The 72,089-nt window shown below is 43.2% G+C and overlaps 3 protein-coding genes across 5 annotated transcripts in view; 2 read left to right on the forward strand and 1 right to left on the reverse strand.

Moving 5' to 3' along the window:
• The first annotated feature begins 9,481 nt into the window (after positions 1 to 9,481).
• LOC105059688 (uncharacterized) lies at positions 9,482 to 18,544 on the forward strand. 2 transcript variants are annotated; one of them, XR_834317.4, is made up of 5 exons: positions 9,482 to 11,130; positions 11,230 to 11,384; positions 13,044 to 13,267; positions 16,194 to 17,121; positions 17,285 to 18,544. XR_834317.4 is itself a non-coding variant. In XM_010943095.4 (4 exons), exons 1-4 carry the CDS (start codon positions 9,864 to 9,866, stop codon positions 16,939 to 16,941), a joined length of 2,394 nt encoding a protein of 797 aa, XP_010941397.1. In that variant the 5' UTR covers positions 9,482 to 9,863; the 3' UTR covers positions 16,942 to 18,544. The 2 variants fall into 2 exon arrangements, 1 of the variants encoding a protein (XP_010941397.1); XM_010943095.4 differs by having other exon boundaries at positions 16,194 to 18,544.
• A 2,470-nt stretch (positions 18,545 to 21,014) lies between these two features.
• On the reverse strand, positions 21,015 to 27,042 carry LOC105059689 (ATP-dependent zinc metalloprotease FTSH 1, chloroplastic). Its single transcript, XM_010943096.3, has 5 exons — positions 25,591 to 27,042; positions 22,195 to 22,441; positions 21,932 to 22,115; positions 21,652 to 21,823; positions 21,015 to 21,409 (listed from the first exon to the last, which is right to left on the reverse strand). The coding sequence occupies exons 1-5, from the start codon at positions 26,935 to 26,937 to the stop codon at positions 21,188 to 21,190; spliced, it is 2,172 nt and encodes a 723-aa protein (XP_010941398.1). The 5' UTR covers positions 26,938 to 27,042; the 3' UTR covers positions 21,015 to 21,187.
• A 43,981-nt stretch (positions 27,043 to 71,023) lies between these two features.
• LOC109504740 (basic endochitinase A) overlaps positions 71,024 to 72,089 on the forward strand; it is a 1,585-nt gene continuing 519 nt past the window's right edge. For both annotated transcript variants that reach the window (XM_010943097.4, XM_073249911.1), the window contains exons 1-3: positions 71,024 to 71,509; positions 71,614 to 71,767; positions 71,986 to 72,089. The exon at positions 71,986 to 72,089 is cut by the window's right edge. In XM_010943097.4, coding sequence (XP_010941399.1) covers positions 71,068 to 71,509; positions 71,614 to 71,767; positions 71,986 to 72,089 — 700 coding nt within the window. In that variant the 5' untranslated portion in view covers positions 71,024 to 71,067. The remainder of the gene's footprint in view (positions 71,510 to 71,613; positions 71,768 to 71,985) is intronic.

Genomic DNA, 72,089 nt, shown 5'->3' on the forward strand with positions numbered 1-72,089 from the left:
TGAATAGTTTAAATAAAATTTAATTAAACATATTGTTTGATCATTTGATGCATAGACTATAATCTTCAAATTATATGATTTTTAATATGCAAGTATTTTAAAAATAGTAAACCACATTCAATGATTTAAATTATCGATATAAGATCCTCATTATTTAATTTTTTCTTGATTGAATTTGAGTTTAAATTTGATCAACTTTATTCAAATCTATTTTTTTTTTTTATATATATATATATATAAAGAGAGAAGTGATACGTTATTTAAATGGATTGGAAAATAAGTCCGGTCGCTTTCGGAGTAAGGGTCCCATCTAAAGTAAGGTCCCATGTAACAATTTAATAGAAGTCGTTAAGAAAAAAATAAATGTTAATAGGTCTAGACAAGTTGTACGGAAAAAATTTTTAATTTTTTTTAGAAAGAATGGAAGTGTACGCATGGCCCATTATTATTATTATTTTTTAATAATCTCTGTTGACATGTGAACTAGGATCCTTATAACTTCACAATTGATGTAGGATCGATTGGTTTCTGGAGTGACTATATGTGCCTCCGAATCCCTTTGAATAAAATGGAGTCTCTGTCTATATATATTATGACTCAAAAAGAGGGCAAGCAAAAATAAATTGAGTTCAATCTCAGTTGAACAATCTAACAAACCAAGTGTTCAATATAGAATGAGATGAAATAGCCACCGGTTGATTGCACATCATTGCATCCAACAAAGTCAAACAATACATGGGCGAAATCATGATCATCCAATTCTTAAATTTCCAGAACATGATACAATACATTTGGCAGCCATTTTGATATTTTTAAAATAAAAATACCAATTTTTCAAAATATTTATTCACCATTCCTATTCCAATTTTGTATTTGATTGAAAATTTACAGGATCTACCAAAATTATACATTGTTATTCTCAAAACTAGAATAAAGTAAAATTATTTCTCATCATTTTCTTAAAATAAGCTATTTTATGGTGAAACATAGAATAGTTTAAATCAGATGGGAAGGAATAAGGTGCAATTAATGCATCTTTGACTGAAATTATAAAATCCACAGACTCCACTGCCATTTCATGGTATGTTCGGGGAATAAGATGGAATAAGCCTTTATTTCATTTTATTTCCAGCAACCAAACACTACCTTAGGTTATTATGAAACGTTAGTCATGGTGACTATTCGAAAAAAAAGGAAAAACATGTTACACGCTTTCTGTTGCATGATCAAATTATTCAGCAAGCTAGCGTTAACTTGGTCTCTGGCAACTACTTTCTTCTCTTACAAGAACTATTTCTACAATGCCTGTTTGTTTTCAACAACACCATGCGACCACCAGTTATGACTCGATCACGTACGTAGCCATGCAATTTGCTTCACTGCAGCAAGCAGAGAATGAAATTATATTTTTCTTACAAGGCAGTTGGATGGTGGGTCAGATCTAAAAATTATAAAGCATGCATATAAATCGAGTATGTTGGAGACTAGCTTGTAAATATTTGAGGAATATGTTGGCATTTGCAAATTAAGGTCCAGACCAGGTCAGGATTAATGGTGGACCCTTTTAGTCCACATCAAGATTTCATCTCATGAACATGAGATTATACGAAATGTCATCGGTAATGGCTCAAAACATGGTTCTTGATTGGATTGAATGATGCAAAATGGCTCTATATTCAGCATGCCACATGATGATGTTGCTCTTGATGTGACCCCAAGTACGAGATGTCTTTAAAAATCTTATTTCCGAGACGGCATGCATAAGCTCATAGGCTAGGAGGTTAGCGATTACATCTTGTGTTCCATTTTGTCTAACAAGAAATGGCCATTATAGTCTAAATTGGCGTTGTAATAGTCTTTCCTTCAAAGTTGACAATTGTGAAGTGCATGTTTAATGAATGGTCGACTTTTTGCAACCATAAGTTTCTTCTGATATTGGAGATATTTGGTCGAAAGTCAAAAGCATGCAAGGATAGCTTGCAAGAGATTGGATGACATTTTCTGCTTCCTTGTTATCATCCCTCTTGATAATGATCCTTCTTGTTTTCTTTGTCTTTGTTACCTTAATTCACATCTGACATAAATTTCTTTGAAATCTAATCAAGGATGGGTGGCTGTTTTCTCTCCCTGTTCATTAAAAAAATAAAGTATATGTTTTATGGATCTTTCTTGTCACCCAAAAGTAAATGGCAGTTGGGGCATTGATAGAAATTAGATATGTTGTGGAGCAGAATTTGAGTTTTCACTTATGAGCCCACTTGTAATATAGGGGGTATTTTGAAATAAGCAATGCAATAAAACCAAAAAAAAAAAAAAATCATAAAACACATTATGAATCTTAAAGTCCGCCTATATTACAAATGGGTCCAACCCGAAGTCAAATTTCCCTTGTAATGAATCTAAATTGCATGTTTTGTGCACTTGCTTCGTATTGTTGCTTCCATAACTCTGCTCCTTGGTGATCATGTTTTACTAAATTAACTACTTCATGACAAAAAAAAAAAAAAAAAAAAAAAAAAAGAAGGTGTGTTAACAAAAATTAGACCACCTACATATTCATGTAGTGCTCTACTCTTTAACTCTGTAAGTCCACATCAAGCACCAACATAAGGCACAAAAAAGAGGGGTGTTTTCATGCATGTTAAGAAAGGAGCAAAAAAGGGGTTATGTATATATTGCACATAGAGTCCACATGTAGGTTTAGTCCAAATTAGACCATTTTTTATCATTGTGATGGACCAAATAGATCAATAATCAATATACTCGTACCAAAAAAGCACAATTACCAGTTCTTGGACAACATATCCTTATTATTTATTAGAGCATAAAAACACTGGCCAAGTCCCCAGAGAGAACTAAACTTATTTGTTGGTTTTCTTGTGGAAATGAGAGCAGTAGCTGAACCACCTAAACCCTAGTTTCCCCTTTAAACTTCCAGAACTAACTCATAACTTCCATGCTAGGAAAGTAGCAACTCCCAGCCACTCCACTAAGGGAGGGGGGGGTAGGGACAAATGCCAGGATTATTTTGGGGAGGCCACTCACCAACTTTTCCTTGAATTGGTATCTTCTTTTAAGACATTCTATGTGCACCAGAGGAATTATTCTCTCACTCCCACCAATGAGAGAGAGACTTAAAACGTTTTTAAAAGAAAAAGTTGGTTAAATAGCTTAACTCGGCCTTTAGGTAAGGCTTTTGTAGAGCAGAGGTCCCCAGAAGTCCCACCAAATCCGGCAGAATTTAAATGCCCATGCAGACAGTAAAAGAATACTGTAGCCCCATGGACTCTTAGAAGAAACCTTGTTATATAAAGTATTGGTATAGAAAAATGATAAGGTTTAAATGACTCCAAATTCTAGTTACAAGAATTCCTACCAGTATCAGTTAATGACTGTGATAATAATAGTTATCATGGTTGATTGCTGTTATAATAAAACAATAACAAAAAATAAAATGCTTGCCAAAATAATTAGTTATCAAATAATTTTAATAAATTCAGATTTCAAAAATATTATTGTATTTAGGTATACAAGGTAAAATGCTAAATAATGAACGTCTTACGTAGCAACAATCATTGTGGAAAAATAATCAGCTATAAATGGCCGCTATATATTTAATTTTTATTATTAATATATTTAATGTAATTGTTCTTTGTAAAGTGAAAATGGCCGTTATTGTGACCGTTATAATATCGCAACGGCCAATAGTTTAAACCATGGTTGTATGCTGAACTCGTAGCTTTTATCTGTCTAAAGAGGCAAAAAGACAATTGGCTTTCTCCATTAGAATAAAGGGGTAGCGTTGCATCCAAAAAAAAAAAAGGAGAGTAGTGGAATAGTTTTATGTGGGTATCTGGAGCCTTAAATCACAGAGTTGTAGGTGAGGGGAGACGGCTACTTTGAGAGCCACTTGGAAGACCGAAGACTGGAATTGAGCTGGGGAGAGGATGGAACAAGAGTTGGACCCCTCAGGGACCATTTGATTCCTGATTGACTACATTTATTTATTTTGGAAGTAGTGGTGCAGCAACATTGCTAGGGCTGCGTCCCTTTTGTGTGCCCATTGTTTTATGATTCAATCAAGGCAATGTGAAGGTTGATGTGTATTCCATGTAACTGGATGAATTTCATTGGAATAAATTCAGATCTTGACCAGGCAGAATCTAAAAGTTGAAATATTTCAAAATTTAATTTAAAATAATAAAAAAGATATTACAATAATCTTGTTTGATATATATATATGGATTGTTGAAGTCATATTAATATATAAAATCATGATATCAACTCATGATTTTATATTTTTAGCAAAAAAAAAATACTCATGATTTTATATTGATTGCATCGCATATCGTGTTTGTATGGTATCATAAAATAGATTCGCAAATAAAAAAACTTAAGCTGTTGGAAGGAGAACGGATCCAAGCTAATAAATCCAATTGATACTTCTTTTATTAGTTGATACCGGTCTTGCCAAACATGAGCCTTCTACACGAATGTATGATGCCTCATGTTGATCTATGTTAGCCATGATAAGAAGGTTGGAATTTTATATATAATATCAACTAGTGGCCGATATCAATTAAAATTATTAGGTCATCAAAAATTTTGGCTTAGAGATAAACCTTGTACCTGTAGCCATGTGTCCATTTGATATAGTGGATATAATATACCACGCAAGCAAGGGTAGTGGTATTGCAATTGTGGTCCACATTCAATTTGATTATATGAGATAATTGGGTTCACATCTAGGTTAACTTTGTCTAATTTATAGGGCTGGCTTAGGCCACTTCTTTAAAGTGAAAGTTGGCTTAAGGCATTTTTGCCAAGAAAAAATTCTAGTTTATAGGCTGAATAAACTTTGAATAAATAAATCTTGTTTTATTATAAGTAGAAAGTTTATCGCAACCTTATCTTACCAACTTGGAGTTTTTGTATCCTCCATCAAGGATCCTGCTAGAGAGATCGATCCATGGCAAACAATGGCTAACAATTTACGTAGCCTCTTTCCACCAACATGATGCTAGCAAGATCTAACAAGCTAATGCTTTGAGACACTAACGATTTAGGAAATAATATCTGATGCATGATTACAAGCTCTATCCTTCCATTCATGAAACCATGATGATGTATATTGGTATAAAATATGGTACACGTACGGATCCTCACAGTGTCGTTCATAATGGAAGTCACACTCTCTTACTTTAACATGCACATTAGCTAACCCACTGACACCAACTTTGATGATGGATCCATTGATGACGCGCCCACAGTGATACAATGAAAAATGCTAGAACTAAGAGATTGTAGGAGGCTTGTCTTCTAGTCTTCTTTCAAATCTTCTCCTCTTCTGATGTGGACATTCCCATTCGTGCCACACATAGACACTGCCATCATCAAGTTGGCCCTTTTCTCTCTCTACAATTATATGGCCTTGCTACATTCGCTTCAAGGACTCAATGACAAGACAACAAGAGTATATCATGGTGCCATCACCCATTCCACCTCCATTATACCAACTTTCTAAACAAGAGAACAAAATAAATCCAATGAAAAACTATGTTTTGGTTTATATGATTTAATTTATCATCATTTTGTTTCTACTTGATTTTAAAAACATGTTTTAGTTTACTAAAGCTAACCTTCTATATTCCTAAGCAATTAATATTTTTTGGTAGTCTGTTTGATAGCTATTTGACATTAATAATTGAAATGTAGTTAGAAGTTGGTTCAATCATCGTGATCATCCACGTAGGTAATTTTTTTAACTTATTTATGAAAAAATATTTTAAAAAATATTAGATATTCATTCTTTGTGTGTATCTACCATCGCTAATCAATCTGCCTGTTAGAATTTTTCTAAAAGAAAAAAAAAATGTGGCATGCTTGCCTTATATATATATTTTTTATATAACCAAATGTTCACATAATTTTGATGCGTGCACACAATCCATAATATCAGCGTGCACAAGATCTTCAATGCCAATGGGCATAAGTTATTCTGTCAGCAGATCCAATCTCCAGAATGTTTCATAATATAAGTTGCAACTCAATCCATTGCACTATTCATCGTTCGAAAAATATGTCAGACCTGCACTTCATGAAAGATAAAGGATAGTGCAGATATTATGAAGAAGCAGGTGGGCTTTCAGTTGCTTGGAGCCATCCAATCATAACGGACCATTGCATCATCCCTGGAGATCCTGCCAAGTGGCACTTCCTCATCGGCAGGGAGCCATTTCTTTAGAATAACTTAGCCAATAAAAAGGAAGCGTATACAAACCCAACTCTACCTCCCTTCTCCTCTCCCCAGTAACAGCCTCAAAATTCTCCCTTTACGGTTGAGAAGCGCGCCCTCGTGCTTTTGGTTCTTCCTACCGTTGTTAGGAAGCGTGACGCAACCTCCTGGTGGGCTCGGGTTACTGAAACCCTGGATTCTGACTCTTTCAATGACTGCCTAATCTCCTCAACTCGTCAGCCATCTGGAACCAAGTTGAGAGGTAGTCAAGAAAACCATTTCAAAGGGGTCATTTTTCGAGTCTAAGTCTAAAGTCCGCAAGGATGTTGGTCTAAGGTAGTCTAAGGTATTGTCACAGTGGGTTGCTTTCTCACGTGTTGGATGGTGTGCGGTCAAACGGTTGATGGCGACCGAGAATTTATACGTGGTCTTCTTTAGAGTATTCGCTTTAGAAAAAACCTCGTACGAAGTTTAGAAAACAGGAGATTAGATTAGACTAATGCAGAGAAAAGGACCGAGTAGACCCTGCTCGCTCCATTTAGTAGAGTTTTTCTTGCTTTATCTTTTGATCTCCATTTGGTAGAGTTGGTATCAAACTTCGGCACAAAAGGTTAAAGTTATGTCGAACCTGGCTGGTAGCAACCGGAGTGCTTAGGTTGACTGGCATACAAATCTAAAATAAGTGACACAAATCATGTGGATTGGATATTAGAGAATAAATTATTAGATGTGTTTATAGTTTGTCATATTTTTCTTAGTACTGATCTTAGTACAAACTTAAAAATCAAAGATTTTTATTAATAGAGTTATCATTTTCATCAATTTTTAATTTTTTTATCACATATTTTTTATCGATTCATACTGTACAACCATATCATACACACTAAATAAATTAGTCATCAAATAAATCAATACACATCTCTAAATAAATTAATGCATAGTTTTCAGAATATGAAGTCCATCAATATACAGTATATGATCATGTATATGATATATATTTAATAAATTAATTATCTTAAAATATAATACATATCTTAAAGCAAATTGATACATATAAAATATTATGTTCACTAATACAACACTATATGAACCGGTTATATACATTTATCAAATTTATGATATATACTAATTTTTTTTTTTGATGCAATCTCATTAGTGATCCAATACATATCTCTATGTAAAAAATATATTTTGCTACTATATATTAATTTATCTAAAAATATGTATTAGATTATTGCTTGATATGTATCAAAGAAGCTTGCAATATGTATCAGAAAGTTGATTAATATGTATCACTATACTATATAGTATATATTGATAAATAAAATATTTTAGAAACTGTATATCAATTTGCTTGGAGGTATATATTGAATTGTTAGATGACTAGTTTGCTAGGTGTATATTATCTGGCTATGTATTATACATTAATGAATTCTATGTTATGAAAACTGCATATTGATTTACTTAGAGATATATATTGAATTATTGTAAGGTATATATCGGAAGCTTATATATGTATTAGGAGGTTAATGAATTTATATCACCATACCATATAGTAGGTAGTAGTGAATATAATGTTTTGGAAACTATGTATCAATTTGCTTAAATATATATATTAGGTTGCTAGATAACTAATTTACCAAGTATGTATTATTTGACTACATATTGTATACCAATGTACTCCATATTTTGAAAATTATATATCTATTTATTAGAAAATATATATTGACTTACTTAATGATTAATCTATTTGGTGTGTATCACTTGATTATATATTGATAAAAAATATATTATAAAAATAAGAAAAAGAGAGAATACTATATTTTTTTATTGTTAATTATGAGACTAATAACTCCATTAATTGGAGTCTTTAACTATTAATTTTTTTCTTTGGTACTAGGAGAAACGTAGCAAATAATGAAGCCTACCTATAATTTTCTCTCTTGTGTCCGCCCTATATGATTTTTGTCCGTCAAATGATGGATGGTGATCGAAAACTTATACATGATCTTCTTTTGAGTATTTACTTTAAAAAAAACTTAAAAATTTTAGAAAAGGGGATGTTAGATTAGACTGATATAGGGAAAAGATCAAGTACATCCTGCTCCCTCTATTTGGTAGAGTTTTTTTTTTTTTTTTTTTTTGATCTCCATTTTGCAGAATTGGAATCAACTCCAACACAAAATGCTTAAAGTTATGTTGTTCGAACCTAGCCCGTAGCAATCGACGTGTCGGGACTGGCTGGCATATAAGTCTAAAATAAGTGATGTATGTTACTCTAAAAGAAGATGACAGCTCATTTAATTATCTGGTTTTTATCAAAATTTTTGAATGTCAATTTTTTCACTAGCAGCAATGGTTGATTGAAGAACGAAAAGAAAGTACTAAATCATATACATTATTTTTTAAAAAAATATTTATTGAAATTTATATATAATAATATTATAAGATAAAGTGCAGCTCAAATTTAAACTAGAAAATTTATTTACTACTAAAATTAGTCTAAATTTACTTATTATGAGTTTGTGTGTGTATATATATATATATATATATAAATCAAACCTATCTAATGATTTTTAATCAAATTAAATTTTGGAGGTATTTGATTGAGAGAAGTGGGAGTCTGAAATCGAAATCGAAATAGATAACTCTCATTCTAAATGTTTGATTGGGAAGAGTTTCATTCCGATTTCGAGATGGAATGGAAATGGCTTAATTTATATAGAATTCAATTCTTATTTTTCTCTATGGATTCAATTTTTTATTTCAATATTAATTTTAATTCTGATTACGGACTAAATATTTTAAAAAATTAAAATATTTTAATTTTAATTTTAAATTATTTTATTTTTTATTTTTATTTTAATTTTAATTATGAATCAAACATCCCATTCGTTGTCTTCGAATCAAACAACGTTCAACGTTCAAGTAAAACCAACCTTCCAGGGCTGGCACGTTGGACCGGGTCATGACTTCCACAGCACGATCCTGAATCCCCCGAGTTTAGACTTGGCCTCCTCGCAAACCCTCCTGCAAACCTTAGATGCAAAAAATCTAGCCGGTAACCCACGCCAGGGGCATTCATGTCATCATGGACCAGCAATCAATTAGAAAATTAAAACTAAGAAAAATCTAGCGTCAGAGGCGGCGACAAACGTCAATGTACGGACTATTCTCTCCTCCATTCTCTCTTTATCCCTCCCACTGCACTCTGAAAGAAATTTCCCGACCCCGTGCTCCATAATTTCACCGAACCATTTAGCCATCCTACTACCATTATTATTTTATATATATATATATATATATTTTCCCTTCCTTTTTATACCATCGACGACGTCGCCATGGTTTTTGTCCCCCTTGTTCGCTGCCCCTTCAAAACCCCAACCCCACTTCTTTGTTCTCTGCATCACGACGACGCTCTCCTCGCTGGCACCCAAAAGCGAATACCACCAAGATTCCTCCCCCTCCCCCTTCTCTCTCCTCTCCCCAAACCCTAGATCTGATCTAATCCCTCTTTACCTTCGCTGCTTGGTCTGATGACCATCCTTTCTCTTCGTGATGCGATGATCTGTTCTCGTCGACTACCTTCTCCTCTTGGTTCTTCTTGATCTCCTTCTCTTCTGCTGTGATGGGTTGTGCAGGTTCCAAGGTCGAGGATTCGGAGGCGGTCGTGCTGTGCCGCGAGCGCACTCTGCTGCTCGCCGATGCCATCCGCCACCGCTACGCCCTTGCGGATGCCCACGCCGCATATTCCCGCTCCCTCCGCTCCGTCGGCGCCGCCCTCCACAGCTTCCTCCACGGCGGCCACGCCGTCCCCCCGGGTTCCCCCGTCCTCCCCCTCCCTACCCTCCGCAAGGGAGATCCCCTTCCCCCTCTCTCCGCCTCCCCTCCCCCCGTCGCCATCTCCGCCGCCGCCGGCCACCACTCCCACTCGCGCTCCCACTCCGGATCCCACATCCAGTTCCGCTCCTCCGAGGAGGACTCCGACGAAGACGAGGATTTCCATCTCCACTCGGACGGATCGTCTCCCGTCCACCTCCACCCCGACGACGCCCCGGGCCCCACAGTCGTCAACGTCAACTACGCTCGTAACCATCCGTCTACCGCCCCCTCCATCTCCTACGAGCAGCCGCCGCCGCCGCAGAGCACCGAGGCCGTCCAGTTCGGCTCCGCCGAGCCTCCCTACCCTTACTATGGCTACCCTTATCCCGCTTCCAGTCCGAGCTTTTACCCTTACTCTTATCCGAGCTATGGTGGGACGGGTGGCTTCTTTGGATCTTCATCTCCTCCTCCCAACATTCCGCCGCCCGCCGCGCCGGCAGGCGTGGCTTCGCCCTCCTCTTCTAAGGCGCCGCCGCCTCCCCCTTCGCCACCGAAGACCTCCACTTGGGACTTCCTCTTCCCCTTCGGGTCCTACGATGATAACTATTATGCTCCCTATACCCCCAGTCGGAGCTCGAGGGATGTCAGAGAGGAGGAAGGGATCCCCGATCTAGAGGACGAGGAGCACGAGGTTGTCAAGGAAGCCTATGGTGACCAAAAGTCTGTAGCCTCCACCTCTGCCGCTGCTGCGGGAGAATACTCTGCTAAGGCTGCTGCGGTGGCGGCGGAAGAGGATGGCATCGGCGATGTTCATCGCACATCAAAGTCTGGGGAGGGTAGCAGTGGTGGTAGTTCTGAGCATGATGTCCATGTGGTGGAGAAGAATGTAGTGGCTGAGGAGGAACAGCGAAGTATGGCTGCATTTCCTCCTCCCAGACGATATCATGATGTTTCCGAGGTTGTGCAGGAGATTAAGATCCAGTTTGATAGGGCGTCCGAGTCGGCCAATGAGGTCTCTAAAATGCTTGAAGTGGGAAAGCTCCCATATCGCCAGAAGAATTCTGCTTATAAAGGTGAAGGAACCAAGTTTTTTTTTTTCCTCCTTCTCCTGTTTAAGTGTTCTGTTTAGTGCGAATTTTTAATTTCTTTCAATAAATTGTTACTGGAAGCAGTGTCAGTCATGATGGTTTGTGGGCTTCCGCTGTCTACTTGTGAAAGTGAGAATTTATTGAAATTTGAAGAGGATAAGGCGATGAGTTGTGGTAATCTTTCATCCACGTTGCAGAAGTTGTACGCGTGGGAACAGAAGCTCCTCCATGAAGTTGAGGTAATTTTACGAACTTGTGGGTGTCTTCATGAAGCTGCTGCGTGCTGATTTTTGTTTTGTATGGCGCCTTATCCTTTGACAGAAGCATCCATATGTGTAACTAGGTCAATAATTATTGATTTTATAGCAATATAGCATGGGGTTGATGGTCACCAATTCTGAAGATTCAGGGAGCTTATATTTTTCTATTATTTTCCTTTCTTTGGATCATGCTGATAGAAGGATTACAGACCTCATGAGTAAGTTGTTAGCTGTCATAATTTTCAGCTTCTGCATCATAATTAGTTATAGTGTATTAATCATGTTAAAGTAGTTGTACTTGGTCCTACGCATTTCTTCAAAAAATTAGAGGGCAGAAATCGATTATTTTCTTTTGTTGCTTTTCGATTTATTTCTCTCTCTCTCTCTCTCTCTCTTTTTCTTTTTTTTTTGGGAAGAAAATGACCTGATGGCTTATCTTCATGTAGAAAGACATGTTGGGTGTTAGGAATTTTTGTCACCTAGTTGTTTTCCTATCACCTTCTTTTCTTAAACATCGGAGTATAATGTTATTAAATTGATATCAACGCAATGTTTTGCACCATTATATTGTTCTGATGACGTATTTCTACTTTTTGTTGTATGTTAAGGCTGATCCAAGGTTTTCATCTCAGCTAAAATATCAGAGACAGTATCGGTTGCCCATTTTATATGACATACATAAAATATTGAGCGCTCTTATCTTGGCCATTATAAGCTGATATATGCTGAAATATCATGAGAGAGGATATTCACTAGCTGATATTTCCTTCGCATTGTTCCTATGCGATTGATCTTTTCTTGGATTGGAAGGAAAATTGGATTATTGTCATGACGATTGGTTGGTGGGAGATGAAATCATGGGCGATTACATCCTTGTCATCAGGCTTGGGGAAGAGGGTTGTGGTGATGAAATGCAGCACTTGGGTAAGTGTAGGCGGCTTTCTCAACAAGGGTGAATTTGAGATGATGTACATTGGCAATGATAGTAGTGGACAGCAGGCTTACCATGGTCAGTGAAGGAGGGTTCTGACATGAGGGGAAGAGATTCAGGAGATAGAAGGGCTACCCATTGAGAGGTCAGATTGATCAATGTTTTCAAAGGAGGTGAGATATATTTGATTGAAGATCAACTATGTTGCTGGTGGATAGTGTGCCATGGCTGAGAGCTTGGGGTTTGGACAAAGAGAATAAAACAGCAGAAGAGAGTTTAATCAGTAGACGACATAATCAAAATATAAAAAGAAGATTAATAGTGCTTTTACATTGTTGGATGATTTCTCTGTTTTACGGTTTGCTTCTTAGCCTTTCAGAATAATGTTTCACTTCTGGGCTGAGATAAACTAATAACTTAGTTCATCTTGGTATTTCTTTCGCATTGTGATAACAGAGATTAACTGATATATCTATTCTTAAAACCTTGTCTCGAAGCCTACTGAACTCAAGCAACTCCATTACACTTTGGGAAAATTTAAAAGTGCATGTACACCCTGCAATGAAGGGTCTTATATTTCCTATTTTAGGACATGACTATTTACTGTTTGAGTCTCATGGTGCTTTTGCAGTTACACAGTTTCTGGTTGCTTTATTTATTGTCTTTGCATATTACTAGCTTTAGCTTGTGTTTGGTTACTTCTGCAGGCTGAAGAAAAGATGCGAGCACTCTATGATAGGAAATGCAAACAACTGAAACGCCTGAGTGAGAGGGGTGAGGAGGCTCACAAGCTTGAGGCAGTTCAAATTTTGATCAGGAAGTTATCTACAAAAATAAGAATGGCGATTCAGATTGTTGACTCTATTTCACAAAAGATCAGTAAGCTGAGGGATGATGAATTGTGGCCACAAATTAGTGAGCTTATCCAAGGGTATGCTATTTACTATATGTTCCATTTAGTTTTATGTCTGCATTTAGATGTAAGCATAAATACCAACATGGCTGCATGTGTATCCTGTCATGCTCACATATTTTAGCCTTTGTGGATCTGGAGTCTCCAGATGTGAGTTTTAAGCTAATTTCCTGAGAGTTGATTATAAATGCACTCTTCTTTTGGCATATATGCTCTTTGCAGTCACTCTCTAAAAATGAATACAAAAGAGAGCTTGCAAGCCTAAATTGGTAGTAAATTTTTGAAAAATGCTTTCAGAACAGTCATCATTGATTGGGTAGCGGCTATCCATCTAATACTCGAGGAAACTACAAGGTTTCCCTACTCTAGAATTAACCATCTGCATTACATGTGCAACCACTAGTGTAATGTGGGTTAAAATTTAGTTTTCTTCTCTCATCACTGGAAGGCACAAGTGTTCTCCTTTAGCCTGCATCCATGATGGATGGAGGGAGTTCAGGTTGATGACAATTGTGAGTCTCAAATATGAGCAATTGTTGCTAAAATTCATGGCTTGTGCTAAGATTTTTTTTTTAATAATAATTAAAGCCTCACCCTGTCATGGAAACTTTACATTAACTTTTACCTCATCTCAACCAATATTTGATAATGCAAATTATAATGCTTGAATACAATGAACTAAAATAGCAAGATTGTTTCCTTCATTAAGTACTCAAAAGAAAAGCTTGGTTGATAAATATTTTACAACTGTACAATGTGAAAAATGCAAAATCCTGAGATGTGCATTGTCAATCCATAGTACATGTTCCGTCATATCTTACATGATCTCACATGAGGAAGAAAATTAAAACTCCAAAGATAGCGAATCTAAGGAAGGAATGTTGTTTTTATAAGACAAGATCTTGGCCATGTCGTTGGGTTGCCAAAATCAAGATGAGCGAGAATCTTGATTCATCCTGGCTGATATGGAAGGTAGGAAAGTTTTGAAGGAACTGAGATTTCTTAGCTTTTGGCTGAGATTTTAGTACCAAGATGTCAAAATCTCAGCCAATATGGTAAATCCAAGAAAAGTGATAGGCATGGTTTTGATTTATTTGTTAAAGCTGAGTTTTTCATCGGCGGAGATGTCAGTGAAGATCTGAGTTTGTATTGGTATCAAGCACCTCCCTGAATGATATACTCGATAAGTTGGATCCAAATATCTCATTCAATATAAAATCGAGAAGTTTCAAGATATCGGTCGATATGATATAAACTTATTAGCTGATATTTTTAATCACCCTGTTACCTTTTAAATAAATATTTTGAAGAAGAATTTTAAAACCGGTGTCTTAACATAGTTGCTAATATTAACATATTGATTAAGATCTCGATATTTTGGTCCTAAGATATCAGCCAAGATCTCAGAAGATTTTGGTTCCTTCGATAATTACCTTTTTTCCATATTGATTGAGATAAACCGTGATTTCTGTTCGTCTTGGTCTTGACCCACTATTGAGATGTATGAGATATTAAGCTTAAAAATTTTGAGATATATTGGCTGATATCTTGGAATTAATCAGTTTATATTGGCCAAGATACTAGAGGCTGAGCTTTTCTATATGTTGTATCAGGAGATGTTGGATACCGACAGAAATGGAGATCTCAGATGAGATGAGAACTTGGGAAGGAAAGAAATTGAGCTTAGGTTTAAGAAGAAGTACCAAGTGACCATGAGTCCATTGAATTCAATTTGAAAAAGACTAGTAAATTGATCCTCATATATTTTTTCAAATAAAAGGCTATCAATGAACTCAGTGTCACTTCATACTTCTGTTCAAAACAGATGCATCAATGACCGTGATGTTATTATGAACTAAAGTCAGGAATATATTTATCCAATCTATTGCTTTCTAAGGGTTCCATAGCCATCCAATGAAAGCATGAAAAGTTTTCTTTTATGAAATAAACCACATGCATAAATAAACCAAGGTTGTTACTTTAAATATGCCTTGTGCGTAGATCCTTTAAAACTTCATGGACATGTCTCAACCAATATTTCTTTGACATGTTTGAAAATGCAACGATTGTTGTGCACCTGCGCAAAAGCAGTAGATAGTTCACTAAGCAGATGTATTGACTGTTGAAGACTAGTTGGAGGAAATGACAATTGCCAAAGAGCTGATATCAATCATTTTTTGATGAACAAAAAATTTAGCAAACATTTGCAAAGATATTAACAAACAAAGGAACAGACATGCTATCATCATTAAAGAGTATGAAAAAATTAACACTACTATTATAAGATTGTAATTATGTATCAGTCCATCCCTCAAAAAAGAATCAATATCACTTCCATTTTAACATAAAAAAGAATGTGCAAAATAATCCAAGAGAACTGTGGAAGAATGTGTGGCAACTTTTATGACTATCACAGACAGATTAGTTGTTTTACTTTGCCAGACTTGAATATTTTTTTTCCTGACTCCTGGGACTATAGGAAATGCTCTAGTAAGAAACAGTTGGATTTTTTTTCTTTTTTGAAAAAAGGCCTCTGATGCACAAACTTGTTATTCCATCTGGTACACTAGAGGGACCTGCATTTTCCATGCTCGAGACTTTTAATTCTTTAGTTTGGTCATGAATCCAATTTAGGTAACATGCATCTTATTTTTTAACCGATGCTTTCAATGCCTGCTTGCTAGATCAACAGGTGTTATGGAGTTATCATTTCTAATTTTTTCTTAGTCAACTGATGTCATACTTAATATGAAGTTTATTTAACTACCTTGTTGTCCCTTATACTTTTGGTGTGTGCATGCATGTTGTTGTAGTTTTAAGTCTTTCTGAATGGAAAAAACATTCAATAGCTCTCATCTGGTTTGCGCCAGCCTTTGCTGTTATTAGTAAGTATGATGAGCTTTAACCAGATAAATGTTTAATTTAGGTGAAAATAATTTTGCAGGTTAATGAGAATGTGGAGAGTTATGTTAGAATGCCATCATATTCAGTGTCAGGCTGTGTCAGAAGCTAAAAACCTAGATTCTATTGTATCTGGTGGAAAGCTCAATGATTCTCATATGGAAGCAACCAAGCAGCTAGAGCTGGAGCTTCTGGACTGGGTTGGCAATTTCTTTGCCTGGGTTTATGCTCAGAAGAGCTTTGTCAAAGCTTTGAATGGTTGGCTTGTAAAAGGTCTTCATTATGTGCCTGAAGTAACAGATGACGGAGTTCCACCCTTTTCTCCTGGAAGGTTAGGTGCGCCTCCTGTGTTTGTCATCTGTAATTGCTGGTCACAAACTATGGATAGGATATCTGAGGCGGAAGTAGTTGATGCTATGAAGTCTTTCTCCGCTAGTGTTCTTCACCTCTGGGAACAGCACAAGCTTGAACAGCGCCAGAGGTTGATGGCAAACAGAGGTATGGATAGGTCACTTAGGAACATTGAAATAGATGAACAGCAAATGCACAAGGCATTGGAAGCACAAAACAAGAAGTTAATCCTCATCTCCGGTCAGAGTGGTGTAGCCTTATCTGCAGGAGTGCATCAGGGCCCAGCTTCTGAAGTAATCAATCTGCAGTTAGGTTTGAAACAAATCTTTGAAGCTATGGAAAATTTTACATCTAGCTCCATGAAAGCATATGAGGAACTCAACTTGCGTTCTGAGGAGGAGAAACTAAGGTTGGCCAGAGAGAATGTTAAAGTTTCATAGTTTCATGCAAGACTTGCTGTCAAATTTTGGTATTGTACATCCAGTCTGTAACTCTGTTTCCGTGGTGAATACAACCAATCATGCGAGGGAAGTGTTTGAAAGGAACACTATCGGACGTCTGCTAAGATATGGAATCCGACAGCTGGAGCTAATTGGCCTCTAAATGTCATGTCCACTAAGGTGAGAGGAACATCTTTTTGATGATGTCTGCTATCCAATTAAAAAGGCTAGTAATGGCTAATATGGTCATTGGTGATAAAAACAATTTGTCAGCAGTGATGCAGAGCTTCTTTGTAACTATTTTATTGCATCGTGAAGCTATTCCTTTGTCCTTTACCATCAGGTTTGCTGATGAGGTGTGGAATGCACTACATCGTGAATGAAGCTTATGCCAGTGCATCATGGTGACCGGTTTCTGACATGAAATGCAATAAAATATCTATCTGCATCATTATTTTAAAATGGCACCATCGATCAATTGTTCTCATCAAAGTTGCAAATGCCAATCTGCTACCTTGGTAGAGAACTGGGAAGAATGAAGCAACAAGGTAAGAGCCAAGGACAATTTTCCAATTCTGGTATAACAGGTAAAAAGGAGGTGAAGAAAATGTTAAGAGGATTCTCTTTGATGATATCATATTGTTGGCATCCTTTTGTCAGGGATTCTTGGTACCAAATACAAATTAAATAATTGTTTCCTGCTGCCTGCAAGCAATCAACCATTCCCACATATTGCTATCAAAAGTTAGTTCTGCCTGCTGTTGCATTTGGAGGTCTATCTCTGGATTGAGAAAATCTGGAAATTTTTTTTTTGTTTGTTGGGTTACTGATAAAGAGAGCACATATCATCTGTCCATGAGCATGTAGAGATATATGACAATCGCTATCAGCCTTGGGAAATGGTTTCTGCCTGAGACTAATGAACCACTCAGACATTGATCCAAGTGCAAGTTCTTGTACTGCCGCATTTGGAGGTCTGTTGCTGGATATTGAGAATCTAGGAATTTCTTTGTGAAACAGGGCAGAAGAACTCGTATCAGCAATCATGAGCATTCTTAGATATTTGCAGGTTGGTATCAGCACTGGGAAATGGTTGGTATACAGCATGTAGAGATTGCAATACTCATGTCTAAAGTGTGATCAAGTAGCAAATGCGATTGTGGGCACATTGGTTGAGTTGGCTGACTTGGAGGTTCACTGATGAGAGTGGCTGCCTGCTCTTAATGTTACTTGAAAGGTGAAATCCACTTCATCAGGAGAGGGGCTAGACCGGTTGGATGCTTATTTTTCATAGAATATATCTGAAATATTCAATATGTTGAAGGGAAGGGCAAACCGACTGAGTTGAGGCTATTCTTCAGTTGACGTGTTGATCCTTGATGCTCTCAAAAGAATGATCGATCCCATGTTAACAAATGACTGTTTCTGCATGCAGTCTTTGAATGAACTGCAAGAAGGAAAAAAATAATGTCGACATGTTTGTAAATTATTAGCTCCATGCAACAATTCATTCTTTCAGATTGTTAAATTCATATAAATCAGCCCTGTACATTTAGTCAATAATGACATAAATTATCAATTAATGCTAGAATGAGTTTCTTGATGTGTACCAACTTTGTTTGAACTTTTGCCCTCCAGTTTCTGAAGTTCTTTGTGGAAAACTGATACTAATTTATGAAGGTTTTGACCATCGTTGATGTCCGGTTGTAACTGTAAAATGTTCTTCAGGTCTGATATACTTTGATTCATAGAACCGATCCTTGTTGGTGTGGTCTGGATTGCTGTCTGATTCATTTTTTAGAAATTACTTTGTATGCATTCTCTGCCAGTTTGTGCCTCTGCATTCCATGCTTCATGAGAGGAAACCAAAAGTTGGCACATTCAATGCATGCCACTGACTTGGGTGAGGGGGTTGTTTCCTAGGTTGGGTGGGGGAAGGTATTTAGTCGACGTTTGTTCATGAAATTTTACTTGTTTGGTGCCATGGAAGTGCCATCAGGTGACAGTGTGAAGCAGCCCAGCGGCAAGAGCATGACCAGATCATTCTCGAGGAAATCTCTGCCTCATCTGTGATTCTTGTCCAGAAATTGTGGTCAGCCTTGATGCTGATCCTACCTTGGCCCCTGTGGTTCTTTTTGGCTAATCCTTTTGTTTCTTTTCTTTTTTGTTTTCTCAAAGGGGTGTCGATGGACAACACCCATGCATGCTATTTCTTTTCTGGTGTAATTCACAGCGCAGGGCAGCTTAGGATCATCATGCTTGCTTGTGTATGCCTCCTGCCGAAGAAAAATTATACCTGAAATACGTGGTCAGATGGGTGCATATTGGAAGAAGGTTCCAAGGCTGTAAGTGGTGGGTCTTGATTCTTGAATGCTCAGTAAAAAATTCTGGTCTTTATGTTTCTGTTCAGATTTGAATCCTGTCCACTTCATTGCTTATTGAGCAATTTCTAAGCAAGCACAGGAGTTTTTAATGTACCTTGACAGATTCTTTGCAATCCAAGCAAATGGCCATATATCTCGGAGAAAATTACTTGGGTTTGAACTGTGGTTCTGTCATGGAATTCATTCAAAACAAATTCACTAGTTAATTTAGGAATGATGTTAAGTAACAGACTATTCCAAGTATCCTTCCAGCAAACTTTAAATCAAGAAAAAAAAAATTTCATTCCTTGAAAATATGCAGGATGCTTTGGGATTGTACCAAGTGATGAAGCTAATGTATGGCTTGCCTCCTGCATGCACCAAGATCCACGTGTACGTGTATATAGCACCTCACTCGCCACTGACAGAACCTGCTCCAGAACTGAACTCACTGCAGTCAATCAGATTCGGATAATGGCCGAGACTGGAGGGAGAATAATCTATGGATCAAGTAAAAAATATGAGATAGAATTTATATCTGAGATTGAATGAGAATTCTCTACTCATTTGATCATTGTGGTTGACTCATTTTAAGTGTTTCTGGAAGTCTGGCTGATGAAATATAATCTTCCTAGGTTTAAGAATGATTAGTTCACTTCTCTGAATATCTGATGTCATTACTTTTTTCCAGTTGTATACACAAGCAAGAATGGCTCCATGTTGGATACAAGCATACGAGGAGATTTTTCCCTCTAAGATAAAAATGTAAGAGCCACTTAATCTCATTTATGTCATATTATTCTAAGCATTATTCCAAGTGCCATTATAGCAGCTATAGCCCTGCATATACCTGTAAAGAACCACAAAGTTTCCTGGATTTAAGCTCATAAGAACCTGAGTTTTATACTGCATTATATCCTGAGACAAAATTTCGGATCAAGAATGGTAATTCTTGATGCTAATTTGCTTCCATGCTTCTCCACATAGCTCATATATGTGGGAACAATAGCTTTGTCCACAGTGTACTCGGGACGAAGCAACCAATCGTGATAAACAATGATCTTTGAGAAACAATTCAAGCTGTCTAACCCAGTGGCTCAAAGCATTTTTTGCAGCAGCTGCCCCAGCTAAACTGAGACGAGACGCTGCAGGCATGTTTAATTTGAGCGAACTAAGACTAGAGAAGGCAAAAGGATAGCAGAACAGGTCAACAATCAATCTAGCATGTAACAAGATTAACTGTTTGTCACCAGTAAAGGGTTTGGGACAAAATGTATAATTAGAGATAGCAATGAATTGGATATGGATGGAGTCGGTCAATAGCACCTCACAATTAAAAACCCGATATATATACTGGCTCTATACTTATCTTAAACCGGATCAAATTAAATAGAGATACAGATTAGACCGATACAGATAAATATTATAAGATAATTATAAATTAAAAAAAATATAAATTAAGATTATATTAGATTAGATCCCGAATGAGACGTATCATTATATCATTATCTATATTTGATTCAAATTTATTTTTTTCACATCAATTTTAAATTTTAATCAGATCGAATAAAATTTATTCCATTTAAATCAGATAAGATATCTGATAGATTGAACTAAATTGCCACTATACCATGGACAAAAATTCCCCCTGACTACAGCAATACGTTTGGTTAAAGGGCAGCAAAACAGGTCAACAATCAGTCTAGTACGTACTGAAATTAACTGTTTGTGATCAGTGAAGGTGTCGGGACAAAATGTGCCATAGACAAAAGTTCCCCTGGTTGCATCAGTACATTTGGTTTGTCCTTGGCAAAATCTGGCAGCTCCCTTGTGTTATGAACATAAATTACAACAGACAAATAATAATAATAAAAAATCCTCATTCAAGCAACATATAATTCTGCCTTGCCATCAATAAACAAGCTCATAAATTCCTCCCCGTCTACAGTCTCCTTTTCAATGAGAAGTTGTGCCAACTTGTGAAGGATATCAATGTTATCGGTCATGATCTGTTTGGCCCTGGAATAAGCCTTCTCCACAAGCTCCCGCACCTCAGCATCCACTACATCAGCTGTTGCCATGGAATAGTCCTTCTGAGATGACATCTGTGGGGTCAAAGGGCCAAAGAAACCAAAGTTAATATTAGCCACAATAGGCAACTCAGGGAGGAAATATTGGTAAGGCTTGAGAAATGATTTGGTAACACAAATTTTACACAAAAGTCACAGGGTTGACATGGGGCTCTCCACCACCCTATCAGGGAGCCTGGGAGTTAGATTTTAGACTGCTGTGGTGATTTATTGTGTGATATCCAATAGATCAGCACTAAAAGCTGACATGGGCATACCTGCTGACCCAGGAATGGGTTTCCACCAGGTCCCCCTATGGCTACCTGCCCAATCTTTTTGCTGAAGCCAAACCTCTCAACCATTTGCCTAGCCACACGTGAAACCTGCATGAAGTCATTTGAAGCTCCTGTTGTCACATTGTCGTTTCCAAAGATCACCTCTTCAGCCACCCTGAAAAGCAGTGAGCATAAATACATGTGATTATGCACGTTAATATTCAGTCACCAGAGCTAATAGCAAAAACTGGAGAAGGAATATTTACTTCATTTCAAAACTAACCTTCCACCAAGAGCAACGGCCATTTGGTTCTCAAGGTAACTCCTGCTATATAGTCCAGATTCAAGCCTTTCTTCACTTGGAGCAAAGAATGTTAGTCCACCAGCCTGACCTCGAGGAATGATGGAGATCTTGGCAACAGGGTCATATTCAGGCATGAGAGCGCCAACAAGGGCATGCCCAGCCTCTGCATGGTAAAAGACATGATTATTCACTAGAATTTAGGAAAAACACTAAAGGAGGAAACTTAGTTGATGATAATTTACCATGATATGCCACCAGTTTCTTCTTCTCATCTGATACGACCGCATTTTTCTTCTCAGGCCCAGCAATTATTCTCTCCAGAGCATCAGAAATCTCATCTTTACTAATCTCCTTGAGGTCACGTCTGGCTGCAAGAATAGCTGCTTCATTCATCAGGTTTTGTAGATCAGCTCCTGTGAAACCAGGAGTTCTCCTAGCAATTTTCTCAAAGTCTACATCCTTTGCAAGTGCCTTTCCTCTTGAATGCACCTGTAAAATGGAGGATGAATTTTAAATAATTCTAGCAAAATCCAAAAGAAGACAGGACCCATTAGATTCTTAAAATTTTTTGAACCAGAAGAGGCCAACACTAGCATGCTACCATTACACAAGGCCACAATGCCTTGTCTATGTACATGCTACAAACCAAGAAGAAAATAAACCAGACTAATACCATATGATTATAGTGCCCAAATATTCCCATGCCCTAACTATAATATATACTGTGTGCAAATATAATATTAGCACATAAGAGGCATGCACAATTTTGTACTACTTCAGCCGACCTGTATCACTGCACATTGAATTGAATTGAGGTGCATCAAAGTGATGTATTGGAACATACCAATATATAGCAACATGAAATTATATTCTCTTTCCTGTTTAATACTTGTGCCAGGCTGCCAGCATCTTTGAGAGTCTTGCTTCTAAATGGCGGTCTACAGTTATTCTTTCTGTCGTTCTTCTGTTCACTTTAAGGCTCTACCTGTATGTGCTTCCCACAGTTCTGGCAATATGTGCAAGTCCTAGAACATGCTGCTGTTATGTAAACATATTTACCCCTTCTCTAAAAATTCACATCATGAACTTTGACCTTATTTTGTGTTGTTGGTGTGTGAATATAGTTATGAAACTGCTTGACAAGTCTCTCAAAACTATTCGCACATACATTAAACAAAAATTAGTGCATATCTAGGATAATTTATTATTCTGCATGTCTATATATTAATCAAAAACAGTTTTTAGTTTTTTAAACAAATATTGATAAGCCAGTGTGAAATTAGTTAATGTTGACAATAAATCAAATAAACCTGTGTATCTTTGTGTGTGAGTTGTGAATATTTTAATATACTGGCATATTTTACATGTAGGTGTTCATTGAATGTCAACATGCTATAGCATGATGCACATGCTGTAACATGATCTGACAAGCACAGGCTTGTAACAAGACAACCTTTCCCCTGACTATCAGTTAGCAATAGAAGAGAATAACCTTCTTACCATCCTATTATCCACGAAATGAACATACGGAAATATTATTCTTTAAGAAAAAAAAAGGATTACATTTTAAATTCGGTAGCACATATGAAGCCTTAAAAATTGCATTAAATTTTGCTGTTCAATCATGAAATCACGAATATTTCAAGGAATTACTGCAACAGCATAAGGAAATAACTCATGCAGACCTATCCAAAAGTAGGAAGGGTGTGCACATGAACATGGATTGATAACTCCATTATGAAGTAGGAAGTATCACCAAATCATTATGCCAAGTAACCAACTGACTTGCATATGTGCAAGTTGTGGTCATGATTACATGATTTACTCTGCACACAATTATAAAATGCATGCTCAAATACTATTTAGTCTTTCACTTAAGTTTTGTAATGTATCCAATCAATTCAGAACATAAAATGTTGCTGCACACTTGGTCAATTAAAAACAAAGCAGAGTAATCTGTTGGTGCTCAACCAAAGCATGGTAAGCAGTCTTATGTTTTCATCCATGCCAAGAATAGCTGAAGGAAATAAGCACCAAATGTAGCATAAGGTGTCAAAAACTTTGCTTATAGAGATTGGGAGGCGCTAAAGAAGTTTCATTCAAAGGAGCCCATGATTAGGAGGTGGGTTGAACCACAGGACCTTTTGGTGAAAAATAGGAAGACTGCATGACAAGGAACACATGACATCTGCCCAAGATCAAATAAACTCAAGGAATCTGACTCGACACATAGAAAAGTTATCTTAGGGAGCCTCCTGATCAACCCTCATTCTGCTGTTGAGGAGGCAAACTCCTCTCCACTATTTTTACCATTACCTAGTCAACATTATTTGCCTTAGAAGTTATTCAAAAGACTTGAGTCATTTGATTAGAGTTCGCTTCATGTATATTGCTTTGAGTAAAATTTGAAACTGATTTAGATAACTGATGCTTAAATAGAAGGGATCTCTGTTGTATAGAATGCATCTACGAAAAACAAATATTAGATGTTGAATAGTGAAAAATTTCCTGTGCCGCATTCTTTCTAGTTACATTGAATGCTTGAACAATATGTACATACAAAACAAGGAGGCATGAATTTAGAATACAACAAATCAATCTACTGTATTAGGTTCAGATGATGACCATGAGGCTTTGATTGAAATGGTCCAATATAGGATTTCTAGTTGAGAGTTGAAAGTCTCAAAATCCAAGTGTAGATGTGGAGCCAGATTCTAGAGTGGGTGAAATATTTAAAGTAGAAGATTGCTGCTACTCGGATGCTACATTGCTATATCTTCGTACTCAAGGTCAAATTCCCGAATTCGGTACTGTTCCTTATTTCACTATTTCTAGCCAAGAGGTTGAAAAAGAAGTTTTCACCTCCCTACTTTTATCAAAATTCAGGAGCAACCACATCACTTAAAAATTTTACAAAAACACAAAATAGGCATTCCATTTGGTTATCAGCTGTCAAGTGTTAATAAGTCAATACCAAATGGAATACGGTAAAGGGCCATATCTATCCTTACATTTAGTCATATCGCCATTAGAAACTTCCCATAAGACAGACCTAACACTTTGAAACGTTCCCTCTTGTATGTTGTAGAATAAGCAGGCCTATGCTGCCCAATAGTTGATAGTATCATTAGTTTACATAGCCAATCCCCAGTTTGCAGTAGTCAAGATAGATTTCAAGATCCACATATGCAGTCTAGTGCATCCAATCCAAACATCGGTTAGTCCTTTCCTTTATCGATTCAGATCATCTTTAAGTTCATCAGTGATATTCTTTGTTGCAATAACTCCCTAATGACGGCTATAATAATCTACAAGCATATTGCTGGGTATATGAGATTCTGATAACAAAACAAGTACAGTTAAAAAAACTTATGTCTAATCTTTTGCTAAATAAAATCATGCAAACATGCAACATACTTGTGACTAAACCATCATTCGCAATTTTTACTAGTTACTGAATAATATGAAAACTAGACAAGATGTTCTACATTTCCATAGTATAGCAATGCCAAGAGAGATCCACATAGGAAATGCATTGAAGCAAGAAGGAATTCCAATTGCAAGAACACTATGAAACTGGGAAAAAAAAAAAAAGTAATGAAAGATCCTTTCAAATGTAACTAGCTGAACATACTAACCTGCAAAATCTTGACTCTGCCGGCGACGTCAGGCCTATCGACAGTGACCTGGCGGTCAAATCGGCCAGGCCGCAGCAGAGCAGCATCAAGCACATCCGGCCTGTTGGTCGCTGCAAGAACAATGACCCCACTATTCCCCGAGAAACCATCCATTTCCGTCAAGAGCTGATTAATAGTCTGCTCCCTCTCATCATTCCCACCTCCGAGACCGGCCCCCCGCTGCCTCCCCACCGCATCAATCTCGTCGATGAAGACAATGCAGGGGGCTTTCGACTTGGCCTTCTCGAACAAATCCCGGACACGAGAAGCTCCGACTCCAACGAAGAGCTCCACGAATTCGGAGGCGGCGCACGAGAAGAAGGGCACCCCGGCCTCGCCGGCGACGGCCCGGGCCAGGAGAGTCTTTCCGGTGCCGGGAGGACCGACCAAGAGGCAGCCTTTGGGGATCTTGGCGCCCAAGGCGGTGTACTTGTCGGGGTTCTTCAAGAAGTCGACGACCTCCTGGAGCTCGAGCTTGGCCTGGTCGGCGCCGGCGACGTCGGCGAAGGTGACGCCGGTCTCCGGGACCTCTTGGAACTTAGATTTGGAGCGGCCGAAGTCCATGGGGCCACCGAGTCCCCCAGGGCCCCCGCCGGGGCCGCCCTGGGCGCGGCGGAAGAGGAAGAAGAGGCCGGCGAAGGCGAGGAAAGGGAAGAGGAGGTTGCCGATGAAGGCGAAGAGGCCGTTACCGCCGTCGCCCTCGGAGACGGAGATGTCGACGCCGTTCATGGCGAGGATGTCGATAAGGTCGGGGTCGTTGGGGACGACGACGGTGGCGCGGCGGCCGTCCACAGCGGTGAGCTGGAGGGCGCCGCCGTCCTTGCTGAAGCGGACGCGCTCCACCTTGCCCTTCTTGACGGCGTTAAGGAACTCGCTGTAGCGCCACTGGGATCCCTCGGGGAGGTCCGGGGAGGACTGGGGCTTGGGGGCGGTCAAGAGGGACTGGGAGAAGGGACTCGAAGGGGGACTCGGCTTCGTGGCGGACTCCATTTGGATGGGAGGGGAGGCGGGGGGAGGGGAGAGGTCCTCGGCGAGGGCGGGGGCGAGGGGTTGTTGGTGGGCAAGGGTGGAGAGGAGGAAGGAAGCGACGGCGGCGTTGACGGAAGGCGTTAAATCGGAGTTGGAATTATTCTGGGAATTCTTGGATTTCTTATTCCAGGGAGGGAGGAGGAAGGATTGGATGGAATTGGGTCTTGTTCTGGGATGATGGAATAAGAGGGGGACAGAGGGGGTGGTTTTCGGTCTTTTGGGGCGGAGTTGGGTGCCGTAGAGACTAGAAGAGAGGGAGGGAAGGCTTGTGGAAGCCATTGGTAGAGTATATTGGTGCTTTGACGGGCTCTGCTCCACCGGAGCGGGACGATGAGAGGGAGGGGTCGAGTAGGAGAAATGGGTGATGTGGGGGGTACGGGGTTTGCGGCAATAAATGTCAAAAAAGTGTGATTTGGAGCTTGGAAGGCCGAAGGAGGGTGTTGTGGGATTTGGTTCTACGTGGAGTGATCTGTGTCCGCTCGTCTTGATATTTGGAGGTTTTGGAAGGGGAAAATAGAGGATTTTTAGAGGAGGAGAAGAGCCGCGAGCGGGGAGGGGAAATTGGTAGCGGAGTTTGTTTTTTTTTTTTTTTTTTTTTTTGAGAAGAAAGGATGTCAAATGGGCTACGATTCATCACTTCGAGTGGGCTGGAGCCCAACTGTTGGCTTAAAACTTCCCTCTTGTCCTTGTCCTTCTATGCTTCTGAACCACAAGCGTGTCCCTCTGAGATCTGTGTGGTTCTAGTGATGAGGACGCAGTCATTCTCAGTGTCAGTAATGTAGAATTTCTGGGCCTTCGATCCGGCCCATATTACATCTCTACTTTCGTTCATGATTACTGGACTCATAATCAACCATTAGGTTTCTAAAAATTTTGGGTTCGTCCATTTTTGTTCTCAGAATATGATGAATTCTCCTTAAAATTGTCAGTGTCGATTATATATTTCCCATTTTTCTATCTTAATTGTTCATGGTAAATCCAGTTTTATATGATTTTCCAATGCAATTAATATTGAAATATTAGGTATCATGTAATATAATTACACGCACTTCTGTCCTAATATTCAGGCATGCCTCCTCTCTTTTCAACTATTGTCCTAATATACCAAATATATATATATATATATATATATATATATATATAGCTAAAGTTGTGTATAACTTTTTTATTTTTTCCTACTCCATAATTTTTTGTAAGTCTTCTTATTAGTTCCTATTGATTTTAGTGGCTAAAATATTGTGAGCATGCATCGTAGAAGGGCTCTCATTATGATAATTCGTTAATATTCCTTTCGAGCATTAGTATTGAAAAATCTCTCCTACATTAATTAATTATATGTTCTTTTATCTAATAGATTATATAAAGTTGCCTTCCCTGTTGTATTGGATCGAAAACAAATTTACAGGTAATTGCTTTTCATACAAATGAATTTCTTGATGATTTCTAAAACAATTAAAGTATTATTATTATTATTATTATTATATATATATATATATAGTCGTCCCACTACTTCAAGTGAAACATAACTAACTGAATCTCTGGAGAAGAAAATGATTTCTTGCCCATAATTCACAATGTATTTCTGTCTAAAAGTGGAGTATTTAAGGAACCATCCATCAGCAACTTCTCTTTTCCATGCATGCCTATCCAGGTGGTAATATGAACGCAAGAACTTGCCAGTAGTAAGTAGATTGAGTCTGATCTAGCTTTCAATCATGCACCTTCTAGTTGATTTATTGATCACCTTCTTACATCAATTGACTTATTGATTTTAGAGCTGCACTCAAGTAGATCACCATTCAAATATAGCCAAGTTTATATGATGAAAGTCTTATATTAACGATCTAAGCTATTAAATATGATCTTCTATTTTTAGACTACTTACATACAAAAGATCATATAATTTAAAGACTATCAGCGATCAAAAATATATATATATTTTTATATTACTTATACTATCCTTATATTCCGATCGAGGTTTGCCTTATCTAAATAGAGATCCAATCAAATGCAACAAAATCAATCTCTCTCTCTCTCTCTCTCTCTCTCTCTATATATATATATATATATATGTGTGTGTGTGTGTGTGTGTGTGTGTGTGTGTGTGTGAATGTATCTGTGTGTGCATCATGACTAATGGAACAATATTAATCAAGTTTCTAAATTAGCCATGAGAACATGTGCCTCGTAATGTTTGCTGTTGAGGATTATTCACTTTATATTAAGTATGCTCCTCGGCAGTAAGATCTAAGCTCCTGAACCAGAACCGACCATTGTTATGCCAATGATACCTCGGGCATCTTCATCAGGGCGATACTATCTCGGGCACCATCAACACCCGACTAGATGGCAGCTTTAAGTAACCGACCACCAACTGAAGAGCAAAAAAAGGCATCGGCTATTTTCGCTGATGACGAATCATCGACAGGCTTCATTGTACTTTTCGACGTCCAAATTCCTGCAGGTGAGTCGGCTTTGGCCAATCCAAAATTGGCCAAACGACTCATCGAAGTTGCACTTCTCCCGACTGATAAGGAGAATATAAAAGATTAGACTATGTCTAAAATATTTTCATCCTTCTATCCGATGATGCTTAGCGTAAGTTGATGATGCTCTTCTTCTTTTTTTCTTTTTTTTTACTTGACCTGATTTGTTTTTTTTTCTTGTCAGCTAGCACTTGATATGTAGGTATTGGAGAGTGGATATCAAAAAATCATCGATTTTCGCCAAATGTGGATGGAGAAAGTCGCGGCTGCGAATGCCGAGAAAGCAGCAGCCACTGAACAACTTCGGGTGGCGGCTGAGCGAGAGAAAAATTATCAAGAGAAGAACTCTCGCATGAAGGCCGAATTGGAGTCGGTAAAAGCCAAGTTGGAATTGACGAGAGGCGAATTGCAGTCGGCTCGTATCGAGTTAGAATCTACACAGCAGACTGTCAAATCTCAGGAGTCTCAAATAAAGAAGAAGAAGCATGAAATTAGTCGGCTCCGAAAAGATCGTGATAGTTGGATTAAAGAGTTGGAAGAAGAAAGAAAAAAGCATCGAAACACCGAATCAAGTTTGGCACTGGCCGATGCAGAGTTGACCTCCACTAAGGAAGAAGCACAGTTGGCCAAAGATGCTTTGAGTTGGGCACGGAAGCAGGCCATCGAGGATTACAAAGAATCTTAAGACTTCAAAAATAAAATCTTCGAGGATGGCTACGTTTCTTATTGTGTTGGCTATGAAGATGGTAGGTGTTGGGTGTAAAACCCCCCCAGCCGAAGTTCGTATCAGGAGTGACTCCTACGGGAGCCGGACTCCATCTCCAACTTCGACTGCAGGCAAACTTCGCCCGGTCTCCTACGGGAGCCGGACTCCGTCTCCAACTTCGACTGCAGGCAAACTTCGTCCGGACTCCTACGGGAGCCGGACTCCGTCTCCAACTTCAACTGCAGGTAAACTTCGTCCGGACCCCTACGGGAGCCGGACTCCGTCTCCAACTTCAGCTGCAGGTAAACTTCGTCCGGACTCCTACGGGAGCCGGACTCCGTCTCCAACTTCAGCTGCAGGTAAATTTCTTCCGAACTCCTACGGGAGCCGAACTCCGTCTCCAACTTCAGCTGCAGGTAAACTTCGTTCAGATTCCTACGGAAGCCAGACTCCATCTCCAACTTCAGCTGCAGGTAAACTTCGTCCGGACTCCTATGGAAACCGGACTCCATCTCCAACTTCAACTGCAGGTAAACTTCGTCCGGACTCCTACGGGAGCCGGACCCCGTCTCCAACTTCAACTGCAGGTAAACTTCGTCCAGACTCCTACGGGAGTCGGACTCTGTCTCCAACTTCGATTGCGGGCAAACTTCGTCTGGACTCCTACGGGAGCCGGACTCTGTCTCCAACTTCAGCTGTAGGTAAACTTCGTCCGGACTCCTATGGGAGCCGGACTCCGTCTCCAACTTCAGCTGCAGGTAAACTTCGTCCGGACTCCTACGGGAGCCAGACCCCGTCTCCAACTTCAACTGCAGGTAAACTTCATCCAGACTCCTACGGGAGCCGGACTCCGTCTCCAACTTCGACTGCAGGCAAACTTCGTCCGGACTCCTACGGGAGCCGGACTCCGTCTCCAACTTCGACTGCAGGTAAACTTCGTCCAGACTCCTACGGGAGCCGAACTCCGTCTCCAACTTCAGTTGCAGATAAACTTCGTCCGGACTCCTACGGGAGTCGGACTCCGTCTCCAACTTCAGCTGTAGGTAAACTTCGTCCGGACTCCTACGGGAGCCGGACTCCGTCTCCAACTTCGATTGCAGGAAGACTTCGTCCAAGCTCCTACGGGAGCCGGATTTCGCCTCTGACTCCAGCTACAGGTGGGATTTGTTGGGGCCCCCACGGGAGCCGGACTTCTGCCCTGAACTCCTGCTGAAGGTCTCGGCCTAAATTCCTCGACAAATGATCCCCATCCAGACTTCTGTGAAAATCAGACTCCAACCGAACTTCAGCCGACAAGTCTGGACCCCCTGGCAGGCCGCAGTAACGGCCACGACTCTGCTCTACTCCCTGCGGTGGATCCTACGTGGCTCCATTACTCCTTGGCGGGCCGCAGTAACGGCCACGACTCTGCCCCACTCCCTACGGCGGATCCTGTGCAGTTCCACTACTCCCTGGCGAGTCGCGACAACGGACGCCGCTCCGCTACCCGCAACTGATTCCACGTGGCGAGCCATGATGACAGCCACGACTCCACCCCATTACTCTTCATGATTAATTCCTTCTGGCCCCGTACGGCCCACGACGAGGCGATCATAGACAGTCGCTATCAATCCTCTACTCTCCCCGTCTATAAAAGGGGACCCCAGATACGTTATTCTTTAAGCTCTATTTTCTATCCCAAAACTCTGCTAAAATTTTGTTCAAGCACTCCATTCTTGTTGAGACAGAAAACTGACTTGAGCGTCGGAGGGTCTTGTCGGAGCAACCCCACCTCCGGTTTAGACTTCTTTTGCAGGTCCCGACGGTGACCGCGACTCCCTCAACTCCAGCTTCTCCGACACAGGCAGATTTTTGCACCAACAGGATTGGCGCTAGAGGAAGGGGCTGTGTCTTCGCAGTACCCTTGTTCTTAAAGGAGCGCTCAGCGGGACCGTCTTCGATCATCTTCTCTGACATCCACTCCTCCTTCCCCCACTAGATCCTCGCCTGATGCCTTCTCGCGAAGCATCCGCACGGCGACCCACGGCCTCCGCGGCCAGATCTCAAGCTCCGGCCTCACCTTCAGTTTTCCAGGTCCCATATCCTCCGGCGATGGCTGCCAGCATGGAGCGGTCGGACAATCGACCTCCGACGGATTTCGCCAACACTATCTCGGAAGAATCTCGACGGGGAGCGACTGGCGTATTGGCCGGACCTCCCAAACGGCAAAAGATCGAGGAATCCATAACTTTCATCGAAGAAGATGCTCAGGGAGTTCAATTTCCTCATAACGATGCGGTCATAGTTTCCCTGAACATAGCTAATTACGACGTCCGCCGCATTCTTGTCGACAATGAGAGTTCGGCCGATATTTTATTCTACGACGCCTTCTCAAGAATGTCCATCCTTGACGGCCATTTGAGGCCGATTAGCTCCCCTCTAGTAGGGTTTACCGGCGATGCTGTCCCAGTGGAGGGAGTGATAACTTTGACTGGGGCCCGCGGGTCGATATCCAAGGCAATCCCGGGCTCTGGTGAATTTCCTGGTGGTGAAGGCGCCGTCAACCTACAACGCGATCCTCGACCGATCTGACCTCAATGCTCTCCGAGCCATCGTGTCAACCTACCATTTGAAGTTGAAATTCTCTACCGACTAGGGGATCGGAGAGGTCAGGGGAGACCAAGCCTTGGCCGGACACTGCTACAACATAGCCTTGCAAAGAAGCGACCAATCCGACCCCTGTCCAGTTGATGGGCTGGATGCCCGCGACGACCTCACTAAGGAGAGGGGCGGCCCAATCGAAGATCTGGTTCTGATCCCTTTGAACGATGGAAATGCGGAGCATGTGGTGAAGATCGGCTCCAACCTAGGGGAAGAGGTGCGGACGCATCTCATCGACTTTCTACGAAAGAATGCGGACGTTTTCGCTTGGGTTCTAGCAGACATGCCGGGGATTGACACGGAAGTCATGGAGCACCGCCTGGCCATCGATCCCAAGCATCGACCGACGAAAGAGAAAATCCGAAGTCATGCACCAGATGTTGGGAATAGTGTCCCAAAGCCAATCGTCAGCCTGTTGACGGTTGTGCTCCTTTTGTATTAGTACATGAATTATAAATAAATAAAAATTATTTTGATATTTTTTCATCACAAATGTTTCATCTTCTAATGAACTCCTGTGTTGTGGTGAAGTCCTTAGGACTATTTAGACTCGACAAAGGAGGATTTGTCGCTTTGTCCTTAAATATGTTCGCGACCAAATGATACGTTCTTACCAAGGACGACAACGTTTATCGAGCATAGGTCGTTGTGTGCCATATGGGTTGGTTGTCCTCATAACCAAAGAGTGTGGAGACACTGGTATGGCCTACAGGTGAGATGTAATGGTACATCTGCACTGAACGTGACCAACTCTGGAGCTATTTCTGCTGTCAAGATTTGCTCCGATGGGATATGGATATAAATGTCCCTCCGACCTGAGACCGCCATGGTGACTTGCAAGCAACTCACTGCACTTAGGCACTGGACTACCTGAATTTTTAATTCAGTGACAGAAGGCTGCTGGGTGTAGTCAAGTACTTGACTTGTCGGTGCGTGTGTCAAGATGGGATTGACCACTACAGTTTAGGAGCTATGTACAGTCGTGTTTCAATTTAGCAAAATCTTGGCCAGGATAGTCCTAGTGAGGAGTCACAGGACTAATTGAGTTGAGCACGATTCGGATGATATCATCAGGGTTGACAGTTTAACCCTGAGTCGTCCTAAACACAGGGGTCAAAAGAGATGAATTATACGGTAACCATATTCACGTAGGTTCTGAATGTTGCGATTGTGATTATTCGACCTATCCGATCGTCGGGTACCATTGCTAGATGGTCACTTCGATAAGTACAGGAGTTGGTTCCTGTGCTACCGGCTTAAGTTCGAACCTGCGGGGTCACACACATTAGAGGTTCCTTTCTGATCTGATGGCTGATTATGAGTCTTATCTGTCTGGGACTCTATGATTGAGAATTAAGATTCTCTGATCATGAGTTTCACATATTTTGGATACCGGGGTCAAAATTTTGAATTTCAAATTTTGAATTTGAAATTTGAATTCTTTGATCAGGGTTTCATATCGATGGTCTCTGATGCCTGATTGCCCATCGGATTTGGACTCAATATTTATGAGAGGTTTAATTAGTGATTTGATCGTTAATTAACTCAATTTGATTGAGTAATTATTTTTGGATCAAGTCCAATTGAATTGGATTCAGTTTGGATTGATCCGATTAGGTTAAATGTTGACCTAATCGCTAAGGTGGTTTAGTCCCTGATTTGATCAGGGGTTAGGCTTAGTTAATTCTTGATTTAATTAGGATTTTATTGAGCCTAATTAAGCCTAATTATGTTGGGTTTAATCTATTCTAATTGTGCTTAACCTATTTAGATTAGGTTGGCTCAATTTGAATCAAACCACCTTGTTTTAAATTTCCTGCGACACCCAACTTCCTTGCACCCATTTGAATTCACGAGAAGAAACTTCTCGTAAAATTTTTCTCACGCAAAACTCTTCCCCACGCCCTCATTTGTGCACCATATGGATGGATAAAATAATTAGTTAGCCATTCAAATTCAAAGCATGTTTGAATTTGAATGGATAACTTATCACTTGCCCCTTTATCCTTATCCATTTTGTGCGCCACATTACTTACACGAGAAAAGGTTTCTCATGAAATATTTTCTACGCACAAAGAACCACGCCCCTTCTCTTCTCACACCCAAAAGGATAGGGATAAGTTGATTTTCGTTTGAATTCAAATTTGATTTGAATTCAAATGTGTAACCACTTGTCTTTATCCTCTCACGCGGATAAGATACGTTCGACGTTGTTTTAAAAATGGCAGAAAGGTGGGGCGTGTGCAGAAAAATTAAAAGAAAAAAAGTGGGGTGTGAGGAAGGCTTGTGTGTGAGGTGAAGGTCCAAAACCTTTCGAGAGAAAAAGAAAGAAAAGAGAGAAAATTGGGTGCAGGGTTTTTGGTGTGTACCCTAGGGTTTCTACCTAGGGTTCGGGAAGTGAGATTGGTATGCCACGAGTGTCGTGAGTCCACCAAATTTCAGGAAGAGATCCATCAGCCTCTCAAGCAACTGTGCAGATGATCCGGAGCATCCAAGAAGTCAGCACACATCGATCGAAGGAGTTCGATCAACATCTGCCATCAAAAGGATGAAATCACGAACTAGCATTCGTGAGGAGCTGATCAGATGGGAGCTTCATGTGGATGATCCACAGAGGTCAGATATTTGTGTGACTGCGATGTGACGATCAGAGCCCCCCGACAGTGATCAGATTGTGGTGATCGGCTACCCGCAAAAGGTGATGTGTTCTGAACACAGTACTGTAAAAGGTTTACTGATTCAAATTTGAATTTCAAATTTAAATGCATACTGTTGTATCATATTTAGATCCTAGTGTAGGGTTAATTAGTATTAATTAATGAGATTAATTAATAATTCTGCTGTAAAATAGTAATTTTAAAAAAGTTTTAAAATTACCATTTTGCTCCTGTACTAAATTTTCGCTACAAATGGTATCAGAGCATGGTTCTAGAATATGATATACATTTGCATACGTAGATTAAGGTGTAATCTATAAGTTTAAATTCAAAATTCAAAATTCAAAATTCAAAATTCAAAAAAATTTTAAATTCAAATTTTGAAATTTGAAATTTGGTTGAAATCTCAAATTTGAAATTTGAAATTTAAAATTCGAAATTTGAAATTTGAAATTCAAAATTCAAAATTTATAATTCAAAGATTGAAAATTCAAAATTTGATTGAAATCTCAAATTTAAAATTTAAAATTTGAAATTTGAAATTTGAAATTCAAAATTTAAATTTTGAAATTGGTATATTTAGATATACTTGATCCAAGTAGCAAGTAATCTAATTGGGTTGGTTGCCATGGCCGTCCGGTCATAGGAGAAAAGTAGGGTTTAAAGGCCCTCTCTTCCCATTCGATGGGGTCTCCTATGGCGGTAGGGGTGCCGATGCAATTATATCCCATGCCGATGAAGCAGCGAAAGGACTTAATTAAGAAATTTATCATGAATATTTATTTTGAGTTATTTTCTGTTATGAAATGAGCAATAGGATTGCTGTTTATGAAATGTGCTGATCTGTTTGTGAAATGAGTCAACACATTTGATGAACAGAAAATAAAATCTTTCAAAATTTAAAAATTTATTTTCGAAATGCCAAACCCTGACCCATCAGCCCAAGTACTTAATTAAAAGAATTAAGTGATGTCTAGTAGGTCTAGAATTATGAATTAAAACCTAAGACAATCGCATAAACTTGTGGGTCAATGGGTTAGATGAGTTAGGTCCATTATTAGGTTAGACCTAAGGTTAGCTTAAAAAAATAGACTAAATGGAGTAATTGGTCAAATCTAATCAAAAGTTAAATTAGATTAGGTCAAGGATACTCTAGACTCAACTTCAATAGTTGTAGTTGAATGGGTCCATGTCTTTAACTAGACCAAGATGGACTTAATTCATGGCTACGCGGTGGAGCCCTATTTACTAAGTTGATCAAAATTAAAACTAATGAACTGGTTGGTGTCTAAGGTAAGTTTGGCAGTTTTGACCAGTGGTTCTTAAGCGGAAGCTACTCGCATTGATTCGATCATTGACGAGTTAATGGCAAATCCCCACCACTGATCTCACTTACTTGGCCAATCTGGTAAGTTAGATTTTGATTAGATCACTTGGTGATTAGAGCTCACCCATGTCATTAGGTAAATCAGTGTGACTGATTTAGGTACTCCTAATGCCATCTTTAATTAAATCCTTTTTAATCTAACTTGGTGAAGTCAGTAGGAGGATGAAAATTGGCTGGATGATTTCTTCTCTACTATTCTTTAATAAAATTTTCAAAATTATTAGGTCCCTAAAATAATTAAGTTATAATGATAACTAAGTCATAGCCTCCTATTAAGTGAATGATAATGGTCCATTAGTTCAATGATCATTGGAGGCCCAAAGGCCTGGTGCTCATTGGCTAATGGAATTATTATTCATAATATGATAATTTGATTGAGTCTTTCTAATGGTGGTTAGGTTGGCCGGCCAAAGTCGGGCCTGATCATTTATTGGTCCGATTCACTAAATTAAGTCATGTTAATGGTTGGACCTAACCAGATCTTTTCAGTGAAGGCCAAAGCCTACTGATTAGGTTCTGGGGCAAAATCAATTACTAGAAGTTGTTTAGAGAAACAACTGGTTAAGAACCTACCCATAGATGCACATGGGTTGACCAACCAAAGTTGGGCTCGTGTGTAGTCTGTGTGGATTCTAGTACCCATTAAGGAATTAAAGTAATTCCTCGAATTGGAGGATGAGGCTACCAGTTCGTAAAAGTATTGGAAAAAATTTTAGACTAAAGTCCAAGTCTTTAGTATTAATTTATGTACTAATAGAGGTCTCATTTTCTTTTAAGCAGCTATGGCCACTACCCTGTCGCTCCGGTCATTATTAGATAATGACAAGCTCATGGGATCCAATTTCGATAGCTGGTATCGAAAATTGAAAATCGTCCTTGAGCATGAGCGGATCCTTTATGTAGTAACGGATCCAGCACCTGAGGAGCCAGCTCCGAATGCTAGTAAGGCGATCTGAGATACTTACTTGAAGTGGCTCAATGATCGCACCACCATTCGATGTATTATGCTGGCAGCAATGAATGACGAGTTCAGCCGAAGGTTTGAGAATGCCCAGCCACAGGAGATGCTTCAAATATTGAACGACTCCTTTGGCACGCCTGACGACGTTGAAAGGCACAAAACTAGTTGTGCCATTTTCAATGCTCGGATGAGGGATGGGGCCTCAGTCACTGATCATGTACTGTACATGATCGAGATGATTAAGCGCCTAAGTAAATTGGGCTTTCCTCTGCACGAGCAGCTCGGTAAGGATGCGATCCTTAATTCCTTGCCCAAGTCCTTCCTCCCATTCCTTACTCATTTTCGAATGACAAAGCCTGCAGTAAACTACCACGGATTGTTGGGGTTGCTGCAGAACTTTGAGAAGGATCACCAACTCCATAAGGAGTCGGTGAATGTAGTGGGAGGGTCTTCTTCTCGTCGTCAACCCTTTGGGAAGGGGAAGAAGAACAAGAAGAAGAAAAATAAGAAGGTGCAATCTCATGCTGGGACAGTAGCACAGGGTCAGACCAAGAAGCGCAAGCACAACCAGAGCCAGGCGGAGTGCTTCTTTTGCAAGAAGCAGGGGCATTGGAAGATGAACTGTCCTCAATACATTGCCTCCCTGGACCCGAACAGGCCAAAGAAGAAGCAAGGTAATTATATGATAACTCCTTGCAACTTTTCGATTTGTGATACTACTGCCTGGGTATTGGATACCGGAAGCCCTTATCATATTTGTAATTCGATGCAGGGTCTGCAGGTCAATAGGAGATTTGATGAAGGCGAGAGGTTCCTGAACGTTGGAGATGGAAGCAAAGTTCCAGTTCTAGCTTTAGGAATCATGAGTCTTGTAATCAATTCTCGTAATGTAATTCTGAGTGAATGTCACTATTGTCCAAGTTTTTTATTAAATATTATTTCTGTAGGCCTTTTGACCATGTACGGTTATGATTTTTTAATAAAAAGAAATATTTACAATATCATTTTGAATGGTGTTACAATATTTGTTGGACAATTAAATAATAGAATTTACTTACTATCATAGCCTGTTAATGTGGTTCAAAACTTCGGTAAACGCTCTAGAATAGATAATGTGTCAGAAGTCTATCTTTGGCACTGTAGGCTAGGTCATATCAATAAGAACAGGATAAACAGGTTGGCTCAAGAAGGAATTCTTGAAGTTAGTGATTGTGAATCACTTCCAACCTGTGAGTCCTGTCTTCTTGGGAAGATGACCAAGTCACCTTTTACTGAAAAAGGTGAGCGAGCCAGTGAACTCTTAGGTCTGGTACATTCTGATGTATGTGGACCCATGAGCTCAAGTGCAAGAGGTGGATTTTTTTACTTCATAACCTTCACAGATGACCTATCTAGGTATGGGTATGTCTATTTAATGAAGCATAAGTCAGAATCATTTGAAATGTTCAAACTATTTCGAAATGAGGTAGAAAAACAAACTGGGAAGTGTATTAAAACTCTTCGATCTGATCGAGGAGGTGAATACCTTTCCAATGAGTTTCTAACGTATCTAGGAGAGAATGGGATTCTCTCTTAGTGGACTCCTCCTGGAACACCACAGCATAATGGTGTGTCTGAAAGGAGGAATCAGACCCTGTTAGACATGGTTCGATCCATGATGGGGTTTGCTGATCTGCCGATCTCCCTCTGGGGATATGTGCTCGAATCGACTTGTTATCTTCTAAATAGAGTTCCGAGTAAGTCTGTAGCCAAAATGCCATATGAGATATGGATAGGACGTAAGTCAGTACTCTCGCACCTTAGGATTTGGGGGTGTCCGACTTATGTTAAACGTTTAATTACAGACAAGCTTGGACCTAGGTCTGACAAGTGTAATTTTATGGGGTACCCAAAAGAGACCAAAGGGTATTATTTCTACCTTGCTGATGAGCAAAAGGTGTTCGTCAGCCTTAAGGCAATTTTTTTAGAAAAGGAGTTCCTTAGTGAAAAAACTGTTGCCTCTAAGGTCGAACTTGACAAAGTTCGACAGGTGAAAAAACTGACACATGTTACTGAACCTGAACCGGATTTGATTAGATCAGATCCGGAGCCCATTGATTATGCACCCTTAAGGTGGTCTGGTAGAGTACCACATCAACCGGACAGATACTATGATTTCTTGGTCCGGGATGGTGATCCTGTCGAACTTGATGAAAACGATGAGGATCCGATCACCTACATGGATGCAATGCAGAGACCTGACTCTGAGAAATAGCTAGAGGCCATGAAATCCGAAATGGAGTCTATGAAGGTCAACGATGTGTGGACATTGGTTGACCCACCCGAAGGAGTAAAACCCATAGGGTGTAAGTGGGTCTTCAAAAGGAAGAGGGGCGTAGACGGAAAGGTGGAGACCTATAAAGCCCGTCTGGTTGTCAAGGGATATCGTCAACGTTATGGTATAGACTATGACGAGACGTTTTCTCCTGTGGCAATGCTCAAATCCATTCGGATTATGCTTGCGATAGCTGCCCATCTGGACTATGAAATCTGGCAGATGGATGTGAAGACAGCTTTCCTAAACGGAGAGCTGGACGAAGAGGTGTATATGATACAACCTGAAGGGTTCACATCCACAGATGAGTCTAAGGTGTGCAAGCTACAGAGGTCCATTTATGGACTTAAGCAGGTATCTCGGAGTTGGAACATACATTTTGATAGGACGATCAAAACGTATGGCTTCGTTAAGAACGGAGAAGAGCCCTACATTTATAAGTGGGCTAATGGTCCAGTAATAGTATTTCTTGTATTGTATGTGGATGACATTCTCTTAATCGGGAATGATGTCCCTGCATTACAGGGAATAAAGATTTGGCTATCATCACAGTTCTCCATGAAGGATCTGGGAGAAGCTTCCTACATCCTAGGGATGAGGATCTATAGGGATAGATCCAAAAAGTTGCTTGGCTTATCCCAGTCCACGTACATTGATACTATGCTGAAAAGGTTCAGCATGGAAAATTTCAAGAAAGGCTATCTACCAATAGGCCATGGAATTTCTCTCTCGAAGAGGGATTGTCCGACAACACCTCAAGAGAGAGCGCGTATGGGTAGGATTTCATATGCCTCGACAGTGGGATCTATCATGTACGCCATGACATGTATACGACCAGATGTGGCATACTCACTAGGGATAGTGAGTAGATACCAATCTGATCTAGGAGAGAATCACTGGAAGGTTGTTAAAACCATCCTGAAGTATTTAAGAAATACTAAGGACCAGTGGCTTATATATGGTGAATCGGACTTGAGACTTATAGGGTTTACAGACTCTAGTTTCCAGTCTGATCGCGATGATAGCAAGAGTGTGTCAGGATTTATTTTTACCCTTAATGGTGGGGCTGTCTGCTGGAAGAGTTTCAAGCAGCACACTGTGGCTGATTCAGTATGCGAGGCGGAGTATATTACTGCATCAGATGCTGCCAAAGAAGCGGTGTGGCTGAGAAAATTCATCATCGAGCTCGGAGTAGCATCCTCCCTTGTTAGTCCAGTTCTGCTCTACTGCGACAGCCCTGGAGCCATTGCTCAGGCGAAGGAACCAAAGGCACACCAGCGGACGAAGCATATTCTGCACCGCTACCATCTCATCCGGGAGATCGTAGATCGAGGTGACGTCGACCTTCAAAAGATCGACGGAAAGGAGAACCTGGCCGACCCATTCACTAAAGCCATTGCGGTGAAGGAGTTCAATGACTACAAGTCGAAGATGGGCATTAGATACTGCACCGATAGGCTTTAGGCCAAGTGGGAGATTGTTGGGAATAGTGTCCCAAAGCCAATCGTCAGCCTGTTGACGGTTGTGCTCCTTTTGTATTAGTACATGAATTATAAATAAATAAAAATTATTTTGATATTTTTTCATCATAAATATTTTATCTTCTAATGAACTCCTGTGTTGTGGTGAAGTCCTTAGGACTATTTAGATTCGATAAAGGAGGATTTGTCGCTTAGTCCTTAAACATGTTCGCGATCAAATGATACGTTGTTACCAAGGACGACAATGTTTATCGAGCATAGGTCGTTGTGTGCCATATGGGTTGGTTGTCCTCATAACCAAAGAGTATGGAGACACTGGTATGGCCTACAGGTGAGATGTAATGGTACATCTACACTGAACGTGACCAACTCCGGAGCTATTTCTGCTGTCAAAATTTGCTCCGATTGGATATGGGTATAAATGTCCCTCCGACCTGAGACCGCCATGGTGACTTGCAAGCAACTCACTGCACTTAGGCACTGGACTACCTGAATTTCTAATTCAGTGACGGAAGGCTGCTGGGTGTAGTCAAGTACTTGACTTGTCGGTGCGTGTGTCAAGATGGGATTGACCACTCCAGTTTAGGAGCTGTGTACAGTCGTGTTTCAATTTAGCAAAATCTTGGCCAGGGTAGTCCTAGTGAGGAGTCACAGGACTAATTGAGTTGAGCACGATTCGGATGATATCATCAGGGTTGACAGTTTAACCCTGAGTCATCCTAAACACAGGGGTCAAAAGGGATGAATTATACGGTAACCATATTCACGTAGGTTCTGAATGTTGCGATTGCGATTATTCGACCTATCCAGTCATCGGGTACCATTGCTAGATGGTCACTTCGATTAGTACAGGAGTTGGTTCCTGTGCTACCGGCTTAGGTTCGAACCTGTGGGGTCACACACATTAGAGGTTCCTTTCTGATCTGATGGCTGATTATGAGTCTTATCTGTCTGGGACTCTATGATTGAGAATTAGGATTCTCTGATCATGAGTTCCACACATTTTGGGTACCGGGGTCAAAATTTTGAATTTCAAATTTTGAATTTGAAATTTGAATTCTTTGATCAGGATTTCATATCGATGGTCTCTGATGCCTGATTGCCCATCAAATTTAAACTCAATATTTATGAGAGGTTTAATTAGTGATTTGATCACTAATTAACTCAATTTGATTGCATAATTATTTTTGGATCAAGTCCAATTGAATTGGATTCAGTTTGGATTGACCCGATTAGGTTAAATGTTGACCTAATCGCTAAAGTGGTTTAGTCCCTGATTTGATCAGGAGTTAGGCTTAGTTAATTCTTGATTTAATTAAGATTTTATTGAGCCTAATTAAGCCTAATTATGTTGGGTTTAATCTATTCTAATTGTGCTTAACCTATTTAGATTAGGTTGGCTCAATTTGAATCAAACCACCTTGTTTTAAATTCCCTGCGACACCCAACTTCCTTGCACCCATTTGAATTCACGAGAGGAAACTTCTCATGAAATTTTTCTCACAGAAAACCCTTCCCCACGCCCTCATTTGTGCGCCATATGGATGGATAAAATAATTAGTTAGCCATTCAAATTCAAAGCATGTTTGAATTTGAATGGATAACTTATCACTTGCCCCTTCATCCTTATCCATTTTGTGCGCCACATTACTTACACGAGAAAAGGTTTCTCGTGAAACATTTTTCACACACAAAGAGCCACGCCCCTTCTCTTCTCACGCCCAAAAGGATAGGGATAAGTTGGTTTTCGTTTGAATTCAAATTTGATTTGAATTCAAATGTGTAACCACTTGTCTTTATCCTCTCACACGGATAAGACATGTTCGATGTTGTTTTAAAAATGGCAGAAAGGTGGGGCGTGCGCAGAAAAATTAAGAGAAAGAAAGTGGGGCATGAGGAAGGCTTGTGTGTGAGGTGAAGGTCTAAAACCTTCCGAGAGAAAAAGAAAGAAAAGAGAGAAAATTAGGCGTAGGGTTTTTGGTGTGTACCCTAGGGTTTCTACCTAGGGTTCGGGAAGTGAGATTGGTGTGCCACGAGTGTCGTGAGTCTACTAAATTTCAGAGAGAGATCCATCAACCTCTCAAGCAACTGTGCAGATGATTCAGAGCATCCAAGAAGTCGGTACACATCGATCGAAGGAGTTCGATCAATATCTGCCATCAAAAGGATGAAATCACGAACTAGCATTCGTGAGGAGCTGATCAGACGGAAGCTTCATGTGGACGATCTGCGGAGGTCAGACATTTGTGTGGCTGTGATGTGACGATCAGAGGCCCCCGACGGTTATCAGATTACGGTGATCGGCTACCCGCAAAAGGTGATGTGTTCTGAACACAGTACTGTAAAAGGTTTACTGATTCAAATTTAAATTTCAAATTTAAATGCATGCTGTTGTATCATATTTAGATCCTAGTGTAGGGTTAATTAGTATTAATTAATGAGATTAATTAGTAATTCTGCTGTAAAATAGTAATTTTGAAAAAAATTTTAAAATTACCATTTTGCCCCTGTACTAAATTTTCATTACATCAGAGAGGCAGAAAGCGATAGCCAAGGAAGTGGACAAACTCCTGAAAGCTGGATTCATTAGGAAAGTCAGTTATCCTGACTGGATTTCCAACATTGTCCTAGTCAAAAAGGCAAACGGCAAGTGGAGGATGTGCATAGATTTCAAAAAGCTGAATAAAGCCTGTCCAAAGGACAGCTATCCTCTGTCCAGAATTGATCAACTGATGGATGCGATCTCGGGCCATGAGCTCCTCACCTTTATGGATGCATTCTTCGGCTATAATCAAATCAGGATGGTGCCGGAAGACGAAGAAAAGACTGCTTTCATTACTAACCGTGGCCTTTACTGTTACAGGGTCATGCCTTTCGGCCTCAAAAATGCAGGCGCAACCTACCAACGGCTGGTGAATAAAATCTTCAAGGAGCAGATCGGCCGCAATATGGAGGTCTACGTGGACGACATGCTCGTGAAAAGCAAATCTTCCATGAACCACATCGCCCTCCGAAAATACAAGATGAAGCTGAACCCGACTAAATGTGCTTTCGGAGTGACCTCGGAGAAGTTCCTGGGCTTTATGGTATCAGGATGCGGAATCGAGGCCAACCCGAAGAAAATTCGCGCCATCCAGGAGATGGCCGTCCCGAAGTCGATAAAAGAGGTTCAGCACCTTACAAGGAGGGTGGCAGCCTTGAATCGCTTCGTCGCGAGGTCGGCCGAACGGTGTTTACCCTTCTTCCAAACCCTCAGGCGGCCGAAGAACTTCTGTTGGACCCCTGAGTGCCAACAGACATTCGAAGAACTAAGGAGCTACCTCGGCTCACCTCCACTGTTGGCGAAGCCAGAGCCTGGAGAAGAACTGTTTTTATACCTGGCGGTCTCTCCCACGGCTCTCGCGGCAGTCCTTGTCAAGGAAGAAGCAAAAGTCCAACGGTCGATCTACTACATCAGTCGCGCATTGAGAGACACCGAGACCAGATATACTAAATTAGAAAAACTGACTTACGCCCTGTTGATTGCAGCCCGGAGGCTCCGACCCTACTTTCAAGGGCACACCGTAACGCTGCTCACCGACCAACCGATCAAGACGATTCTACACCGGACAGATACCTCCGAGAGGATGGCAAAATGGACGATCGAGCTCACAGAATTCGACATCAACTACCGACTCAGGCCAGCAGTGAAGGCCCAGATATTGGCAGATTTCATAGTGGAGTGTACTATCCCTGAGGAGGCCGAAGCTGAACAAGGTGAAATTGACGGCCTGGAGACCCGATCGAACTCCCCCAAAGAAGAAGCAGATCCCTCTGGTTGCTTTTGGGCCCTCTACATGGATGGGTCTTCCAACATGTCAGGCACAGGCGTGGGCCTGATCTTGATCAGTCCAGAGGGAATCGTCGCGGAGTACGCTCTGCGCTTCGAGTTTCCCGCAACAAATAATGGAGCAGAATATGAAGCTCTGATCGCAAGACTGAAGATCGCCAAAGAGCTGGGAGTAGATCGGCTCCAAGTCCACAGCGACTCCCAACTAGTAGTGGGACAAGTCAACGGAAACGACGAAGCACGGGAGGATAGCATGGCTAAGTATCTTGAAAAGGTAAAGGAGCTCGTCCCCACCTTCAGTAGCTTCAACATCAAGCAGATTCTGAGGATGGAAAATATCAGGGCTGACCTTCTCTCCAAGCTGGCAATGCTGGCTCCGGTCGAATTGCCTAAGAATGTTCTCTTTGAAGTTTTAAAGTGCCCGAGTAGGGAAGAATCGCGGTCTGTGATGGAAATTGACCACGAGCCCAGCTGGATCGACCCACTGATAACATATCTCAGAGATGGGGTTCTCCCCCAGGATGCAAAAGAAGCTCGGAAGCTCAGAAATCAAGCCTCCCGCTACATCCTTTATGAGGGTAAGTTGTACAAGAGATCATACTCGTTGCCCCTTTTAAAATGTCTCCGGCCTTCGGAAGCTGACTACGCCTTGTGGGAGGTGCATGAAGGAATCTGCGGAAGCCATATGGGGGCTAGATCTTTATCTCACAAGTTGCTCTGCCAAGGATATTACTGGCTGACGATGCATCATGACTCGGTTGAATACGTCAGAAAGTGTGACCGATGTCAGAGATATGCCAACATCCAGAGACAGCCCGCCACTGAGCTTACACCCTTGAGTGCCCCATGGCCTTTTGCGCAATGGGGAATGGACATCCTTGGACCCTTTCCCGTGGCGTCGGGGCAGAGGAAGTTCCTCCTGGTAGCGATTGACTACTTCACTAAGTGGGTCGAAGCCGAACCATTGGTGAAAATCACAGAAGCTAAGGTGCAAGATTTCGTCTGGAAGTCAATCATTTGCAGGTTCGATCTGCCAAGAACCCTAATCATCGATAACGGTCGGCTGTTCGTGGAAGCAAGATTCACCGAATTCTGTGAAGATCTGAACATCTCCCACAACTTCACATCAGTAGCCCATCCCCAAGCGAACGACGAAGCTGAAGTGACCAACAGAACCCTGCTACAAGGGATCAAGACAAGGCTCGAAAAGACGAAGGAAACTTGGGTAGACGAACTTTATCATGTGCTGTGGGCGTATCGAACTATCCAAAAACTGCCCACGGGGGAGACCCCCTTTGCTTTAGCCTTTGGAACGGAGGCTGTTATCCTAATTGAGCTTAAACTCCCGTCAGCGCGAGTCGTGGCATTCAACGAACATCACAATTCGCAAGGTCTCAAAGCCAACCTCGACTTACTAGAAGAAAAGCGGGAGGTAGCTCAAGTTCGGATGGCAGCCTACAGACAGAAAGTCACCCGCTATTACAATTTTCGAGTCAAGAATAAAGTCTTTAGAGCAGAAGATCTAATGCTTCGACGAGCTGCTGTCTCGCAACCTCAAGACCGAGGTAAGCTCGCCCCAAATTGGGAAGGCCCGTATGAAGTCAAAGAAGTAGTCTGGTCCGGAACCTATTATCTCAAGGAGCTTGGGGGAGCAGACCTCCCGCGACCATGGAGCTCGAAAAACTTACGAATGTATTACCGATAACTTTATTTTAAATAAAAATTGCATATCTACATGTCTCCCCTCTTGGCACTAGCTTATATCGACAGGACAGTCGAAACAAACCGTGTCGGAAGCGGGAGGGGAACTTCTTCTCGACAAAGTCGAAGGCCTGGTTCTCTTTAGACCGGATGGGGGGAGAGGCACTGCAACGCCCATATGTGCCCCCACAGCCCTGTTAGGGACAGGAGAAAAACTTTGCCCTAACTTGAGCAAAGTCGAAGGTCCGGTTCTCTTTAGACCGGATGGGGGGAGAGGCCCTGCAACGTCCATATGTGCCCCCACAGCCCTGTTAGGGACAGGAAGAAAACCTCGCCCTAACTTGAGCAAAGTCGAAGGCCCGGTTCTCTTTAGACCGGATGGGGGGAGAGGCCCTGCAACGTCCATATGTGCCCCCACAGCCCTGTTAGGGACAGGAGAAAAATCTCGCCCTAACTTGAGCAAAGTCGAAGGCCCGGTTCTCTTTATACCGATGGGGGGAGAGGCCCTGCAATGCCCATATGTGCCCTCACAGCCATATTAGGAACAGGAGAAGAATCTCGTCCTAACATGAGCAAAGTCGAAGGTCCGGTTACACCTAGACTGGATGGGGAGGAAGGGCCCAGCAGCGCCCCTATGTGCCCCTACAGCCGCATTAGGGATAGGAGGAAAACATCGTCCTAACCAGAGCTGAAACCTGTTACGACAGAAATAGGGGAAGAACCTCACCCCGACACCAATTAAGGTCTGATCATTCAAGACCAGATGAGAAAAAGGGGGACCTTCCCAGCGGCCCCTTCGCAATAAGACTTCGTTCGGACTTCTACGGGAGCCGGACTTCACCCTCGAGTTTGATCGCAGGTAGACTTCGCCCGGACTCCTACGGGAGCCGGGCTCCATCCCCGACTTCAACCGCAAGCAGACTCCGTCCGGACTCCTGCGGGAGCCAGATCTCGTCTCCGACTCCGGCTACGGGAAGACTCCATCCGGACTCCTATGGGAGCCGGGCTTCATCCCCAACCTCGACCGCTGGTAAGCTTCGTCCGGACTCCTACGGGAGCCGGACTTCGCCCCTGACTTCGATTGTAGGTAGGCTCCATCCGGACTCCTACGGGAGCCGGACTTCGCTCCGACTTCGCCTACAGGAGCCGGACTCCTGCAACCCCACCAAGAGCAGAGGAAAAAATCCCACTCGAAAAAGAAAAAGGGGAAAGCAGAGAGGAGTTAAAGAGGAAAGCGATGAAAAAAGAAAGCGATGGACTTCATCGGCGATGAATGGAAAACAAACAGCATCAAATATGCAGAGAACCTCGCCTCAGCAAGGGTTGGGGTTCTTATCAAGAAGCCCAGCTTTCAAGAAAGCTCTCAATGCAAGTTCGAGACAAGATGACTTCCTCAGGGTGACGAGAAGCTCAAACCTCCGAGCTCGAGCCCTAATGGGGGGCACCAAGCCCGAGCGATCCCAGACAAATCTGTGGCCTCGGACGAAAGGATGGGCCGATGCGATGGCAATCGGGTACCTCCGAACGACACAAAGGCCGAAAGAAGCATGGCAGGTGACAATTCAACACATGGATAAAAGAGGTAGCAAAAAATTTCCTTCTTATATTATTTATTAAATACGCATTATAGAGCCCTTAAGGCTGAAGAAGAAGGATGACTGGAAAGACGAGCCGACGTGGCCACAACCAGTAACCTCCGGACGACCTCAAAAAAAAAAAAAAAAAAGAGAAGAAGAAAGAGAGAGAAGGGAATACAACAATAACAACGGTAAAGGAAAGAAGTTCGGCAGGCAGCAATTTGACGCAAAGTGCGGACGAAGTAACAAAATCTCCTTCTCATTTTTCGATTAACAAGATGTACGTTACAAGACTCGGAGGGCCAGAAAAAGAAAACAAAGGGATACACCGGAGACCACTTCAAGCTGTCGACTTCTCTTCCCGGTTCCATCCTTCTCAGCAATATTTTTCAGTACGTGTGATAAGTCTCTCAGCTCTCGCCCCCCGCCTCGTTCCGCTCCATCGTCAAAACCCCAATCCTAGGGGGAAAAGGATGGGATAGAATTCAAGGGGCAGCGAAGGCAACAGCAGCGGTGACGACGATCTGCTTCAAGAAGAACCGGAGGTATCCCAGAGGCCGCGATGGCGCCGGAGGCATGCGCCACCACCGTCTGCTCCACGGCAACTACCGTCCTAGGTACTCCGGCAAGGTCGGCATGCGCTACTTCCACCATCCCCGCAACAAGTTCTACTGCCCCACCGTCGGTGCTGACCGCTTCTGGTCCCTCGGCCCCGACGACATTAAGAATCCCGCCACAGCTTGTGACGACAACTCTGCCCCCTTGACCGGTGTCGCCCCGTTCGGCTACTCCAAAACTCTCAGACGGAATGCCCTCGCTGGTGGACCCCGTCATTAAACCCCTATTGTTGAAGGAATTCTCTCTCGAGCCCCCTTTAAGGCGACGAAAACCCTCGGTGACAGTTTGACAGCCGGAGAACTCGCAGGCCGCTGTTTTCCTCCTCACACTCCTCTTGGTCCGTGGCATCCTCTCGAGGTTGGCCTCCGGGGCGGGGGCCCCGACGGGAGAACTCCTCGGAGAGGCGAGGGGACTGAAGGCGGCGGAGAGCCAGCGGGGATGGCAAAGATTGGTGTGAAGGGTGCTCGGAGTCGAAAAGGGCTCCGATGGAGTGGCTGAGTGGCTAAACTCTCAGACGGAAGAAAGGTGTCAACCCTCAGGCGAAGTGAAGCCCCTGGAGTAAAGGCGGGGGCTTAAATAAGCAACGGGGCCTGGTGCAGTTATGGTGGTAGATATCCCTAGGCCTACCAATGCCCGCCACGTGTCCCACTCACCGCGACATAGGGTTGACCGTTCGTGGACCGCTATGGCGTGACGCTTAGGATTACGCTCTGGTGGGAGTTTCGAAAGGACTTTTCGGATCGCCCTAATCGAAAAAAGGCTCCAGCACGCACGCATTAAATGTCAAGATTTTCGAGGGTGGTCGTGTGCAGAATTCGAGGAAATGACTTCGACTGTGAAAATTTTTTGTACTTCCTTCACTCGAAGCACGAACTCGAAAGTAGGAGGACTGGTGTTGGGTGTAAAACCCCCCCAGTCGAAGTTCGTGTCAGGAGTGACTCCTACAGGAGCCGGACTCCGTCTCCAACTTCGACTGCAGGCAAACTTCGTCCGGTCTCCTACGGGAGCCGGACTCCATCTCCAACTTCGACTGCAGGCAAACTTCGTCCGGACTCCTACGGGAGCCGGACTCCGTCTCCAACTTCAACTGTAGGTAAACTTCATCCGGACCCCTACGGGAGCCAGACTCCGTCTCCAACTTCAGCTGCAGGTAAACTTCGTCCGGACTCCTACGGGAGCCGGACTCCGTCTCCAACTTCAGCTGCAGGTAAACTTCGTTCGGACTCCTATGGGAGCCGGACTCCGTCTCCAACTTTAACTACAGGTAAACTTCATCCGGACTCCTACGGGAGCCGGACCCCGTCTCCAACTTCAACTGCAGGTAAACTTCGTCCAAACTCCTACGGGAGCCGGACTCCGTCTCCAACTTCGACTGCAGGCAAACTTCATCCGGACTTCTATGGGAGCCAGACTCCGTCTCCAACTTCAGCTACAGGTAAACTTCGTCCAGACTCCTACGGGAGTCGGACTCCATCTCCAACTTCAGCTATAGGTAAACTTCGTCCGGACTCCTACGGGAGCCGGACCCCGTCTTCAACTTCAACTGCAGGTAAACTTCGTCCAGACTCCTACGGGAGCCGGACTCCGTCTCCAACTTCGACTGCAGGCAAACTTCGTCCGGACTCCTACGGGAACCGGACTCCGTCTCCAACTTCGACTGCAGGTAAACTTCGTCCGGACTCCTACGGGAGCCGGACTCCATCTCCAACTTCAGCTGTAGGTAAACTTCGTCCGGACTCCTACGGGAGCCAGACCCCGTCTCCAACTTTAACTGTAGGTAAACTTCATCCAGACTCCTACGGGAGCCGGACTCCATCTCCAACTTCGATTGCAGGAGACTTCGTCCGAGCTCCTATGGGAGCCGAATTTCGCCTCCGACTCCGGCTACAGGTGGGATTTGTCTGGGCCCCCACGGGAGCCGGACTTCTGTCCTGAACTCCTGCTGAAGGTCTCGGCCTAGATTCCTCGACAAATGATCCCCATCCGGGCTTCTGCAGAAATCAGACTCCAACCGAACTTCAGCCGACAAGTCTGGACCCCCTGGCAGGCCGCAGTAACGGCCACGACTCTGCTCCACTCCCTGCGGTGGATCCTATGCGGCTCCATTACTCCCTGGTGGGCCGCAGTAACGGCCACGACTCTGCCCTACTCCCTACGGTGGATCCTGTGCAGTTCCACTACTCCCTGGCGATTCACGACAACGGACGCCGCTCCGCTCCCCGCAACTGATTCCACGTGGCGAGCCATGATGACAGCCACGACTCCACTCCATTACTCTTCATGATTAATTCCTCCTGGCTCCGTACGGCCCACGACGAGGCGATCATAGACAGTCGCTATCAATCTTCTGCTCTCCCCGTCTATAAAAGGGGACCCCAGATACGTTATTCTCTAAGCTCTATTTTCTATCCCAAAACTCTGCTAAAATTTTCGTTCGAGCACTCCATTCTTGTTGAGGCAGAGAACTGACTTGAGCATCGGAGGGTCTTGCCGGAGCAACCCCACCTCCGATTTAGACTTCTTTTGCAGGTCCCGACGGCGACCACGACTCCCTCGACTCCAGCTTCTCCGGTGCAGGCAAATTTTTGCACCAACAGTAGGGATGTGATCGAAAAATTATACCTAAACTTGGACTTGAGCAGTATCACTGCCTTTGATTCGGAAGAAGAAGCTACCGAGGAAGTAGTGCCGACTGAAGAAGTTATACCAACTGCACCAGTCTGCTCCCATTGTTTAGGAAGCCATATCGGAGTCGGCTACTATCGAAGGTTATGAGATTGGTGCTGTGACAACTGTCGACACAGCCCTGACTGGTGACCAGTTTAAAGATTTTTTCTTTCTTTGTAGTCGGACAATAGTCTAACTCACTTTTGTAATTGAACTTTAGGTCCGTTTTTGTAACCGTTTTGCTTATGAATGAAACGATAAAGTTTTTCAAGTGCTGAAAATTTTCTAAATATGGAGTTCCTTGTATGTCACCTTTTTAATCTTGATGTTCATTATTGTTGATATCATTGAGTATCAGTCGGATAAGCAAATGCCAATCGATAATTGAAGTTGTAGAATTCATCTGTTAGTCGGATACTAGCCAAGTGAATTGGAGGTACAAATTTTTCTAAGTATCATCGGGCATCAATTGACTAAACTTTTGAGATAGATTTTTTTTAAAATATTTGATAGACGGGGGGTTAGTCGAATATCCTTCGACTAATCGAAGTCAAGTCAGTTTATTATTTCATTCAATCATAATTGAATTGGCATACTATTCCACTTAGCCATAGCTAAGTCGGTATGAGTAGTGATTCGACTTGAGTTGATTTTCACAGTCGTCCGACTAAGATGTGGTCGGTATATGTTGGTCGATTATTTATCGATCTGATATTATTTTTGTAGATAATTGAATATTTGAAGAAGATTCTGAATCCAATCATTCTATTTCAAATATGTTGCATATGTGAACAACTTTACCGATAATATATTTTTAGATTATCAACATTTCAAATCTGAGGAATAGTCATTCTATCGAGAGTTCCTAATCGATATGCACCCAAACAAAGTGTGTCGGTCACCTTGTAGGGTCCTTCCCAGTTTGGAGATAATTTTTCTTGGTCTAAATATCTTAAAACTTCTGTCTTTCTTAAGACCTAGTTTTCTGGATAGAAAATCTTTGGTTTGACCTTCGCATTGTAGTACTAAGCTACTCTCTATCGATATACTGCCATCCAAATTTGAGCTTACTGTCAAAACTCTGAGAGTAAGTCCAAGTCGGCTCTTCGATATTCAAAATTACTTAGTTCAGCATACTGGTCGACTCTTACTGATAGCAATCCAATCTCTAATAGGATCACTGCTTCCATTCCATAGGCCAAGTTGAATGGTGATTCTCCCATTGGTATATGAGGAGTTGTCCGATATACCCATAAGATCAGATATAATTCTTCCATCCGAAGGCCTCTAACTTCATTCAATCTGATTTTGAGATCATATAGAATCATTCGGTTTATCATCTTTATTTCACCGTTAGATTGTGGGTGACCGACTGAAGTGAGTTTGTGTGTAATATGAAGTTTCGCACAAAATTTTTTAAAATTTTGATTGTCAAATTGTCAATCATTTTTGGTGATGATGATATGTGACAAACTAAACTTACATATAATTAATTTTTGGATGAAGTCTTCTATCTTACTTTTAGTGATCTGTGTCAAAGATTCGGCTTCCACTCATTTGGTGAAATAATCTATAGCGACCACTATAATTTTTTTTAATCAGACGTCGGAGAGAACGGATCAAGTATGTTGATTCTCCATTGTACGAAGGACTATGGTGCAATGATTGATATCAACAGACTGACTGGTTGATATTGTATATTGGTATATTTCTGATATGGTTCACACCTTCGAACAAGTTCAGCTGCATCTTTTTTCATGGTGGGCCAATAATATCATTGTCGCAGGACTTTACAAGCCAATGATTTATCCCCCAAGTGATTTTTGTAAATTTTTTCATGAACTTTTCAGAGTGCATAGTTGGTGTCTGTAGATCTCAAGCACTTCGTAGTGGAAGAGAGAATGATCTTTTGTAAAGTTGTCTATTCATCAAAACATATTGTGAAGCCATCCACTTTAGTCGTTTAGCTTCTGAAGGATTTTCAGATAAAGTTCCATCAGTCAAGTATTGGATGATCGGATCTATTCAACTTGGTTTATCATTTATTTATAGTACTTCATCGATCTTGTCAATACTCGATTGTTCAAGATATTCAATAAACATTCGATTGAGTAAGTTGGATGAAATAGTTGTAAGTCCAGAAAGTGTATTAACTCGAGCATTTTTTATTCTCAAAATGTGAGAAATCTCGAAATATTTCAAGGCTGATAAAAGATATTTTACTTTCTGAAGGTATTTCATTATAATCGGGTCTCGAGCTTTAAACTCGTCTTTGACCTATTCAATGATCAATTGTGAATCGATGAAGATCTTCAAATTATCTATGTCGAGCTCTTTGATAATTTTCAAGCCGGTTAAAAGAGCTTCATACTCGGTTTGATTATTTGAGATTTTAAAATTAAATCGAAGGACATACTCAGTCACGATCCCTTCGAAATTGATGAGGATGAGGCTGGCTCCACTATCTTGAGCGTTGGATGCTCCATCAACATGTAACACTCATATCGATACTAAGTCGGCCTAAAAAATTTCAATTTATTTCAATTTGCCATCGAGTTTATCCTCAGGATTATCATCGGACATAGTGCACTCGACGACAAAGTCAGCTAAAACTTTTATCTTTATTGATAATCGTAGGCGATATTGAATATCAAACTCATTAAGTTTAATTGACCACTTCACCATCAGATTAGAAATATCAGGTTGGTATAAAATTACCTTTAAGGGTTGATCTGTCAAGATGACTATCAAATGTGCTTAAAAGTACGGTCAAAGTCATTGTGCCAATGTGATCAGAGCATAGATCATCTTTTTCGCTCTTGAGTATCACGTTTCAGCATTGTGAAGTACTTTATTGGTATAATAAATTGATTATTGAATCTAATTTTCATCCTCTCGGACAAGCACCGAACTGACTGCCTCTGCGAAGGTCGTCAGGTAAAGATACAATGTTTCTCTTATCTTCAATTTTGTATAATAATGGTGGAGATTTCAGATTTTTTTTAAAATCTTTGAAGAATTGTCGGCATTCATCTGATCATGAAAATTTTTTTGTTTGTTGCAAAGTCTTGAAAAAGGATAGACATCTTTCTGTGACTTTGAGATGAATCGACTGAGTACGGCGACCTTCCGTTGAATTGCTGTATTTTTTTCTTGGAGCCATGATGCTTCATGTCGATAATGATCTTTATTTTCTCAGGATTAGCCTCGATTCCTCATTGCGACATAAAAAATCTAAAAATTTTTTGACAGTCACTCTGAATGCACACTTAGTTGGATTCAGTTTTATTTGGTGTCATCAAAGTGTGTCGAAAGCTTCTTCTAAATCCTGAACATGATTAAAATTTTCAAAATTTTTTACCAGCATATTATCAATATAGACTTTCATGTTACGACTGATTTGTATTTTGAACAGTTTATTGACTAACCATTGATAAGTCGCTTCGGTATTCTTTAAATCAAATGGTATCACTTTATAGCAGTAGATGCCTTTGTCAGTTGTGAAGGCAATATGCTCCTCATCTTCGAGTGCTATCCGAATTTAGTTATAGCCCACGAAGGTGTTCATAAAACTTAGAAGTCGATGTTTAGAAGTTGTATCGACTAGTTGATTGATCTTTGGCAAAGAGAAACTATCCTTTGGACAAGCTTCATTTAGATTGGTGTAGTCAATGTAGATTCATCATTTTTCATTAGTTTTTCTCACCATTATTATGTTAGCAAGCCAATTTGGATAGTTAGCTTCTCTTATGAAGCTAGTTGCGAGGAGTTTATCAACTTCTTCATCGATGATCTTCTGTCTTTTCGGGGTAAAAGGTTTTTTCATTTGCCTCACCAGTTTCACTTTGAGATCGATATTTAACCGATGAGTTTTTACTTCTAGAGGAATCTCTGGCATATCGGTTGCCGATCAAGCAAAAATATCGATATTTGTTCTTAGTAAGTTTATGAGTTATTTTTGCTCCAGATCAGATAATTGTGACCCAATTTGGACTGTCTTTATAGGGTCATCTTCTCTTAACGAGATCGAAATCAGTTGTTCAGTTGGTTCATCCTTTTCTTCATTTTCTCTTTGATTCAGTTTATCAACCGACAGAGGGTCTTCAAGTTTACTGTTCTTCGCAGAAATCATAAAGCAGGGTCGGACTAATTGTTGATCTCCATACATTTCTCCAACTCCACTTCTTATCGAAAATCAGACCAGTAAATGGTATGTTGACACTACCACTCTTAAGGTTTTGAGTCCTGATTATCCAAGTATGACATTGTAAGTCGAAGAAACTTGGACGACTGTAAACACCATGAGAATGGTACTCTGTCGTGGATCTATTTTCGCAGTTAGTGGAAGGGTAATTTTTTTTCATGATGACTGCATCTCCAGTAAAACTGACTAATAGCGTTGGGACTCTTCTGAGTCGGTCCGTCGGTAGTTGCATTCGAGAGAAAGTCGAATAAAATAAAACATCATTCGAACTTTCATTATCTACCAAGATTCTTTTTATATTATAATTTGCTATCATCGTCGAGATGATGACAATATCATCATAGGGAGTCTATATTCTCCGAACACCATCTTTCAAAAAAGAGATTATATTATTATCAAATCATCCTTTTTTGCAAACTCTTCTTCGAAAGTTGCCCCCCAATCTTTCGATCGCTCAGAAATCATATTGATAACCTCCACTATTGGTCGATTGTTGATTGCTTCCTCAAGTTGTGGCTGAGGTTGTCGGTCAGTAGGAGGTTGAGTCACGCGGTCTCGTCAGAATTTTTCGAGATAGCCTCATCGAATCAGGGCTTCTATTTCATTTCTGAGTTCAATATATTGTTCGATATCGTGATCATGATCACGATGAAACCGACAATACTTCTTCTTATCGCGGCTCCTTGATGGTGCTTTCATTGGTAGGAGGTGATGAATGTACTTCTTTTTCTCAATCTCCATTAAGATCTACGTACGGAGAGCAGAAAGAGGAGTATAGGAGTCATACCTACTACCGTATTATTCGACTTTGTGCTCCATCGGTGAGATGAAGCTCCCTTGTTGATTGTTGGCCGACTTGGTTCGATCGGAGCTGCACTTTTTTTTTTATTTTTTTCTAACCTTTTTCTTCTATTTGATGGCGGTCAGAAGCATCTTCATCTATGTGAATATACTTGTATGCATACTCTAGAAGTTCAGCATAAGTTCGAGGGAGAGTTTTATCTAGGGAGTAAGTAAATCTGCATCCCTTTAGATATCTTTTCATAGTCGAGATGGTCATATCTTCGTTGAGATCCTTGACCTCAAGTGTGGTAGTGTTAAAACGAGCTACAAAGTCTCTCAGTGTCTCTGCTTCACCTTACTTGATGGAGAAGAGACAGTCTGATGTTCGTGGCATTATTTGGCTGGTGTTGAAGTGGGCCATGAATAAATGTTCAAGCTACTCAAAGGAATTTATGCTCGTCGGTTGGAGTCCAGAATATCAGGCTCGAGCAGTCTTTCGAATAGTAGCCGGAAAGCCAATGTATAGGAGGGCATTGGTTGCCCCTTGGATTATCATGAGAGTCTTGTAACTCTCTAGATAGCCAATCAGGTCGGTGGAGCTATCATATGGTTCCATCTGCGATATTTTGAATCGAGACGGGATCGGCTCATTCAAGATATGCTAAGAGAGAGATTGAGCAATATGGAAGCTAAGGTCATTGGAGGACCCTTGGCCATCCACTTGGAGTCGGATGAATTGGCGATCGATCTCTTTAAATTTACGTTCGTAGTCATTGAGCCGTCGTTACTGGAAAAATCGATGGATAGAATCTCCTGAAGAACTTAAGGATCGAGAAGTGAAAGGTGAACGCAGCCTCTTCCCCTTCTTGATGTTATGTCCACAGAAAGGAGAAGGAGATCGCCGCGAATGGTGGATGGCACGATGAAAATGTCGAGAAGGTGATGGCTCGATATGGTGAGAATGTTGAGACGTTCGTTGTTCCAAGGATGGAGAGAGAGATCATCGTGAAGCATGGTGACTGTGCCTGGATGGCACTGTATGAGCCGCCGGCTCCTCCGCCAGCAGTTGCTGCTGCTGTATTTGTTGCTGTTGGAAACTATGTACTGCCTCCGTCAGCACTTTCATTTGCTACATTAAAGCAGCAATTTGGACGTTCGTAGTGGCTACAAGATGTGAAAAACTAAGTTCTGCCATTGGAGGTAGAGGAGGGAGGTCTTCCAGTCAGGAAGATTGCCTTGCGGAGTTTGTGGGTTTATTTTGAGCTCTTATTTTTGCTATAATTTTATTTTGTTAATTTTTTCCTATCTGGTACGTCAATCTGTTGCGGTCAATCCCCTGTTGCATCCATTGTCGAAGAAGAGTACTTGTAAAAGAAGTCTATATTGAACGAAGTTATGTCCGACGGAGATCCTTCGATGCTTAAGTTAGTGGAGAGTGATGAACAGCAGATAGAATTTTTAAGGAGATAGAATCTTAATCCAGAAGTGTCTTTCCAAAGTTGTTCGTTTACTTCCTTTTTATAGATTATCCACTAGTAATCATTTATAACGGTTAGACACGTGGATCCTGCTTATTCTAGCATTATGTAATCATGGAATGGACAGTTAAGGTCCTCTGATGATCGTAGTATATGACCGTTATACACTTTCTGCACTGACGGTTTCTGATATGCCTACTTTATGTCAGTAATTATAGAAATCCGAATGAGTATCGATTGATGACTCCGATATACTGACTGATCATTGGTTGTGAAGTCAGTCGAGTCACTATAGTTGATTATGTTTGTCAGGAAAGTGGTTGAGAATTGCCGACTGTCGATCAGCTTATTGATTGATAGTTGGGGATTTGTACCTATTAGATCGATTAAAAGTCAGGCAACGTATTGTAATTGGATCGAAACTCATCCTACAATGTAGCTTTGATGATCCATCATCCGCAACCGACAGATAGTCGGTTGGTCGACTATGAATTGAGGAAGCAGATTGAATTACCCCAACAACCATAAAATAATATATTTGATTTGGCAGCTCATCATGACTCAAATTGAATTAGTGATGGATCGAATATTAATATGTTCATATCCATTTTCTTTTTATTTGATGAATATAGATATAGACATGAATATTAATTGGATGTAAAAATTTATATCTATATTTGTTTAAAATAGATATAGATCAAAATCTGATACCGAAAGTATGGATATAATTATATACGGATACAAGTCAGATAATTAAACTTTATAACCACAGAATCAAAGATATTACTTAGTAAATTGGTAAATTAAGTTGATAACAAATTAATATGGTTATATATTTTTATAAAAAATTTATCAGTACTATATAAAATTAAATATGATTACAAGTAGAATCAGATATTCAGATATATCAATATTAATATCTATTTTTTTTTATCGATATAGATACGGATATGAATATTAATTGAATACTTATATTTCTATTCATATCTAGATAAATTTGGATATAAAAATAGATAGATAATTTTTAGTCTACTTTCATCCATACAACTCATAAATTTAACAATTATATTTATATCTATATGGATAATTTTATTATCATGTTGTCTAGTTTGTATCGGCGTACATGGACGGACGGACATAAATATATATAATTATCCACTTAATATCTATATTAAAATTTATATTTATAAAATAAAAATTTTTAGTCGATGAATACGGATATATTGAGATCCAATTAAGTTTTCAATGTATTTTTAAATTATTAAATTTATAATTTTTTTATTAATTTTTTTATTTTTTAATTAAAAAATATTTTAAAAGTTGTATCTTCACCCACTGGAACGAACGTGCGAAACAAGAACGAGGGGGAAACTGAGTCAAGAGAACAATCCAAAGAAAATCCCACGCGTCGAGTACTGACGTAACGTGCCCCGTTGCTCACGCTACCTAGCGGCAGGCCCACACAACTGAAATGCCACGGCCTCCCTCCGTCAGCTCCCATCCGTTTTCTGCTCTCTGGTACAAGTCCGGGATAAAAATTAAACCAAATTAAGAATACGGAATCGACTTGATGCCAGGTCGTCAGCCTCTTCCATGGTTTTCCGCCGGTAATTACGGAAGGAAGGAGCCTGCTAAAAAAAGAAAAAAAAAACGAAAGAAATCATCTGCAATCGCCGGCATTCAAGAAGGAAGAGAGAACTAGATGACCATGGATAGGGAAGTCTTCGCAAAACCGACTAAAAACGAGGAGGAGAAAGAACTATGAACTCAAACTGTTGCAGTAAAAATTTGATATGTTTATTGAGAGACAAATGTCGTAGTTGATTTGGATGATGATTTTTGTTGCTAAATACTTTAGTGACTGATCGTAAAGATAAGACAAGATCTATTGTAGACTCTATATATTTTGATCTATTGAATTGTTTTTATATAAAATTATTGTGACGGTTCATTTGTTTCAAAAAAAATAAATAAAAATATTTTTATTTTAAAAAATTATTGAGTGGACCAAATTATTACGTGAACAAGTATGAAAGAAACATTCTCTCGACTGTCTAAATCTAAGTCTCTTACTAATGAAAACCTTTTATATCTCATATGTAGGGAGCCATCCAACCATTACTTTATCGAGAACAAAGAGGTTCAATTTTTAAAATTGTACCAACTAAATAGCTTTTAAGAGGCATTTTAGAGGACGAGACCTCCAGGCCTTTAAAGGTATTTTATTTTTTAATTTTTTTGAATATATTCGCACTACATATATATAGATTATCTATTTTAATTAAGGAAAAAAAAACTTTAACGATGAGAAAGCCAATGGATTGAAAACATAAGTTAGGCAGCGGTGCATCATTTTGGACAATCCGATCGATAGTCGGATGGCACGAGTAACGTACGATCAATGAGTGCTTGCTCCAAAGGACCAGCCAACAGCGAAGACAAGCCAAGCTTCAAAGCAATCAAGAAAATATATAAAAAGAAAATATAAGAGTGGTGCAACTATCAGTTGCAAATGATCGGTCTAGAATGAAGAGGTATTGTGACTGACCTAATTTCAATCACTACGTAAACTTTGGTGGCAGGATTTGGGCCTCGGTGGCATCCAACCAGCATGAGCAGAGGACAAGGATGAAGAAGACTAACGGTGATAGAGAAACAAAAGAGGTTGATAGCAGAAAGCAAACTAAGAAATAAAAAGTTGGGTAAGGGAAGGCAAACGAAATTGGGCATCATTTATTGATTCTGTGATGGACTCGAACAAAATTGGGGTTTCCAAACTCCGCACTCCATGTGATTTGCTGGGGATTCTTTTTTTCCTTTTTCCTTTTTGAAAGGGAAAAGCTAACGTAAGATGCTATGGAAGGCGTTACTCTAAATATAGTTTATGCAAATATCAATTATTTAAAAAGATTACAAGGAAGCAAGTTGGCAAGATTCTTAGAGTGGCATTAATTGGGGGATCTCTCAACTCATGCAACTTAATTAGATTCAGAGAGGACACACAACTATGTAGCCCCACCATTGAAGATGATAATGTTGAGATGTTTTCCTTAAATGAGAGATTGTGATTTTTTTTTGGATGAAAGGGGAGGTTGAAAGGCCACCCGAGTTCATTACTGAACTTATAAATTGTTAGTTTTTATTTAAATTGTAACTATAACATCCAATTGACAGCAGTTTAATGAAAATAGCAGCATCCAATATTGCTATGTAGATCGCATGGAGCCTTGCTAGGACATTAATTTTTAAAGAGTAAACAAGAACGATTAACTTGGGAAATTGGAACATGGCAAGAAAAAGCTTACTAAATACTCTATATATCCTCTCCATAAACAGTATTTTATAATGGAAAGATTGATGATATCTTAGGGAACAGATACAATAATTGTCTTCTTTGTTTTGTACATTGGATCCACTCAATGTTCTCATCATTTGCTACATCAAATTATAGTTTGACATATTAGCATGCCATCTATAGAGAAATTTTTGGATAGACTCGGTTTACAATGAATAATGTTGATTAAGCCAATGAAAAAATATCACCTCAATATTTTAAGGAGATAAAGAAAAAAAAAAATATTGGTTAGAATTATGTTATCATTTGGATTAGGTTTGGACCATCCAATAAAATATCTCCATACCATCTGATGATACAAAACTTTAAAATCTCCTGTCTGGTTGAAAAGTATGACTGAAAATAAAATTACATAGTTAATCATGTTTAGTTATGTCGAATCCAACTTTTGCTGAATTTTTTTTAATCTTATTGAATGATGCAGCGATGTTTTATGGAATGGTCTAAAATCTAGATGATTGAACAGTTTTAATCAATAATTTTTCGTAAAGCATATATATGTATTGTGATGATACTGTGGCCGCTGTAGCATTTTTTTCATCGGTTTAGTCATGCCATATTTATTGTAGACTTAGTGTCCATCTCATGCTCCGTCTCCATCACCAAAAGAGGTGACGACAAAGTTAGCGACGGCTCCGAACAAATATTGTGCGTTGGATGCCAATTGCCATATGCACATGGACTGTATTGCATGTTGTTGCGGCCAATCGCCTCGCCGTCCGATCGTCGGAGAGTGTGCACTTGTAAAAACAAGAAGTCCGCACTGACCGGAGGCAGCTCCGACGGAGACCCTCCGACGGTCAAATCAGAGAGGTGACTGGGCAACAGTGAAATGAAGACAGAGAGCTCGATCGAGGGAGAGAGAGGGAGAGAGGAGCGAGCCTGTGGTTTTGGAGTCGAAAAATGGGGGGGGCGGATCGATCCCCCTGCACTATTGCCTTCCCCGATTTATATAGTGGAGCACGGTATGGCGCCGTCATTAATGGCGCGGACAAGTGAGGAATTGTCAACTCACTGTGGACTGTCAGAGTCGCCGTGAAAATATCATGTCGCCGTGGGGCTGTCAAATCACTAGGGTTGACAATGCCCTCGGCGGGACAATGCCCCTAGGTGGCGGTGCCACATGTCGCTGTCAGGGCTGACAGGCTCTGGCGGCTGTACGGCGATCGGAGGAGTCGACCGATCCTAGGTCGGTGGCCAGCTGAGTGGCGTCGGGCCCCTCCGTTGGTCGGCGACCCTTACGTAAGTCGGCCATCAGACTTCTAGGTTCAGTCGGTTGTGGGCCGTTAATTGGTCGGTGATGGCATCCGTCGGTCGGTCGCTTCGGCTGTCAGTCGGTCGATCGGTCCCTCCGGCCGTCAGTCGGTCGGTCGGTCCCTCCAGCCGTCAGTAGGTCGGTCGGTCGGTCCCTCCGGCCGTCAGTCGGTCGCTCCGGCTGTCAGTCGGTCGATCGGTCCCTCCGACCGTCAGTCGGTCGGTCAGTTCCTCCGACCGTCAGTAGGTCGGTCGGTCGGTCCGGCCGTCAGTCGGTCGGTCGGTCCCTCTGGCCGTCAGTCGGTCGGTCGGCCAGTCGGTCGGAGTCGTGCGTCGGGGTCGTCCGTCGGAGTCGTCCGTCGGAGTCGGTCGGGGTCGTCCGTCGGAGTCGGTCGGGGTCGTCCGTCGGAGTTGGTCGGGGTCGGCGGTCGGTATATCCCAACAATTGCCCCCCCCACTCCTGAGCCCGATGTCGTGTTGGCTCGCGTGAACACGTGGGCGACGGCTTCGGACGAAAGGAGTGGTTTTCCATCTTTTCTTGCCCCGACTCTGGCGATCACATCAACGAACGATCTAATATCGGTCATCCCGACTGTAGGTCGAGCATGCACGTCGGGTCGGAGGTCGGCCAACCTCCGAACGTTGCTCGTCGACATGATCATTCCGCAGAATCTGATAGTCGAGTAGCATCCGACGTATTCGGATAGGATAACGATGGCAAGTCGAATACCCATTGTCCGGCCCTTGGTCGGACGTATGCGTCGGGATGTATGATAAACGGTGGCAAGTCGAATATCCTTCGATCGGTCGTGACCAGATCGGTATGTCGCGAATACGACTGCGGTCGTCTTGGCGTTTTGCCTTTCTTAGTCGAAGCTAAGTCGGCAAGTTAGCCAGCCGCATTAGTCGAAGCCCTTTGCCTTCAGAGGTGGGGGCCGTCGTAGATATTCCGCTCCTTCGATCTCCATCGTAGAATCCGATATGTCCTCGACGATCGAGACGTAGATTGAGCAATTGGTTCGGCGATTCGTCGATCAGGCCGATGACGGAGTCATAGATTCGGCGATCGGCAATCGAGCCATGTTGGTCGGGGCCTTTTGCCTTCAAAGGCTGAGGCCGTCGATTTCGACGATCGATGATCGAGCCGTTGATTCGACGATCGACGATCGACCGTGTTGGTCGGGGCCTTTTGCCTTCAGAGGCCGAGGCCGTCGGTTTGACGATCGATGATCGAGTCATGTTGGTCGGGGCCTTTTGCCTTCAGAGGCCAAGGCCGTCGGTTCGACGATCGGTGATCGAGCCGTTGATTCGGCGATCGACGATCGGCCGTGTTGGTCGGAGCCTTTTGCCTTCAGAGGCCGAGGCCGTCGGTTTGACGATCGATGATCGAGTCATGTTGGTCGGGGCCTTTTGCCTTCAGAGGCCGAGGCCGTCGGTTCGGCGATCGGTGATCGAGCCGTTGATTCGGCGATCGACAATCGACCGTGTTGGTCGGAGCCTTTTGCCTTCAGAGGCCGAGGCCGTCGGTTTGACGATCGATGATCGAGTCATGTTGGTCGGGGCCTTTTGCCTTCAGAGGTCGAGGCCGTCGGTTCGGCGATCGGTGATCGAGCCGTTGATTCGGCGATCGACGATCGGCCGTGTTGGTCGGAGCCTTTTGCCTTCAGAGGCCGAGGCCGTCGGTTTGACGATCGATGATCGAGTCATGTTGGTCGGGGCCTTTTGCCTTCAGAGGCCGAGGCCGTCGGTTCGGCGATCGATGATCGAGCCGTTGATTCGATGATCGACGATCGGTCATGTTGGTCGGAGCCTTTTGCCTTCAGAGGCCGAGGCCGTCGATTCGGCGATCGGTGATCGAGCCGTTGATTCGACGATCGACGATCGGTCGTGTTGGTCGGGGCCTTTTGCCTTCAGAAGCCGAGATCGTCGTAGATTCTCCGCTCCTTCGATCTCTATCAGGATCTGCGCACGAGGAGCGGGGAGAGGGGTGTAGGAGTCATACCTGCGATGCGTCGGTCTCGGACTCCATTGTCGGGGCAAGACCCATCTATCGGTGGAGGGCCTGCTGGGTTTAGTATGGGCCCGACCTTTCTTCCATTTTTCTTTTCGGCCCGTGCCTTAAGTCAGGCGCCGGTCGGAAGCTCCTTCGTCCACGCGCATGTATTTGTATGCGCGCTCCAGTAGCTCGGCGTACGTCCGGGGGAGGGTCTTGTCCAGAGAGTAGGTGAATCGGGACGCCCTCAGTCCCCGCTTCATGGCTGAGATAGCCATGTCTTCGTTGAGGTCTCGGACCTCAAGCATGGCCGTGTTGAATCGCATCACGAAGTGTCGGAGCATCTCATTTTCCCCCTGCTTGAGGGAGAAAAGGCTGTCCGACGTTCGCGGCAATTTTCGGCTGGTGCTGAAATGGGCAACGAACGAGTGCTCGAGCTGCCCGAAGAAGTGGATACTTCCCGATCGAAGACCGGAGTACCAAGCCCTGGCAGCCTTGCGGAGTGTGGCGGGGAAGCCGATGCAAAAAAGAGCGTCGGTTGCCCCTTGGATCGTCATGAGAGCTTTGTAGCTCTCAAGGTGGTCGACTGGGTCGGTGGAGCCGTCGTATGGCTCCACGTGTGGCATCTTGAACCGACTGGGAATCGGTTCGTCAAGGACTAGTCGGGATAGAGGCTGGGCGGTCTGGAAGTTGACATCATTCGAGGACTTCTGGCCGTCCATCTGCAACTGCGCGAGTCGGCGGTCGATTTCCTCGAACCGTCGCTCGTAGTCGTCCGCTCGTCGGTGCTAGGAGACCCCAGGAGTGGAGTCTCCGGAAGACTCCGAGAGGAAGGCAGACGGCGTGCGCGGCCGCTTCTCTTTCCTTGCACGTTCCAGCAGGGAAGGAGAGGGCTGTCGGGACCATCGGTCATCACGCCAGGGCCGTTCTCCCTCTTCTCCGTGGGAGCGTTGTAGAGGGTGCTCGAGCGGAGGCGACGGGGATCGGTGCGGTCGTCGGCGGCTGCTCCTGGAGGGCATCGGACGGGCCGCCGGTTGTTGCTGGAGGGTCTTGACTGCGTCCGTCAGTACGGTCATCTGCCGTACGATGGCCGCGATCTGCGCCTCCGTGGTCACTGTGGGGCGCGGAGAGCTGGGCTCCACCACCGACGGTGGCGGGGAGGCCTCTTCCCGGTGGGAAGAGCGCCTCGCCGACCCGATGACCCTCGATCGTTGGGCTCTTGTCTTTGTCATCGTGTCCCCTACCTGGCGCGTCAATCTGTTGCGGCCAATCGCCTCGCCGTCCGATCGCCGGGGAGTGTGCACCTGCAAAAACGAGAAGTCCGCACTGACCGGAGGCAGCTCCGGCGGGGACCCTCCGACGGTCAAGTCAGAGAGGTGACTGGGCAACAGTGAAATGAAGACAGAGAGCTCGATCGAGGGAGAGAGAGGGAGAGAGGAGCGAGCCTATGGTTTTGGAGTCGAGAAATGGGCGGAGCGGATCGATCCCCCTGCACTGTTGCCTTCCCCGGTTTATATAGTGGAGCACGGTATGGCGCCGTCATTAATGGCGCGGACAAGTGAGGAATTGTCAACTCACTGTGGACTGTCAGAGTCGCCGTGAAAATATCATGTCGCCGTGGGGCTGTCAAATCACTAGGGTTGACAATGCCCTCGGCGGGACAATGCCCCTAGGTGGCGGTGCCGCATGTCGCTGTCAGGGCTGACAGGCTCTGACGGCTGTACGGCGATCGGAGGAGTCGACCGATCCTAGGTCGGTGGCCAGCTGAGTGGCGTCGGGCCCCTCCGTTGGTCGGCGACCCTTACGTAAGTCGGCCATCAGACTTCTAGGTTCAGTCGGTTGTGGGCCGTTAATTGGTCGGTGATGGCATCCGTCGGTCGGTCGCTTCGGCTGTCAGTCGGTCGATCGGTCCCTCCGGCCGTCAGTCGGTCGGTCGGTCCCTCCGGCCGTCAGTAGGTCGGTCGGTCGGTCCCTCCGGCCGTCAGTCGGTCGGTCCGGCTGTCAGTCGGTCGATCGGTCCCTCCGACCGTCAGTCGGTCGGTCAGTTCCTCCGGCCGTCAGTAGGTCGGTCGGTCGGTCCGGTCGTCAGTCGGTCGGTCGGTCCCTCTGGCCGTCAGTCGGTCGGTCGGCCAGTCGGTCGGAGTCGTGCGTCGGGGTCGTCCGTCGGAGTCGGTCGGGGTCGTCCGTCGGAGTCGGTCGGGGTCGTCCGTCGGAGTTGGTCGGGGTCGGCGGTCGGTATATCCCAACAATTGCCCCCCCCACTCCTGAGCCCGATGTCGTGTTGGCTCGCGTGAACACGTGGGCGACGGCTTCGGACGAAAGGAGTGGTTTTTCATCTTTTCTTGCCCCGACTCTGGCGATCACATCAACGAACGATCTAATATCGGTCATCCCGACTGTAGGTCGAGCATGCACGTCGGGTCGGAGGTCGGCCAACCTCCGAACGTTGCTCGTCGACATGATCATTCCGCAGAATCTGATAGTCGAGTAGCATCCGACGTATTCGGATAGGATAACGATGGCAAGTCGAATACCCATTGTCCGGCCCTTGGTCGGACGTATGCGTCGGGATGTATGATAAACGGTGGCAAGTCGAATATCCTTCGATCGGTCGTGACCAGATCGGTATGTCGCGAATACGACTGCGGTCGTCTTGGCGTTTTGCCTTTCTTAGTCGAAGCTAAGTCGGCAAGTTAGCCAGCCGCATTAGTCGAAGCCCTTTGCCTTCAGAGGTGGGGGCCGTCGTAGATATTCCGCTCCTTCGATCTCCATCGTAGAATCCGATATGTCCTCGACGATCGAGACGTAGATTGAGCAATTGGTTCGGCGATTCGTCGATCAGGCCGATGACGGAGTCATAGATTCGGCGATCGGCAATCGAGCCATGTTGGTCGGGGCCTTTTGCCTTCAAAGGCTGAGGCCGTCGATTTCGACGATCGATGATCGAGCCGTTGATTCGGCGATCGACGATCGACCGTGTTGGTCGGGGCCTTTTGCCTTCAGAGGCCGAGGCCGTCGGTTTGACGATCGATGATCGAGTCATGTTGGTCGGGGCCTTTTGCCTTCAGAGGCCAAGGCCGTCGGTTCGACGATCGGTGATCGAGCCGTTGATTCGGCGATCGACGATCGGCCGTGTTGGTCGGAGCCTTTTGCCTTCAGAGGCCGAGGCCGTCGGTTTGACGATCGATGATCGAGTCATGTTGGTCGGGGCCTTTTGCCTTCAGAGGCCGAGGCCGTCGGTTCGGCGATCGGTGATCGAGCCGTTGATTCGGCGATCGACAATCGACCGTGTTGGTCGGAGCCTTTTGCCTTCAGAGGTCGAGGCCATCGGTTTGACGATCGATGATCGAGTCATGTTGGTCGGGGCCTTTTGCCTTCAGAGGTCGAGGCCGTCGGTTCGGCGATCGGTGATCGAGCCGTTGATTCGGCGATCGACGATCGGCCGTGTTGGTCGGAGCCTTTTGCCTTCAGAGGCCGAGGCCGTCGGTTTGACGATCGATGATCGAGTCATGTTGGTCGGGGCCTTTTGCCTTCAGAGGCCGAGGCCGTCGGTTCGGCGATCGATGATCGAGCCGTTGATTCGATGATCGACGATCGGTCATGTTGGTCGGAGCCTTTTGCCTTCAGAGGCCGAGGCCGTCGATTCGGCGATCGGTGATCGAGCCGTTGATTCGACGATCGACGATCGGTCGTGTTGGTCGGGGCCTTTTGCCTTCAGAAGCCGAGATCGTCGTAGATTCTCCGCTCCTTCGATCTCTATCAGGATCTGCGCACGAGGAGCGGGGAGAGGGGTGTAGGAGTCATACCTGCGATGCGTCGGTCTCGGACTCCATTGTCGGGGCAAGACCCATCTATCGGTGGAGGGCCTGCTGGGTTTAGTATGGGCCCGACCTTTCTTCCATTTTTCTTTTCGGCCCGTGCCTTAAGTCAGGCGCCGGTCGGAAGCTCCTTCGTCCACGCGCATGTATTTGTATGCGCGCTCCAGTAGCTCGGCGTACGTCCGGGGGAGGGTCTTGTCCAGAGAGTAGGTGAATCGGGACGCCCTCAGTCCCCGCTTCATGGCTGAGATAGCCATGTCTTCGTTGAGGTCCCGGACCTCAAGCATGGCCGTGTTGAATCGCGTCACGAAGTGTCGGAGCATCTCATTTTCCCCCTGCTTGAGGGAGAAAAGGCTGTCCGACGTTCGCGGCAATTTTCGGCTGGTGCTGAAATGGGCAACGAACGAGTGCTCGAGCTGCCCGAAGAAGTGGATACTTCCCGATCGAAGACCGGAGTACCAAGCCCTGGCAGCCTTGCGGAGTGTGGCGGGGAAGCCGATGCAAAAAAGAGCGTCGGTTGCCCCTTGGATCGTCATGAGAGCTTTGTAGCTCTCAAGGTGGTCGACTGGGTCGGTGGAGCCGTCGTATGGCTCCACGTGTGGCATCTTGAACCGACTGGAAATCGGTTCGTCAAGGACTAGTCGGGATAGAGGCTGGGCGGTCTGGAAGTTGACATCATTCGAGGACTTCTGGCCGTCCATCTGCAACTGCGCGAGTCGGCGGTCGATTTCCTCGAACCGTCGCTCGTAGTCGTCCGCTCGTCGGTGCTAGGAGACCCCAGGAGTGGAGTCTCCGGAAGACTCCGAGAGGAAGGCAGACGGCGTGCGCGGCCGCTTCTCTTTCCTTGCACGTTCCAGCAGGGAAGGAGAGGGCTGTCGGGACCATCGGTCATCACGCCAGGGCCGTTCTCCCTCTTCTCCGTGGGAGCGTTGTAGAGGGTGCTCGAGCGGAGGCGACGGGGATCGGTGCGGTCGTCGGCGGCTGCTCCTGGAGGGCATCGGACGGGCCGCCGGTTGTTGCTGGAGGGTCTTGACTGCGTCCGTCAGTACGGTCATCTGCCGTACGATGGCCGCGATCTGCGCCTCCGTGGTCACTGTGGGGCGCGGAGAGCTGGGCTCCACCACCGACGGTGGCGGGGAGGCCTCTTCCCGGTGGGAAGAGCGCCTCGCCGACCCGATGACCCTCGATCGTTGGGCTCTTGTCTTTGTCATCGTGTCCCCTACCTGGCGCGTCAATCTGTTGCGGCCAATCGCCTCGCCGTCCGATCGCCGGGGAGTGTGCACCTACAAAAACGAGAAGTCCGCACTGACCGGAGGCAGCTCCGGCGGGGACCCTCCGACGGTCAAGTCAGAGAGGTGACTGGGCAACAGTGAAATGAAGACAGAGAGCTCGATCGAGGGAGAGAGAGGGAGAGAGGAGCGAGCCTATGGTTTTGGAGTCGAGAAATGGGCGGAGCGGATCGATCCCCTTGCACTGTTGCCTTCTCCGGTTTATATAGTGGAGCATGGTATGGCACCGTCATTAATGGCGCGGACAAGTGAGGAATTGTCAACTCACTGTGGACTGTCAGAGTCGCCGTGAAAATATCATGTCGCCGTGGGGCTGTCAAATCACTAGGGTTGACAATGCCCTCGGCGGGACAATGCCCCTAGGTGGCGGTGCCGCATGTCGCTGTCAGGGCTGACAGGCTCTGGCGGCTGTACGGCGATCGGAGGAGTCGACCGATCCTAGGTCGGTGGCCAGCTGAGTGGCGTCGGGCCCCTCCGTTGGTCGGCGACCCTTACGTAAGTCGGCCATCAGACTTCTAGGTTCAGTCGGTTGTGGGCCGTTAATTGATCGGTGATGGCGTCCGTCGGTCGGTCGCTCCGGCCGTCAGTCGGTCGATCGGTCCCTCCGGCCGTCAGTAGGTCGGTCGGTCGGTCCGGCCGTCAGTCGGTCGGTCGGATCCTCCGGCCGTCAGTCGGTCGCTCCGGCTGTCAGTCGGTCGATCGGTCCCTTCGGCCATCAGTCGGTCGGTCGGTCCTTCCGGCCGTCAGTCGGTCGGTCGGTCGGCCAGTCGGTCGGAGTCGTACGTCGGGGTCGTCCGTCGGAGTCGTCCGTCGGAGTCGGTCACGGTCGTCCGTCGGAGTCGGTCGGGGTCGTCCGTCGGAGTTGGTCGGGGTCGGCGGTCGGTATATCCCAACACATGTAGCTAGCCATCTCGGCGTGAAACAAATGATAAAATTGCAACAATAGATCGGCACATGTACCGCCAACCCACCTTTGCCATATTGAACACGATATCAATATCAAGGGCTCATGACGCTGCGTCTAGTCATAAGCAAAAAAATTCCAATAGAAGCTTCAAAACAATCCATTTCGATGTCTTCATTTCTTGACCAAAACCAAGATGAGAGATACTAAAGATTAGGTTTAGTTACTGTTCCATTCTCTATATAAGCACTCCCTCCCCTCAACACTCCTACAACAAAAATAGCAGAGTTTAAAGAAGACTAAAGAAATGAAGCTCTGGTTCTTGGCAATACTTTGCTTGGCCTCCATTCTTGGCAGCCTCGCACAGCAGTGCGGTAGCCAAGCCGGGGGGCAGACATGCCCCAATGGGCTGTGCTGCAGCCAATATGGCTACTGTGGTTCTACCTCAGCTTACTGCGGGGATGGCTGCCAGAGCCAGTGCAGCGGTGGTGGCTCAACTCCCAGTCCAACCCCTCCAAGCCCAACACCTAGTGGTGGCTCGGGTGTCGCCTCTCTCATCAGCTCATCACTGTTCGACCAAATGCTCATGCACCGCAACGACGCTGTCTGCCCGGCTAATGGATTCTACACCTACGATGCTTTCATTTCTGCGGCGAATTTCTTCAGTGGCTTCGGGACAACTGGGGACGATACCACGCGCAAGAGGGAGATCGCTGCTTTCTTGGCACAGACCTCCCATGAAACAACTGGTGATTAGTTCTACTTCGCTGTAAAATTGATTCTGGACTTCCTTTGCGTGTGTTCCTCCTTGTATCTTGTCAAGTGATGGTGGTGGTGTTTTGTTTGGTTATAGGTGGGTGGGCGACCGCACCTGACGGCCCTTATGCCTGGGGCTACTGTTTTAAAGAAGAGCAAGGCGCTACCTCGGATTATTGCGTCCAAAGTGCCCAGTGGCCTTGTGCTCCGGGAAAGAAGTACTACGGCCGAGGACCAATACAAATCTCCTAGTAAGTAGTCTATGACCACTTGGCACATTTCTTTCATTAGATAAAAATGATCCTAGTGCATTTTTTTTCCTAGCTAGATTGGTATAAGGGACTGGAAATCACATAAGAACCATTTTGTCGATATATATTTTAACTAGCTTAGCTTGCAACAAATTAGGTTGGATTAAGCAAGAAAGAATTCTAAATGTGATTAATTTGAATTAATTGAATCATTGCAGCAACTACAACTATGGACCAGCTGGTGAAGCCATTGGCCAAGACCTGCTCAACAATCCGGACTTGGTCGCCACCAACCCAGATGTCTCCTTCGAAACGGCGTTAT

This window comes from Elaeis guineensis, chromosome 16 (assembly GCF_000442705.2).
Source record: "Elaeis guineensis isolate ETL-2024a chromosome 16, EG11, whole genome shotgun sequence".
Lineage (NCBI taxonomy): Eukaryota > Viridiplantae > Streptophyta > Magnoliopsida > Arecales > Arecaceae > Elaeis > Elaeis guineensis.

Bases quoted from the DNA above. Each gene is read 5' to 3' on its own strand.
- LOC105059688 (XM_010943095.4), top strand. From the start codon at position 9,864: ATGGGTTGTGCAGGTTCCAAGGTCGAGGATTCGGAGGCGGTCGTGCTG. The intron at 11,131-11,229 runs GTGAAGGAACCA...TACTGGAAGCAG, and splicing joins GAAGAATTCTGCTTATAAAG to TGTCAGTCATGATGGTTTGT. The intron at 13,268-16,193 runs GTATGCTATTTA...ATAATTTTGCAG, and splicing joins ATTAGTGAGCTTATCCAAGG to GTTAATGAGAATGTGGAGAG.
- LOC105059689 (XM_010943096.3), bottom strand. From the start codon at position 26,937: ATGGCTTCCACAAGCCTTCCCTCCCTCTCTTCTAGTCTCTACGGCACC. The intron at 21,824-21,931 runs GTTAGTTTTGAA...ACTGCTTTTCAG, and splicing joins GCCGTTGCTCTTGGTGGAAG to GGTGGCTGAAGAGGTGATCT. The intron at 21,410-21,651 runs GTATGCCCATGT...TTGACCCCACAG, and splicing joins ACCCATTCCTGGGTCAGCAG to ATGTCATCTCAGAAGGACTA.